We start from the raw sequence: 60,948 nt of genomic DNA, 5'->3' as shown, positions 1-60,948 counted from the left end.
ACAATTCAAGATTCTTAATGCGACTGTCTGATGAAGCAGCTGAAGGGATAATGCAGGTTACATTGCTATTTGTGTATCAGCCCTAATATACAATTACACAATGGAATTGGCAGGAATGTGTATACATGCCACATGTGTGTAATAAAGTTTATAAACATGGATAAATAAGGCACAAAAAAAGAGCCACCAAGCTAAAACGCTCCAAAAAATGTTACTTTCCTGTGTTTCTTCTATTTTATTGTACAGGTCAAAATAACATGCCCTGACACATTAATAAGGGTCTTTTTATTTATTTCCAAAAAAGCCCAACCTTGAAACAAAAAGGGTTGAGAACGTTCTCTATCCAGAGATTTTTTTATAGAAAATGCTTATACAATCAAAATTCTACATCTCTTTGTCAAATCATACTGCTGAATCCAGAAAAAAGCTTAATTTAAATAATAAATGTTAATGGACAAAGAAGTGAAAAACCAATATGATATGTCACTGAAGCAATAATATAGGTATGATGAAAATTGATTGATGCTCAAAAATCAAGCTTCGTCGAAAATTCATCTGTTGGTACCCAATGTACCCTCAAACCATTTCATAGACACATTAATAAAGTCTTTTTTTATTATTTGCAGAAATAGCCACTTGTGAGGCAATTACAAACAGTAGCAAAGAGTGGAGTAGCCAATCTTCTATCAGTGATAGGTTTTTAATTTAATGAAGACATTTAAAACTTGTACTAACGAATGTTTTATTAACATTTAAACATTATTAAAGCATTGCATATTCTGTAATACACCAATGATTATTATAGAAACAATTATAAACGTAAGTTGGCTGTATCAGAGTATAGGCCATCATACATTTTAGAGGCGGCATATGGGACCACTGCAAATGTATATCAGAATACCGCTGCTCCCCCACCCCACCTCAAAAACAAATAAAGAAAATGTACAGAAGTTTCGGCAATGAAATATCATCCGTAGACATATAAACAAGCACATATTTGATAGTTTTACACATCTCAGGTCAAACTTAACGTTTGCAAAACAAATTTTGAAGTGATTTCTTGGATTATGTAGAAAAGTAGACTGTGGAATTATGTGTAAAGAGAAGGCCAAAGGCAACAGATATCCTCATGTTGCGTTAGATCGTGCTCAATGCGAAGCTATTTTGTTCCATTTGTTTATTATCCAGTATCGACGGGCAACATGCGAGCTGACGCAAATCTCCAAACGGATCTTTTTGATTAAGTCATTCAAGGGAATTTAATTTTAGGAAGTCAGAGCGACTGCAAGTGGTCAGGCGGTAAGTGAATCCCTTCAAGAAATATAAAGTACCCACTAGTATTTGTAACAGACAAGAAAGGGGAGTACATTTAAGATTGTGGGTGGCCAAATGATAGCACAGGTGATGATTTGGTTGAATCGACAATAGGTACTGATGGAATTGACTGATGCTCAAATCAACAAGCCGTCAGAAAATTTCATCTGGTTGTTACCAATGTACCCCCTCAAACCTATGCATGCCTAGACACATTAATAAAGTCTTTTTTTTTATTATTTGCAGAAAAAGCCCACTTGTGAGGCAATTACAATGCAGTTAGCAATAGCAGTGAGTAGCCAACCTCTTCTACAGTAATAAGGTTTTTAATTTTAGATGAAACATTTTAAAACATGTAAAAGAAATGTTTTATTAACATTTAAACATTATTAAAGCATTTTGCGTAATTGTAATACAAACCAAGATGTATTTTAGAAACAATTTATAAAACGTTAAGTTTGGCTGTCATCAGAGTATAGTCCATCATAATTTAGGGGCGGCATAGGACCACTGCAAATGTAATCCAGAACTAGCCCTGCTTCCCATCCACCCCAACATCAAAAAAGAAAAAAAGAAACAGTTACAGAATTTCTGCAAATTGAAATTTGTTGTAGACTAATATCAACAAGGCACATAATTTTGAATAGTTTCATCAACTCTCAGGTCAAATTAACTTAGCGTTTTGCAAAACAAATCTGAAGTGACTTTTCTCTTGATATGTAGGAAAATGAGACTGTGGAATATTGTGTAAAGATGAAGGCGCCAAAGGCAACAGGTAATTCCCTCATGCTGCTGTTACGATTTGCGCTTCAATGCGAATGTTATTTTTGTTTTCATTTGTTTATTATCCGCGATACCAGTGGGGAGAGCATCATGCGAATGCTGACGCAATCTCCACGCGAATCATTTTTTACATCATTCAATGGGGTTTTAATGTAAGGAAGTCAGAACACGCTGACTTCTAAGGGCAGTCAGGCGGTGAGTGAATCCCTTCAACAGATATAAGGTACCCACTAGTATTTGTAACAGACAAGGAATGGGAGTACATTGAAGATTTTGGGTGGCCAAATGATAGCAAAGGTGATGATTTGGTTGAATCGAATATAGGTGCTGATGGAATTGACTGATGCTCAAATCAACAAGCCGTCTGAAAATTTCATCCAGTTGTTACCAATGTACCCCCTCAAACCTATGCATGCCTAGACTAATAGCATGAGTGGTGTTCAATGCGCTTGGAAGAAGATTTGTCTCTCACAATTGTGGTCCTTTTCAGCCATCAGATTGTTTGGTACTGTATAAATTTTGGTGTGAACTTTCTTTTTGGTTTTCTGCAACTGCTGATGTGAATTTTATTGGAGTACTTTCATGAATTTTAGTAAAAACTGGAACTTGAAGTTGATACTGGCTTTATTCTACTCACTGACAGTGGCACAGGAGAGTTAGAGGCTTTCCGTTGGAACTATGGTGTATGTGTATTGTGAATGATGGTAGTGTCAGGGCTTCTCCCTGAGTAGTGTTTAACAACAGTATTTTCCTGTGGGCAGCGACAGTATTGAGTGGTTGGACAAACTGAGATTGTGCTTTGTCTACACACTGCAATGTGATCATTTTCATCTTTTGTGAATGAGTCAATTACACTACTCTGCTCACTAAATCGTGAACTGTGCTCAATGGAGGTAGCACCTGTGTTTTCGAGCTCTGTGATTTCTTGCTGAATTTTTTTTATAACTACCATTGTTATAGTGTAATAGTGCCGTGGATTTTCTGCCTTCTTGGTAAGATTTGAAGTGCTGATCCACGGAATATAAGTTTTATGTGCCTGGAGCGAAATTAGTCCTAGCTCCTAGTCTACCTGATTTTCTCACGTTGTCATACCGGCATCTGCGCTTCGTAAGTTGTGTAACCTCCCCTCCCCAATCCTTCTGACCCGGCCAGTATTAGCAGTGCTGCTATGTCTTTCCGGGGGAAAGCAAAGAAAAGTTTGTTCTCATCACCCTCTTCTGCTGGCAAGGAGAACTCAAAGAAACGGAAATTAAAAACCGCGACGCCATCTCCCTCCTCATCCTCGTCACTTTCATCAGCTCCTGTGCATGTTGCCAGTATGCCTTCTACCTGTGCATCAACGGTCAAAGCTACAGGAAACTATGGAGACTATGGAGGCGGTCCTTCATCATTCCAGGATAAGATCCTATCGAAGGTAAACGAGGCATTGTCAATTTTCAAACCTGTGGTGATGACTTCTGATTGGGAAAATGATTCCCATCCTTGCGACAGCTCGATCTATCGTTATGGTAGGGGAGGTAATAAATAAAAGGTGTGACGGCCGAGCTGGACAATCGCTTACACCAGACCTGGGCAATCCGGCCCGCCTCCTGTCTCTGACCGGCCCGCCCGCTGGCCCGCCCGCCAGTTTATATACTATATATACAGTATTGGGTAAAACTGAGTTAACTATATTAGTCCGGCCCTCTAACACCATCCCAATTTCTCATGCGGCTCCTTGGGAAAATTAATTGCCCACCCCTGGCTTACACAGAGCCGCCTCGTTACAGGCACAACAGCAACCAGTGACTGAAAAACTACTAGCTGCTGTACGTACACTGACGTACGAAAACGATAGGTTGCAGCAGTACAGTCGTCGTGAATCAGTAAGAGTGTTTGGTATTCCTCTGAATGAGGGAGAGAGGGCAGAACGAGTGGAGCAGAAAGCCATCAAAGTCCTCAAAGATACTGGAGTAGATGTCTCTGCTACTGACGTCGATGTGGTCCACCGCGCTGGAAAGGCAGCTTTTGGAACCCGATCTGTGCTGGACAAGTTCGTCTCTAGACGCAAAAGGAATGAAGTGATGGCAAAGAAAAAGAATTTAAAAAGTAAATCTGGTTACGAGCGCACCTTCATCAACGATGACATCACTCCTCTTCGTGCCAGGCTGCTCGGTTATGTCAAGAGATTGGGCTACATGGGGTGGCCTATAGACGGCAAAATAATGTGCACCAAGAAATCTCCTCCTGGACTTTCCCCTGAAGATCACCCAAAACAAATAGCGATCGAGACCCCAGATGATCTTTTCAAGCTTGGGGTGAAAGCTATTGACTACGCTTCTCTTGGATTGGAGTATCTGTCCGAAACACCGGCAGCGGGTATCTCCCTTGAACCTGAAGATGAAACCCCTACGATCGATCAACAGGCCTAGGCCATCCCAGGGGGGGATAACTGATGGAATTGACTGATGCTCAAATCAACAAGCCATCAGAAAATTTCATCTGGTTGTTTCCAATGTACCCCCTCACACCTATGCATGCCTAGATACATTAATAAAGTCTTTTTTATTATTTGCAGAAGCCCATGATAGACCCAGAAGCAGGACCAAGCCAAGGACGTTGCAGACATCAAAGACGCAGTTCCACAGCCATTATCGCAGGCAGCATTAGATCCACAACCTCGGATCTATATTAATAATGAAGAATTTTTTAACAGAATGCAAACTATGAAGAAAAACCTCTCTCCGATGGACATGATTCAACAAAATATATCACTTATGCTCGCAAGCGGTTAAGTCGCTGCAGCAGGATTAAGGTCCACCTGTATCCAAGTAAAAGAGTTGAAGAGAAAAGGTAATTCCTTCTTGTTGCTTCTGATTTTATGCACAGCCTAGGGAAAAAAAAACTAAAAACCTGACCGCTGTGTTTACTTTGCATGCTTGGGAGTACTGTTTGCTCAGGAAAAGCATTTAATATTGCTTTTACTGTCTTTGTGACAGTTTTACTTTGTTAGTCTTATTTTGTACTCTGCTTGTCTTCCACAAATCAGTGGTGTGTTATTTGGGTGTTCTTATACTAGTAGGTTGAAATATGCACGTGTATAATGTCTTTTTTAAAAAAAAGCCTGGCTTCTGGTCAGTGTAAAGGACAAGCCGAGTGCAACATTTTTTCTTCAGGATCAGGTCAAGTTAATTTTAAAATAATTCCCAAAATAGGACTACATAATTATGTTTAAGTTTACAAATATGCGCCTTGAAATATCTCCATTCTCATCTGCCACTAGAAAAAGTAAGGGGAAGATTACTCTCATAATACTGAACAATTATGTTATGCGCCAGTAGTATTTGTAATAGACGAGAAAGTGCATTGAAGTTTTTTGGTGGCCAATTGATAGCACAGGTGATTATTTGGTTGAATCGACTATAGGTACTGATGGAATTGACTGATGCTTAAATCAACAAGCCATCAGAAAATTTCATCTGGTTGTTTCCAATGTACCCCCTAAAAAATATGTATACCTAGACGCATTAATAAAATCTTCTTCTTATTTTGTGCAGAAGCGCAAGCCAGGACCAGAGCCTGAGGAGGCGAGGGTGCTACCTCAGATCTATATAAATAGGAGGAATTCTTCACAAGGATGTTAAATATGACCAGACACTTGTACCCCCTCACACCTATGCAGTGATAATGAATAATAGAAAACGCGGTAGACCTGCATCCAAGTCCAGGAGGCGAAGAGAAAGTTACTTCCTTTATGTTGCTTCTGATTTTATGTACAGAGGAGTTTTATCAGAGAATGGCTAATATGACTAAGAATTTACCGCCTATCAAGTTGCTAAGTCTACAGGATATTATTCATGATACCTGCTGCAAGGTCGTTCTGGAATCACTAAATTATTTGCAGAACAAAGAGGAGGCAGAGATGACAGAGGAAACTCCAAAATCCTTTGAAACGGAGCTCTTTGATCGAATGGCATACATGACAAGAAATTTACCACACATCTTGTTAATACGCCTTCATGATAAAATTCACCACCTCTGCAGCACTGCACTGGTAAAAAAACATGCTACAGCAGCAACAATCTACTTTAAGCAAAAACGCTTTCCTATGATTTTAAAATTTTATTATTATTATTGTATTGTTTTTTATTTCTTTTAAAAAAAATTACTTACGTTAATTGTGTGCCGACCTTTATTTCTGAAAAAGGTAGAAGAAGTGGAGAGCGAGTTTTACATGCAGATTTATATTCACCGTCTCAAAAAGAAATAAATGATGCTGCTGATGAACTGTCATGAACATCACATTCATTTTACCTCCTCTTTCCTAGATTTCTTTTTTTCAGGCAGTCGCTCTGGGGCATTAGCTAACAAGGCCACACCCAGAACACAAAAGAAAGATGCAGCACATATTTTGCTGGAGCACACATCTATGCTTTGTGCATTCTCTTAAAACAGTTCACAATTTAAAGTAATTTATGCATTTTACCAGTTGAATGGAAAATATAACCATCTTTTAATGTGTTACTACATTAATTATTTTGTTTGGTTTTAGAAAAGTCAACTGAAAAGTTGTGTTGTGTACCCAAATGTTGACTAGGCTTCAGAGAAGTACACAGTAATAAAAAAATGGTGTTTGCAAACATTGAGCAACATAGTTATAGGTTTAGTTAGTTATTTAGAAGTTCAGTGTCTACTAGCTGTATGGGTTTTCTCCATCTTTGGTCTTTTGCTATCTAATATTTAGTGATGCTGTCTCATACATTGGTTCCAATTTTTGTGAGCATCTACTGTTGTAGCTGCATTAGTAGGAAACACCCTCATCTTTCTTAGCCTTCAGCTGCAGAGTGATGGGATGAACATCAACATATAATTCTTTCATTAAAGAAATTACAGTGGTACCTCGACATACGAGTGCCCTGACATACGAGTGATTTGAGATACGAGGAATCGCACACTACACCGCTGCACACAACCCCAACATGCAGGGCGGATGTTAGGGTCGTGTGCAGCGTCTAACAGTTTCTCCCACCTCAGACTAGACCTCAGTCTGTGTGCTTGTTTCCCTCGTTTTCGAAGCATTTTTGATAAGTTGGGTTCGTGTTTTTTTGCTTTTTGTACATTTACAAAACATTATCCCATTTATTTTTGTAACCATGGGTCCGAAGAAGAAGATGATGTCTATTGAATTAAAGCGCGAAATCGTAGAAAAACACGAGCAAGGTGTGCGAGTAATTGACTTGGCGAGGATGTACGGGTGTAGCACATCAACGATATGTTCTGAGCTTAAACAGGAGTTGATAAAGGGTACAACGCCAGCTAGGGGCGTTACAATAATTTCTAAGCTCCGGACTTCTCTCCAGGAAAAGATGGAGAAACTATTGACTGTGTGGTGACAGAGAAGCAGCTTCAAGGAGGAACCTTAACACAAAGCATCATGTGTGAGAAGGCACGAGCGATTTACGGTGATTTGCTGAAGCAGATCCCACACACTTCCACAAACGAAGAATTTAATATGTTTTTATAGAATATGTATTTGTTGTTCATAAATAAATGTTTCTTCTTGTAAATGCACTTTTTCTTATTCAAAAACACTTAACAAAAACAACTGAGGTGGTGTTTTGGGAGCTGGAACGGATTAATGGCATTTCAATGAATTTCAATGGGGAAAATTGCTTTGAGATACGAGCAATTTGACATACGAGCAAGGTTACGGAACGAATTAAACTCGTATGTCGAGGTACCACTGTATTTCAAAAGCTTATAGGGGAGTATTACCTATTCTTGTGGCCCTATGTTCCGCTGAGGGCGAATAGGAATAATAAGAATAACCTATTCATGAAATCTAGAGATACATCATTGAATGCACCAGAATGTGAGCAGCTGCTCATGTTCTGTTCCTTTGTATGCTAGGATTATTTTATGAATTACCTCTGTAGTCACATGGATTAAAAATGTTTGATTTTTGTGGCTAGGTGGTTCCTTATTTTCTGTCAAAGATTTATGGGAACAGCACCAGCTGTCTGGCCTTTTAGGGGCTGACAATGATGTGCTCTCTACAAACTGAATGGCTACAAACCTGATTAAATAGCATTTTTCATTATGTTTGTTAAGAATGTTATACATAATTGTCTTCACACATTCTGTTTGTTACAATTGGTTTAAATAAGACAATCCAGCCCCCACCCAACCTTTGTTATCTGTGCAAATGATGTAAAGCTCTCCCAGATAGCACTGAAACATTTTATAAACATGCTAAAAAAGTTAACACACTATGTTTTAATAATGCTTGCAAAAAAATATTCGTAAAAAATAAATTATGCCCATTAAAATAATGTTTTAACAAAGGCACCATCAGCCCACCACAAAAGCTTATAATCAACAAATTAGCTTTGGGACAGTGGCAGACAAGAAACACAACAGGAAATGGTAACAGGTGCTGTAAGCTGCAGGTGATGCCGAAGCAGGCTCTTGAAAGAGCTAAGTATGCAGAAGGCCTAAACTAGACAAATATTTGATCAAGTGAAAAGCATTTACATGACAAAAGAGATCCTTGCTGACAATTGGGTAAAATATCTGTCCGCTACGGAAAAGCTTTCATGAAGCCTTTTTATAACAAACAGAAAAACAATCAAATCACCTGACAGGCTGACAAGAATACAAATATAAAAAGTTATACAAAAAATGATACACACCTCCCCTGTCAACAGGTGGATGATCTCAAAAGCATGCTTTACAATGCGAATGGCTGTGAGTTTCTTGCCATTGTTACGTTCCAGGCATCATGAGACTGCATGCTAAGCGCTTTACAATGGGGCGTTGAGCCTTATGGAAAATGCTTGACTTGGTAACGTCCTGCAGAGTGTTGTAGAAAATTGACATACTTCTCCTTGACTGCAATATAATCCTGAAAAAGGCAGCATTGTCTGAGTTATTGCTGTAATAGTTGTTTTCCAATTTGAGTCTGTGACAAATCAGTGTAGCAAAGGAGAAAAGTGGAGGAGGGGGGAACATATGTTTTAATGCTGTATCACGGTGTCGCGAGCTCAAAGCCAGTTCTGTAAACAGTTGCCACATGCAAAGAAAGCTGAACCCATGACAGCCAACTCTCAGTATTGGTGATGCGCCACCGGGTATATTACAGGAATGCTATCTGAGCAGCTTGCAAAATTAAGTGGCAGATCTTGCAAGTATGCCCTTCTGTTTACAACGAATAACTTGAAAGCTAAATAAAAGATTTATTACTACAAATCTTTCTTCAGTCATCGTTTTTTTTAATCACAATTTTAACAGGACAATGTAAGTACAATCAGCTAAGCTGCTTGATGAACAAAGTCTACAAGATGATAACATGAATGATGCTAATGATATTTAAACATTACTTTTTAACGGCTATTGACTTACCGTCAAGCTGATGTCTGATACTTGAACAGCGTCGGCAGACCATTTTCTGAACAATTTTATTTCTGCCATGGCTTCCGCTGTAGTAGATCGAAACCTCCGGGCAGTTCTAAACGTCTGGGTATAATCTGCGTGGGCACGCCCTGTAAAGTAAATCGACGAAAAGTGAGACTTGACAAGGTGTACACCGCCATAGCAGATGCTGGCTCATCCCAATTTTCGGTCGCCATACTGAAAAATAAAATACATGGTCATTGTTTTTCACTAATTTACGAAAAGGGTTTCTTTCCCACGTCAGTCAGGAACCCTCACCACCGACATCCCATTTACAAAAGTTTAATTTTACAAAATCGCAAAGTTATTTACAGAAAAAATCGAAAGCATAACAAAAGATGAAGAAAAAACTACAATGGTCATGCACCCAAAGGAAGGATTATTCTAATAGAAGCTACAAAATACCGAAATATTTGATAATATAGCAAGCATCGTTTTCTTACTTTGACTAACCATTTGACTAACCAGAGTAGTTCACAAGCAGACGGGGTTCCCTTTCCGTTGCAAGGATCCCAAGGATTGCAGCTTTTCTCAAAGTTGGGGCAGAGACGGGAGAGAATTAGCAGACGAAATATTTACGCAGCAACTTGCAAGCATTTGGCGTAGTTGATTTCTTCACGCACTTGTAAATAAACAAACAAGAGAATATGTAGATTATGAACGTGTTGGTATAGTTAGCAGAAAACATATGTGATTTTAGTAGAAAATACTTTGTTGCTCCACTGTGCGATGACTGAAGTTTGCACAAGCTTTTTATTATTTAAAAAAATTGCCAGCGTAGGTGCTCAATATATAAAATCATACAGCTACAATTCAACGCAGATCGAACCTTTGAAAAAGAGTGCTAAAACTACGCATGGACACGCAAAATGCCCAATGATAACGAGCCAAGGGAGAATAATCCGTGTCAATAACAATGACTTCGTACACAATAGCATCCCCTTAATAACGCTGTGTGTCGCAAAACATGGACAAAGATTTAAACATATCCGTCAACTTGACTGGGACAGATTCTTTTCCTGCTACCAAATTGAAATCTAAACAGAAAGATTTTGTGGAACAGGGTAAGACTTGCGTTGTTTAATCACTGGTAATCGGTTCTAGTGTTGAGTTTTTAATTTTCGCACTTCTACAGTATCTCTCGTCTTTCAAGACTAGATGTTGTCCATTTAATATCATTATTTATTTGTGGTAATTTAGTTTTTCATTAGCGTAAGTCTATATGTGATCGGTATAATCTCAGGTAATAAGGATACAACAAGTCACGGGCAGACTGCCTCATTGAAAGTATAGATTGTTAGATCAACATGCCTCACCTGTTTAAAGTTGCAGTTGAAAAGGTTTCAGGCTTTTTTCAGCTTCTTTGTGTGACCATTATATAGATTGCAGATTCTTTTGAATCAGTTAGTGACCATTATAATGTAATTGTTGACTGTTTGCTTCAGTGAGTTACCATTATAGTGGTGTTAATGTACTTTGCTCTAGTTAGTGACTATAACCATTAGACATTGTAGGCCCTTAGGTTTTGCTAGTAAATGACCTTTATGATACTTTATTATGATGCTATGGCACATATAATCTTTCTTTGATTCTCTTTACAGGTTCTTTGCTTCAGTCAGTCAGTGACCCAGCGTGGGGTTGGCCGGAGCTGCGGGAGGAACTTATGCCATTGTAACAGGACATGTCATTGGCATTTTGATGGTGAGCATTACTTTAACAGGGCATGTAACTAGCATTCTGATGACTAATATCACTTTATGTCCAGTGTTGGATCAAGAACAAAACATTATTCAAGGGGATTCCTCCCTAGTATTAGCAAGTAGTTAGCAGTGACTTCCAGGTCATATCTGGAGTTAGAATGGCCATGTTGTCAACAGGCAGCTAAAAGAAAGGTACGTATTTCTTTGTCTATATATATATAGTTCTTAATTGTCTTATATATATAGTTCTGCAGAATACGGATTATAACTTGGCTATGAGTTAATGTGTATGAGTATTAAGATATCGGTCGAAGATACCATTGAACTTCAGCACTTACACACATACATGATCGAGCCAGTTGTTCAGCTTTGATGATCAAGCGGGTCACATGACTGGCTAAAATACAAAAACCTATACTTTTATATTCTTGGAAGCTGGGCCACTGTACCGAAGATTGCGAGTTGAGCTTCCATACAAATGGCATAATAACTTTCAGATGTTTTCAGATGCAGATCTTTATTGACTTATCAAATAGTCCATGTATAATGGCAAGGTAGCATACCGCATTTGTTCAAGTGTGCTTGTTTCACTATTTGTACCTAACCTTCCCTTGTCTTCTTTTTATCAATACTGGTCAGCGCAGAGAGTGCGACCTATTTTTAATTAGGTCTTGGTGCTGCGCATGGCAATGCACAAATTACATTAAAAGTTCAGCCAACATCAAATAGCCAAAAGGTTTGCTCTTTTGAAATGGATAAGAGCTATTTCCCTTTCCCTGTTCTTTCCTAGAGAAAGTAACTTTGGTCAACCCAGCTGTGACCTCAGGCGTGGTTACACGGAGAAGCAAAGCAAACCGTAGCCATAGTAAGGTTTAATGACAAACATTTACATTTGTCTACTAAAAATAAGGACATTGAACAGTATTGGATTAATCAATCCTGTACCTGATACGACTCACTTTCAGACTTAAACTATTTTTCACGTGTTTTATTAACGTTTTGTTATATGGAAAACGATTATGTAAAACTCTACTTTCAAGGCAGAGGAAACGAATACATTCGCTTTTTTACCAAAACAAAAATGATTCCAGAAGCCTACAAAATTATTCATAAATGTATGGACTACTAACAGAATGAAAATTAAAGGTGCTCACCTTTTTTAATTTTTGGAATTTTCCTGGGGCATCACCGGTTTGAAGCAGAAAAGAAAACTGATTGAGGCAGACGACAGAAAAATAACGTGCAGAAGTGAGCAAGGTTCATCGAATCTCTATGGTATGAAAAATTACTGAGTAGAAGGATTCCCGAGGCAGCCACCGAGACGGTTGGTCCTAGCTGTACAGGTGTGAATACAGGCAGGGAAATCAGTGGATTTGGTTCCTTGCCGAGTAAAGGAACTAATGTAGAGGAACGATTAAGGAGGATTCCGAAGGCAGCCGCTGAGTAGGCTCTTTCATTTCGTCTTTGTTTCAGACTTCTGGCTTAACATTTCACTTCTGCACGTTATTTTTCTGTCGTCTGCCTCAATCAGTTTTCTTTTCTCCCCAAAACGTCAAATAAAATCCAAAATTGCGTCAGATTATGACGTTAGATTATGACGCAGCAACCTCGCTCACGCACGGGTAAGGGCGATAATGCCTGCCTAACATTAACAGACAGAAGCAGCAACCCCTAATTGTCTCCACTGCTCCTGCGGATGCAGGTGAAGGTATTGTCTGCTGCTGGCTTAACACGTACTCCCAGAGCGTTGCCAGGCCGGTGCATACCGGTTGAAGTGATCCGCAATCACTAAGATGTGCTGGAAGCCTCCATTAGCTCCTTCTAGGGTAAGGAAGTCGAAGCACACCAGCTCCAGTGGTTGAGTCGTAACAACATTTACTAGCGGTGCACGACTGTCCGCTGGCACCTTTCTGCGAATACACCGCGGACACGTCTTCATATAATTGTCCACATCACTGGACATCCCTGTCCAATAAAACCTGCCTTGCAAAAGGTGCAGCGTTCGATCACGACCTGGGTGACCCACATCACCGTGCAACATTTGCAACACTCTGGGCACGTAGCTAGATGGCAGTACCAGCTGTTTGCGCGGCTACTCATTGATAATTGTTTCACGATATAAGACCCCATCTCTCAGCTTCAGATGGTTAAAGTTTTGTTGCAACGCACGATGGACGGGTCCCGTTGCTGCTTCACACGACGAAAGCAGCTGGCTTTTTTCTATGCAGTCCATCCACTGTGAAAGAACAGGGTCGCGTCTTTGGGCCTCTTCCACATCTGTTGTGGACAGACTCCCCAGACTCAGGCCTGGCGGCGTGAGGTTCTCGTCTACCACCCTCATAGAGAATGAAAGACATTCTACGTACGCGACGGGCTGTACTGAATTACATATTGCTCGCACGGACTCTCCCTCGATGTGATGCTCTGGCAGCCTCGACAGTGCGTCAGCGTCTACGTTAATTTGCTGCTGCCTGACCTGTACGTGATGTCGAAGTTGTAGCTCGCCAGCGCTGCCAGCTGTTCCTGATAGAGGACTGCTCCTAACCCCGGCGCGCTAGCATCGACATGCAGCTGGAAGGGTAGCTTATAGTCAGGGGACCCCAAAATTGGTGGAGAAAAGTCCTTTAACGTCTGAAATGCTGCCTCCTCCTCCTGGCCCCACTGCCACTTGGCTTGTTGGCTCTTGTCAGATGTCTTCCTGCCCATTTTCTGCTTCTGAGATACTGGCGTCAGATCGACAAGTGGTTTTGCGATTTTGGGGAACCCCTTCACACATCTTCTGTAGTATCCTGCAAAACCTAGACATCGTCCAACGTCCTCTGGGGTTGCAGGAGTCGGCCAGTCACGCCCTTTTGCACATTTTTCTGGGCCAGATTCAATCCCTTGTGAGGGGACAATATGCCTGACATACCTCACTTTGTCCTGGCAGAATGAACACATCTTGGGGTTTAGTTTTAATCCATTCTCTTCCAAGCGCTGTAGTACAATATCTTTGTCGCCGTTACGTACCACTGCCAGGCAGTTGTTATTCCTAGAGAGATTCCTCTCCCGCTGTACGATACACCGGTACGACAGATGCCAAGGTGTGCTCAGTGATGCTGCCTGCAGGAAGTAGGCTCCATGGGTCTCTCTAGCCAGCTGCAGAAAGTGTGTGAGCACATTTGTACCGATCAGAACGGGTACGTTCCTATTGTACCCACCGTCTGGCACTTAGGGGCCATCAAAGGTCGCCCACCCTTTATGTCCGGCAAAGGCTGAGAAATGTCTCCTCGTTCGACTGCGCTAGCGGGTGGTTCCGCCACTAAGTGTAGAGATGGCGCTTGTAACTCGATGTACTGACATCCTGGAGATTGTCGATGACATACAAGCGGACTTAGTCATTACAAATCGGGGGCGCGGTGTCATTCCGACATTGCAAGTGTGTCTAGCCCTTCGTTTTTATGTAACGGATTGATGCCTTTCAGAATGTGTGTGTGGTGTGTGTGTATGTGTGGTGTGTTATCTCTCTGTGTGTGTGGTGTGTGTGTATGTGTGGTGTGTGTTATCTCTGTGTGTGTGGTGTGTGTGTTATCTCTCTGTGTGTGTGGTGTGTGTGTATGTGTGGTGTGTGTTATCTATGTGTGTGGTGTGTGGTCTGTGGTCTGTGTGTTTGGTGTGTGTTATCTCTGTGTAGTGTGTGGCCTGAGTAATTATAAGACGCAAGCGGCGCCATCTGTCGAGAGATTTGTCTACTTTGGCACTCTTTATTTTAAAATTAGCCACGTGACCGCTCAGTGACCCCTCAGTAACTAGGTCAAGTTACGTAAAGGAGGCAGGTGTATGAAGAAGTACAGCCTGTAAAGGCGATCATGGTCTCTGACTCCGGCGCTCTCTGTCTGAACGGTTTGCGGCGATTTTTTTTTTCCTTTCTCTCTTTCAGATATCAGTAGATATATAGGCGATATAAAACTAACCTGTAAATTAATTATCCGCCACAATTCGCACCTGCGATCAACGAGCGCTCATAACAGTGTACTTACGTCACCATTCACAAGATTGCATGCAGTCAATGCCAATCAGAGAAAGAGAGAGAATGAGTGACAGTTCGGAATATTCGGACGCTGATGGTCTCCATTTCTCGTGCTAAATAAAGTAATAGTTTTTCAGAACCTTTAGGTGGAAACATTTGTCTCTTCCAAACGCAACGACAGGATGACAGTTCCACCTGTGGGAAGTTTGGCTGTTTAGCTGAGGACACGTACTCCACCTGTTGTGGATCCCAACAGCGCTGCATTTCTCAATCGTAGTTTTTTAATTGCGGACTGAAATTTGCAAGAATCGGATAAGAACCTCAACTGATTTCATGAGCCATTCAACGCAATTACAAAGGTTGGAGCTCTGTCAAGCTCGGTTTAATCTTTGAGCCAGATTGTCCAAAGCGCGATTTCGCACTATACGAATTTTGTGTGTGTGATAAGGGGAAGGAATAAAAGATGACCCCTCCCGACAGCAACAAACATCGCATTTACCATGCAGTGCACGAAAGTTTAAAAAATGCATAATGTACTGTCAGTAGTAGTAACGATGATGACACACCATCCCATACAGATTTATGGAAACACCAGGAAAATAATAGTCCAGACAACAAATGTCCTTATTAAAAAACTAAAATATATTAATGTGTTGCCATAAATAAAATAAATATCGCTGGCCTAATCTAATAATTAATTTTCATAAATCTATGGGCCTCTATAACATCTGTAACAAACATTATAATCAAGCAAAATGTAAATAATAACGACTGGGAAGTATTTAAAATATGAAAGTATATGGATATCCAAAACAATACGAGAACATGGGAAGTACAATTTAAGCACAAAGAATACATATATATATATCATAAGAACAAACAAACAAAAACAAAACTAAACGAACCCCGCCAAAACCTCAGGCTATATAAAGCCTAACCCTGACGATGCTATATGTACTGACCTGTCATTACTTCTAGCCCCAACAGCAAGTTAGGAGCAGCAAATGGAAGAAGGCACCCTACAACCCCTTCCCCTCATATACTCCAGGTTCTTATCTCCCTACAGTGCGAAATCACTTTAAAGGAAGCATCTCTTCCACCCCCACCCCCCAAAAAAACACACACAAAAACCAACAACAACAAACAAAAAAAAAAAGTGACAGTAACATTGATATTCTCTTTAATTTGATACCGTCTGCCTTCAGGGGGACAACCTTGATGATGGATTATGTTTTGCCTATATTTTAGTTGGTTGAAACTTGATCATGTCTCCACCTCCTTCATATTTGTGATGATAACAGATTTTGTGTTTTAATTAAAAATGCATGGTGTGTTGACACTGAATGAAAGACATCGCCGTCTATCTAAATTTTCGAACTGTATATATAAGTTGAATGATGTACCTCCACCTGAAAACCCCCTGGGTAACCTGCCAGTCCCAAGTCCGGATAGAGGAGGTGGGTTGGACGTGGGAATACCCTGTTTAAAAAAACCAAAACAACAGAAACTACAGCTGCATCAGTGTATAGATGCGGTCCTTGCTCCACTGGGGGCGTAAAGGAAAAAGAAGACGAAAAATACGCTGAAGTACATTGTCCCACAAAAAAGGCTCGTACTCTCTCTTTTTTAAAAAAAATCTCCTTTTCTTCTTCTTTCTTTTTCATGATGTTTAGAACAGCAACCTAAATATGTCATTCTGCCAGTTTCTGTCTGGTGCGTTGTCGGATTACACGCCCCTCGCTATACTCCCCAGCCACCGCCCACCTCAAGCCCCGCCTTCGATCATGGCCATGCACACTTCTTGCATTCGTAATTTTTTCTTTGTTTGTTTTTTTACGCTGTAAAAAATATATTCTTACAATTTTGTGGGACGCATATACACCCCAGTTTTACAGGCAATGCGCATTCGTTAATCATTAATGAATCCACAGTTTTGTTTGTTATAATTGTGGCTTAGTAATTTCTTAGTGACTGTTTCGATAATATCTACTGCTAACATGCATCTTTCAATGCTACATCGACAAAACAAATGTGCGTGTTTGTTGTCAAAACTAAGCCTTGTGCATGCCTTGCTGTATTCTCTTCACGCAAGATATCACTCGACGTAGTGACTCCGTCGGTCGTAGGGATGCCGCGGCCATAGTGGTCCGTCCGTCCGTATCGATATTCCTACGCCCGCTAAAATCTTTTTATTTATGCCAGTTATAAGTTTACATTAGTCATAAAATATGTAATATTTATTTTAAGTCTTCTCAGTACAATATTTAATGTATAGTACACAGAATATTGGATGAAACATTTTTACTCGTTTGCACTTTTTTCTGTAGTCGAGAGTATTTAGATACTGAGTGAACAGTCTTGTTGCACGCAACTCTGCACGTACGCTGGTCTTCTGCAGTTAGTGTTGCTTTCGAAGGAGTTTTTGACGGTATGGAGCATGTTTCTTTTGTTTGATAAATATAGCAGTGAATATTATGACATTAGGCTATATTTCTTAATTAGACTTTGGACAGGATCTTAATTAATCGTCTCTGATGCACTGAAATTGTTATTCGTCTTCTGACGACCCTTCGTTACCACCGGCATACGTTGTGTTAAAATGCAGTGCGTTCTATTAATTGTGTTCAGATTAAGAGTTATTACTAGTGCAGACTAAAAGAATAACATTTTCTGTGATATATAATTATGCTTTAGTATCGGTTGAATTACTAAGTGATAGTCGTTTCAGGATTTGTATCCACAAGAAGCCAGATCCTTATTTGTTCGACGCCATTTTGATTGGCATTATCGATGCATGACCCCGAAATTTTAGCCGGAAGCATTTGCTTTGAAATCTTTACGTGTGCTTACCACAGTGATATTAGTTTGAAAAATAAACAAAAATGTTATGACATACATAAATCAGTGAATATTGTTGAATCGCTTGTGTCATTTTGCAAATTTATTGTTGTAGTTGACATTTGTTGCGATACTCCCCATAGCTTCGTGTAGCTCCTATATTCCTTGGTTCATCAGTAGTCAAGTGGAACGTTAAAAATGCGTGCGTCAGAACCGTTGATTTTGATCAAAAATGTAACGTTTAACCCCCACCTAAGATTTCATTACAAGTTGATTGTCGACAACAGTGCACTAAATATTGAAAGTAATCAGGGCACTTCCTGAGACTGGTAAACACATCTGTACGTCTTTACTGACAGCAAAGACAAAACAATCAGATCAGTGACTTTACTGGCTAGGCCTTATAGTTCTGACCTAATGGTAGTTCTTGAAGAGACAAATTGTGGAAGGTTCATTTGTCATGATTTATTAGTAATATATTTTATACACTTTGGGGTTTTTCATCTAAAAATTCATGAATATATATATTTTCCACTGATCAAATTTTGCAGAAAACCCACAAAGAAGCATAGATCCTCGAATCATTTTCCCCATTAATTTCTTATAAAAACCCACGAAATAGTGGAAGCATGAAGTAATGAGGGATTACTGTATTCACATTCACTAATGCAAGTTAACCACGTAGAAGTATTTCAGCAAGCTCTCTTCATTTTCAGTCAAAAGAAAATGCTGATTCCATAGTTTAAAATTGAATAGGAAGTGAACAGGCATGTTAGGTTTAAATGAATGACACTTTAGAAAATATTTCCCTATACAAGTTTGGGCTGCAGAAAAATTGCTTACTTAAAATCATTTCTAAATTACAGCTCTGGGATAGTTTACAAAAGTCACAATTTTTGCATGCTCTTTTTTGATGGAAAACAAACTGACCCTTGTTGGGGAAGTAGCCAGACCTGTGAAAATTTGAAAGAGTTGAGCAATGCTGTGGGTACTTTTAAAGTTTGGCCAATTGACCTGTGGAATTTTTTTTATAAATCAGGAATTTATAGTTTGTAATCTGTGACAAGCATGAAGAGCTTGCTGTCTGCAGAAATAATACTTTATGGAAGAATGTAAAGACTTTGTTTTGATCGCATCCTTTGCAGTTGGGTGTGTATAGGATACTGGCTTTATTGGTGTGTAAGGATTTGCTCAAATTTTACTTTCGGTAAAACTGAATTCATCACTTCAGTTTTGCAGTGGCATTCAATTTTTTGTATAGATCATTGACCTGACAAATTCTGTGGCAGTTATTGCAAAATCAAAGCATGCACTGGCCATATCAAATTGATTTTCTTATTTTTAACATTATTCTTAAGTTAATTTTTTTTTCATTGTTGTACATAATTTTATGGCTTAGTTTTTTTTCTTCAAATCAGCACAGCTAGCATTTTGTATTAGCCAGTGATATTATACAGCAGCAAAACATGTCCTATGTTGATAAATTTATGTTGTTTACAGAAGTGAAAACAGCACAACCTAACAGAAATGGAGAGTTCAAGTGGAGGAAACTCAACCCCCAGGATCATGGTTTTCCGACCAACCATGGAAGAATTCAGCGATTTCAACAGATACATAGTCTATATGGAAGAGCAAGGTGCTCACAAAGCTGGTTTAGCAAAGGTAAGAATACAGACGAATTAAAAAATTCGAGTAATTTTACTGTTTGAGGCCCCCTCCCCTCTCATGCATTCTTTTTTGAACTAATTTTGTATGTTGCATCCCCACAAGCAAACTTTATTGCAAAAGATTTGGCATCCAAAAACATGTCACGCTGGGCATAAATAAAAAAGTAAGAGAAAGAACTGTGTGTACCTTCAGGCACTATTCTATTGATCATTTCCCTTAGAAAAGTCGACCATTCGGGTATTTTGTTATATTTGAAATTTGGCAGTGATTCAGTTGATAAAGTGCCCTCTATGTTGTTTATCAATTAGACATGGATTTGTACTAAAAAGCGACGAGAAAATGTAATATTTAAATTCTAATGTATATTATTATAAAATATATGTTTGACACTTTATGTGTTCATATATATATATTGCGGAAATTTCTTCTGAAATAAATTTCTACTCTGTTACCTACCTCCCGAACATGAGCTCTCCATGCAATGCAGTTACCATCATTCTTTTGAATTTAGTACAAGAGAGCAAAAAATATTTCTGAAGTCACATCACAAAAAGTTTAAAAAAATGCTCTTTAAAACGATGTGTCGCTGATTGTATTTATTGTAGGTTAAGAGTTATGATATTTAAATACAGCCAGTCGAAATGTTCAGTCGCAGACAGGCGGCATGGCAGAAAAGGGTTAATGTGTTTAGTTAAACTGCAGTGCTAGTTGTACTTTGTTTATGAAATTGTGAAAAGCTTGTTGTCCATCCATTGCTCATGTGTTGTTCAAAAGGCATGTCATGTGAGTCCTCTGAGAGCCACATGTTTGACACGCCTGTTGTACTGGGCATGGGTTATATCTGTCAATTGGAAATGAACTAGCAGATAATCCAGTAACTATATTATATCGATGACAAAATGAGATTTTAGCTTTTTTTCTTTCATTTTTACTAAGGTGATCCCTCCAGCAGAATGGTGTCCTAGAAAAGCTGGTTATGATGACTTGGACATCATAATTCCTGCACCAATTGAACAGGTGGTTCAGGGGTGTCAGGGTCTGTATACTCAGTATAACATCCAGAGGAAGGCTCTGCATGTATCAGACTTCAAGAAGATGGCCAATTCTGATAAGTAAGAAGATACAACAGTGCAGATCATCTAGATTGTATTTTTTTATGATTATTGCTGTTTTTCACAAGACTGGTGGTTACACATTCAGTTTTCCATTCAAGTATATAATCTCTCCCTTGGGCCTTACATTGCCCTAAAGCTTATTCCAATTATTAGTCAAAGAAACATCTGTGAAACGTATGATAAATGGCCCTTAAACCTTGATTAGACTGGGTTTAAGAACAAAAGTCAGATCTCGGTAGAATACAATATTTCGTGTTTTAAAAAAATTTCCCTTTTGTTCAGGTGTATATTTATAAGAGAGTAGGGGCAAGCAGGCTGCCTTCCCCTTGGCTTCATTGTGCAACTCATATAATGTGCCATTAGACATTATGTATATTTCTAATACTTTTTGTCAAGGTACCTGACACCAAAGCACTTTGATTACGAAGAACTCGAAAGGAAGTACTGGAAAAATGCTACTTTTGGAAATGCTATATATGGCGCAGACATATCAGGGACCTTGACTGATCCTGACCAAGACTGTTGGAATATCAATCGTCTGGGCACCATTCTTGACTATGTTGCTGGAGACTATGGCATTAAGATCGAAGGAGTTAATACAGCATACCTATATTTTGGTATGTGGAAAACAAGCTTTGCCTGGCACACAGAAGATATGGATTTATACAGCATCAACTACCTTCATTTTGGTGCTCCCAAGTCCTGGTATGCTGTACCGCCAGAGCATGGCCAGCGACTGGAAAGGCTTGCCCAAGGTACTTCTGAGTAATTCTTTAAATCTTAGAGATCATAAAAAATAGGATATATACATGGGGCGGTATGGTCTTGGTGGGATCAGTGTATCCATGGTGATTGTTTTGGATTAAAATGACCCACTTTCTCCCCATTGGCCGTTTTTGCTTTATCAGCACACATCACTCAGTTGTGGCTCATTAATGACTTTTTTTTTTTTTCTCGAGAAGTCATGTTTATAAAATTACATTTTTGTGAATGTAATTTATTGCAACGTTTTGCAGAAATTGCTTTAAAAAGTACAAATAGTGCATTTTAAGAGAGAGTCTTTGTTTGCCATGGTAAATGTGTATTGAGCGATAGCTATTACCAGGAGAGTAAATTCCCCTAGAAAATTATCAGTCAAGCGCAACAACAATCAAGCAAAAACAAAGAAGCATGATGTGGTCTTTAAGAGCTTTATTTTAACATTTAAATAAATGAACTTGAAAGTTATAGTTCCTGGAATAAAAGCAACAGGATTGATCTCCCTATTATGACCACACATAATATTGGATTTAAATTAATGTTCTTGATATTATTACATTCTTACGTGTCCCCATTGGGTGACAAAAAAATGTCAAATAATGAAAAAAAAGCTTAATTATCATGTATTTTCAAATCTTTCAAAGCTGAGCCTGCAATGTAAATATATCCATGGCGTATTCTGACAGCTATGGTTTTGACCTCTTTTTGTGTGTGATATTTGTAGATCTGGATCTTGGGGGAGTGGGGGGAGGGATATTTAACCAGATTTAGGAAAATCCTAAGGCAGGAAATAGCATTTTTCACCAAGCTTTATTCAGTCATTAGAAAACAATTTTGTCCCCTACTAGTCTTTTAATAGAATCTAGAAAATCTGGATGTGTTCATAAAAGAGATGATAAATCCCTTAGGAGATGTTTATAGATTTTATAGTCTTAATTTTAAAACAAGTATTTTTTTTTTCTGGCTGGGCTTACAGGTTTTTTCCAGGGAAGTTTCCAGGCTTGCCCAGCCTTTCTGCGACATAAGATGACACTTATCTCACCTTCCATTCTCAAGAAATTTTCCATCCCAGTGAACAAGGTAAGGCAGCTTCTTTGATACGTTTATGTAGTTTAGAATTACAATTTATGGTCTGCAACAGTAATTATTCTGATATCTTTTGCCCTGCATTTTTTTATTACATATTTTATTACATTCTCTAACACATCTGCATTTAACTACTCCATACCTTGAAAGAACAAAAAAGCAGCAAGAAATATTAAACCATTCACGAGCAAGTGGAGAATAAAAGAATATTTGGAGAAAGCGTTCTGAGTAAATTTTGAGATTTTACCGTTACCAAAGAATGCTGTCCTTTTTCCTTTCTCAGATAACCCAAGAAGCTGGTGAATTTATGATCACATTTCCTTATGGCTATCACTCGGGCTACAACCATGGCTTCAACTGTGCGGAGTCCACCAATTTTGCTACAGAGCGCTGGATAGAATATGGCAAGCGCTGCCTGCAGGTTTGTTACTGTTCATAGTTTGTTTCAATTTTTGGTGTTTTTATTAGTTTATATTAAAACTTAAAAGATCTTACTTTAGCTTCTGGTTTGATGATGGGTAATGTGTTATTTTCTTCCAGTTTTGTATGTTTCATACAAAGTTACTGTTGAGAAGTTGAAAAATGCTTACAGGTAGTCCTTGACTTACGAACGTTGATCCGTTCTTACGCGGCGTCGTAAACCGAATTTCGACGTAAGTCGGATCATACATTCATACAGTACTGTACCACAATAACAGTACAATACTGCAAACACTTAGCCTATCCTAACACAGTACCCTACATAATTATCAATAAACATAAGTACAGTAAAATATTGTGCCACACGTGGAATGAGGCGCATGTACAGTTCGACTTACGACGCTAAACCTCTTAAGTCGGAATGAGTATCGTATAAAGCGTCGTAACCACGAAACGACGTAACTCGAGACCGTCGTAACCCGAGGACTACCTGTATTTTGTTCAATTTATTGGTATTAAAAACTAACCAAAATCTGATTTTAAATTAATCTTAATGTTGTTTACAGATTAAAGAATGTAATACTATCAGTAACTATGCTGCAATTTTTGGGGTTTCTTCTCAACCGCATATGCTTTATCTCAATTATAATTTCTTATGTTATAGAAAGTGGCCAACAGTGGATGATCAATGCTTTGTTAATTGGCGAGAAACATTGAGCTTAATTTTATATTTAACTTGGTCTTTGGGTAGCCTTTTACAGTTAGCCCTAAAAGCAGCACAATTTTTTGTATCAGTTTTGTTATGATTACTGCATGAGACGTACATTTTGAGAATGTGCAGTGTGAATGCCGCAATGATGGTGTGAAAATCAGCATGGACACATTTGTCAGGCGCTTTCAACCTGAACGTTTTGAAGCCTGGAAGGAGGGTCGAGATATTGCACCTCATCCAGAAGGTCACACTGTCATAAGGCGACCAGCTAGGAAGTGAGTTCATGGATATACTATTTAAAAGATTAAAATTTGTCCATATTAAAGATGCAAAAGATAAAGAGGGATGTACAGCAGCATTTAGCTTTCCCCTCCTGACACTCTCTTCTTTTTGTTTTTGACGGGTTTGTTGTGTTCCTTAATGTTTTCAGATTATGTCTGGGTCAGGAAGAACTTGTACAGTATATTTTGAAATAAGATTTCCAGTCCCCGAAGAATAGCCGAAAGTTCATTTTCTTTTAAATGAAAAATTTGCTAAATATGATTTTCAGTTTTTTAAATGTTGAATAATAATTTTTCATGGTCATTGTTCTAAATAAGCTGGAAAGTTAACACATGGATATGGAATGGTATTCCCTGCTGATTTGAATATAACTATTTGGGCTTTCGCGTTATCTTTTTGTTTGTACCTTGACAATGCTGTCAAGGCTGGCATATTTCAGTCAGAAGTTGCTCATAGATAAAATGTTTTAAGGCTGTCATGGCTGCAGGAAATGCAGAATGGCAAATCAAGTTAAAGAGTTACTTTTTGCAACAAGGAAGAAAAACGTTAGTGCACAGTGGTGCTGAAAATAGAAAACTTGTAAAGTTTGTAGCTGAGCAGCAGAGGTGTGGAGGGAAATGTTTTTTTTTTTTTAAATGCATTAACTAAAACAAACATACTTTTACAATTATTTACAAAATAAACTGATAGTTCTCCTCTACAAATAAATTGTTATTAAACACTGAACTAGCATTCAAAAGTACATCCTTTCTCGCTCTATTCACACTGCACAAATTGTGGATCATGTAGATAAAGGTAGCAAAACATCACAACTTCCAAACCGAAGTAACCATGTGACAACAGGCCATTGGAACTAGGTCTTGTGCTGATTTGTTCCATATTATGAAGTGAGACTTACAGTTTCTGCTGCTCAATATTTGGATGGTGTCATCACTGATCAGGAATTACTTCGATTGAGTTAGGTTTCAGAAGAGTGATTTAGAAAAGTCTTTTCCTGGCCTGACATGTACACGCCTTAGAAAATCCGCTTTAAAATCACTTCTTTTTTTTTTTTTTTTTCAGCCATAACCTTTAATTTATCGCGGACTGTGAAAAATGCTACCTGGCGTTTATCAGACGGGTTTATTTAATTTTTTTTTTATTTTTTAACATCGTAGGAAAAAAAACAACCACAAACGCACAAGGCACAGTCAAAAAACAAGTCATGCAACACAGTATGCGCACACTTTAAAATCACTTCTTAACGCACACCACGTGCAGTCTCCCAAAGAATCATCGAGATGATTCCTACAGTCTTGACTTGCTGCCTTTTGTCATATCCCAATGCTAGCATTAGCAGCATGAACTTTTTCAGGGAAAACTCCTGTCTTCATGTTCTTTTTCAGGTTTCCTCTTGTGGTGATGGTGTACAAACTCCATTACTTAGTTATTCCCTAGTGATTCCTGAAAACTCAATGCTTTCTATTAAATTTATTCAGAATTATTTTGCAAATCACTCCTCAGTTACATTGACTGTTTTTACAGTATAGAGTTCAGCTAATGTGCTATAATATTCCTCTTAAATTTGAAATCTACAAAATACAATCAATTTAGTCTATTAAAACCAAGGATTTAGGACATCTGCAAGGAATCGGTTTCACGCAGACTGATTCCTTGGCTCTCTGCTAACAATACTTCTAGCCTCGATAGCCTATTCAGAAATGCCAAACTTTCACTCACTCCAAAGCTCAGAGGTGAGCTCTCCTGAACTGATACTCTCACTCGCACACAAATCACTTTTTTGTTTTTTTTATTTGAACATACTCACAGACTGGCTAAGATCATCCACTGCTGCTTCCCTGACATAATTTAACAGGGTTCCCAGGTCCTTACAAGTCCTTACATATTGAGTTTTCGCCGTATTATAAGTCCTATATTGCCATGCGGTCCTTACGATAAAATATTACCACAAATTTATTTTCGAGTCGACTTTGGCGCAAAATACCGACGATTTTTCGCCGCGTGTTTGGTCCACACATCTGTACAACACTAGTTGCCCTTCCGTATTCGCAAAAAAACTCTCTTTTTTTCAAAAGGTCTTTAGAAACTTACTCTTTCTTGAACCTTGATCTTCTAGTACTACTGTGCATAGCTCTATTTCTCTCTTTCTTCCCGTTAGAGTGTGTGTGCGAGAGAGAGACACGTGAACTGACTTTTGTATTACACCAAAGAATGGCTTTCAAATTATTATTACTTAGATTTCCAGAAAACTTGAACATTAACGGTGTATGTTATCAGCGCGCTAAGGAGACTTTTTAAGTTATCTAATCTAAATATGGCAGACAGGCATCAAAATTAACTCTTTGATTATTTATTACTAGAAATACATGTATTTGAGAACATAGAGAAGACCACAGATTCATAAATAATACATCTTTCCGACCATACAAGAGAAAAACTTAAGCATTGATGACTGTCACTTAGGTCCTTATGAATGCATGAAAGGTCCTCATAAGGTCCTTACTTGGCACCATCCCTGTCCCTGGGAACCCAGTTTAATGTTTTGATGAGACTAATGACCATTTTTTAGATAATAGCAGAAAACAGCAGACTATCTTGACTGTCCTAGTAAATGCAGCAATTAATATATCTCCTGCCCATCGGAGCTCACTTAAAGTAAAAAGTAAAAGCATTGAGCAAGTAGATTCTTATACGGGCTTGGCTAAGAAAGAGGACTATGGAAAGAGAATATGCGAAAGTTGCCAAATTTGCATTTGGATGCCCATTGCCAACTATTGGTAGTGACTAGTAATAAAGGATGATGACATATCAGTAAATAAGGAGGATATCTGCTTATCTAATTTCATTTACATCTTCATTTTGAGATTGTTTGTACTCTATTCTGTACTGTACTGCTGGACATCAGATATCAGAAATAATAAGAAAATTGACAATAATGGTTTTGTTTTGAAATCCTATAATAAACGCTAAAGAATCACCAAAGATTCCTTGTGTTCACCGAGATCATACCTGACCATGCAAACTAAAAGAACAAAATTTTTCTGGAAAAAGGAAGAAGAGGACTTTGCTTCTCTGATTGTAATAAAGATAATTTGTTTTTATGCATTAAATGAAGTAAACACATTTGAAGACAAGCTTTTGCTGTTTCTGTTGCAGCGATGCTAAGAAAAAGGAAGCAGATGGTTCGGGTACAGTCTCAAAGCGCCACCCACCATCGAAGCAATTTTCTAAAAGATCTAAGGTGAAAGCAGAAAAAAAAACCAAAGCAGAAAAGTCTGCTGTGTCCGATGATGACTCTGAGGTTGATGGCACTGGTAAAGATGAGGTGAATGAGGCAGAAAAGAAACCTAACAAGAAAACCAAATCAGGAAATCCCCAAAGAGCAAAAAGTGGAGATAAAGCTGCAAAACCAAAAGGTAACAAGAAAGCTGCAGAGGATGGAGAACAAAAATCTGCAGGTGAAACAAAGAGAAAGAAAAAGCAAGTAGCGAAAACATCAGGTAGTGCACCTAAGAACAAGAAAGTGACTCCAAAGACTGCAGAAAAGCTTTCGGCAGAGATCCCAAGCAGTCAGCCTACCCGAGTGGAAATGTCTATTCAGACAGAGGAGACTGTAGCCCCAGGTGAACCCCTTTCTAGCCCTGGTGCCAAGTTAGACTTTTACTACAATGATACCAAAGTAAAAGCACAGCCTGTCGTTTTCCAGCAGAGTAAACATACCTATGAAGATGAGTTTCGCAAAAAGATAGCAGAAATTGAAGCTATGAGACACTTTACTGCTCAGGACTATGAACTCAAGAGGAAGAAGAATGGAACTAAACCTTCCCCGGAAAATAGAAAATATGTCCTTGAGACTGATGGACCTTCATCAAAGAAACCTAAAGTGGAGGAGTCAGAAGGGACTAATTCACCCCCATTAGATTACTTGAAAGGTACAGAGCCAGAGGGTACTTTTAAACCAATACCTCTTGAACGGATTTCAACTATGGGTATAAAGGGAGTGGGTATTTTCAAGCTGGCTAGTTTGTTGGGTAACACTACAGGTCTACAGGCTTTTGGAATATCACCACATTTACCAGGAGGGCAAGGTGGAGTGAGTGTTGTACAAAATGCAGCTGTGGTCAAACAAAATGGATATGACACCAATGGGGGCACAAAGAATGCTAATCAGGGTTGCCAGGCCAACACTTGGACTGAAGACATGACTCAGACCCCTACCTGGCTTCAAGAAAGTGACGTTAAGTCAGACCAAAGTGGCAGTTCTGCTGCCTGTCAGAACATGACACAAACTCTCAGACTTGCCCCGTTTCCCCCGCAGAACAAAACCAGAAGTCCTGTGCATGCTCAGCAGCCGCTAATCAATTTTTCATCCATGGGGACCAAGCCTATCTCAGCAATCTTGCAGGCCTCACAAGAGAAGCGTGCATTAATGAAAGTTACTGACACGCCTGTGCAGTCTTCAGTGATTCCTCTGGCCACAATCTCCCAATCTTGTCAGGCCAAAAACATCTTACCATGGAAAATAACACAAGAGCAGCAGCACTTAATGTTTGCAAATGGTAGTCAGCATGGATCTGTAGAGGTCCTCTCAACATCAGACATTTTTGAAAATCCTAGTTTTTACATTAACAGTTATGGTACCACAGGTGAAATGACTTCACAAGTTCACCAGTCACCAAATCTTCAAAGTGATCATGGCTATGCTACATCACCCATGTCAGATATTAAAAGAGATGGTTCCCCACAGCCGCCTGTTCTGTCACCAATTCCTTCTCCCCAGCACAAGATTTTGGACCAATCTCCTCCTCATCTTATTTCTTCATCTCTCTCATTATCACACCTCTCTGAACTTCCTCACCTTGAGCCATCAGTTGCTACAACTGAGATAAGTCAGTCACTCCATAACTTACAAACTATGGATAGCAAGAATATGCAGCAACCACAGAGTAGGCTTGTAGGTCCTAAGCGATCTAAAAGGTCAAGTACATCTGTAAATGTCAGGAACAGTAATGTGATGCCAACAGGTAGCATTGACACAAGCTCTGATCACTCCTCCACAAGCTGTAGTGCCAGCAGCTCCAGAGCAACAGGCGCAACATGTCTAGACTTGTCAGATCTGACTCCACCTGGCAACATCAGGTCAACAGAGCACCGCATTATGGAGATTCTGGCACAAGCCCAGCGCTTGAAGGTGGCTCAGGAAAAGCAAAGAGAGCAGCAGCGGGAACTTGAGGCTCAGGTGAGATAAATTAAAATTTTTAGATTCAGCAATGCAGGCAGTTTTGGAAAATATATTAGTCCACATTCGCATGAGGTGAAAGCACCCTTCAATAATTTGATAGTTCTAAAGGGATTTTTGTGTCCAGCATGTCCATATTTTAGTTGAGGGATAAGAGATTTTGTTCTCCAAGGTGCTGATTTGAGGTTAAAATTTACACTCTAAGAAATTTGAAATTGAATCTCATGTACAGTGGTGTTGGGGTAATAGGATCTTTATGTTTGAAATGGCCAACTCTTTGGCAGTCGGAAATATGGACATCATTTGCTATGATGGCAATGCAAATCATGTTTTAACACACCTTTTTTATTTATTTGTTTGACGTGGGAAATATATGACCATAGACTTGATGTCTTATTATCTGTTTAAAAGATGTAAGGAATCTCTTGTGTGCAGGTACGCCAATCTTTAGAATCAAATGAAGGTGGTCCTAACGCCGGTAACACTTCTAAGAAGTCCTCAAAACCCAGAGCACCAAGAACATCTAGGAAAACCTCTTCCAAGACTTCAAAAGGACAGGCTACGGGGCAGTCAGCAAATATTGCAAATAATCTGCAAGCCACAATCACAACGCAGCCAGTAACACTGGTGACAAACAACATGGCCAGCACAATGAATCAGCCGCAGCAGCTAAATGCAACAGTTTCTCCACAGAGAATTACTCCATTGACCCAAAGCTCAGGAATCTCCTTTTCCCCAACAACTAACACTGGCCCTGTGGTTACTGTGGTTACTCAGAATCGACCAGCAGGGCATGTGCAGCTGCAGGGCTATCCTCCAGCTGTTGCCACTAACCAGTCTCACTTCATCCTGAAGGGTGTTACACGGGTATTACCTGGGAATGCTGCCACCTACACTACTTCTGTCGTTCCTCCTCTGATCTCCCTGCAGAACGTTCCTGTGACCATTGTGGACAGTGCTGGAAAAGCTAGTCTTGTGTCAACCTTACCTTCAGTGTCTTCAGTTGACACCAGGCAAGACTCTGAGAATGTTACATCTGCTGATTGTGTCACAGTTACTACATGCAGAGAAAATGCTACCCATGGAAACAATGCCATAAATGTGAACTCCCAGGAAAATACACAAGGTTATGTAATAAATGCAGCAGGCGATGCAGACACAATGGGTCTTGAGATTGGCAAGGCAGCAACATCTGGGAGCATCATTATTACCAGTTTTCCATGCCAGCAGCAGCTAATCAACACACAGGTAAGCTGGGCAATATTTATTAATTTTTTTAAAGACACCATGAAGCTTGGACCTCAAATGCATGCAGGCAAAGTTTCAGATTTTAAGGTGAACAAAAATATGAGAGCAAGATGCAGATGCATATCTGTAAAAGTCTGTGCCTTATATGCTAATGTCAGTCGTGTGTCCTGCAGGGCACAATGGCAGGAGCAGAGCTGGCAGGACGTACAATGGCCTCGTTTGGCTTTGGCCGTCCCTTGCAGATGGCTGCCGCTCACAGAATGGTGACCACAGCAAGTGGAGGCAAGCTGGATGTTTCGCCTCAGCTTCTTCCTCACCCACCTCCTATTTTGGCTGGTACCCTTCTAGGGAGGGCAACTCAACTAGGAGGGAAGACCTGTGCTGAAAATGATGGTGCCTCCGAGCCCCCGACTCTGAGTCGGATCACCATAGACACTTCTGTGACCCATTCACCAAGCAGCTTAGATTCATCAGGTCCCCCTGTGCTTACACCATCGTCTCATCTTCATAACTACTCCTTACCCAGCCCTTTGGACCCTCTTTCCTCTCTGCCCCTCGGCGACCTTGGGCTTGGCCTTGCTCCATCCCCCTCCCCAGACGCATGGCCCCGTGTTGACCCCTCCACATCTGAGCTGCCCATAAGCAAAGGTAACAAGGTATATATGTTGCACCTTTCTTCTATTTTTGTTTAACCAAAACTTACTCGTGCCCTGTGCAGCTATGTTGAAATCGGTTACAATTTAGGCAAGATTTGGGTGAAGATGAGATGTTCATCATTAAAATATAAACTTTTTTTTAAGGGCTTTACATTAATGTAATTCATATAGTTTCTAATAATCACTATACTGTACCACAACAACAGTAATGAAATGTAACTGCATCTTCAACAGTTAAACATATCACAATACAGAATTTTTTTTTTAAAATAGCAATTTAAAGTAGCTTTCTAACAAAGAAAGCATTTTAAGCAAATGGATAATCAAAAACTGAAACATATCTTCTCAGGGCAGAAGTGAGGAGTTTTACTGGCTGGCTAGTCATTATTTACTATGTGTGACTCCCCTCTCCCCATCATATACCAGTATGTGTGAAAAGTGGTGTGGCATGCTTAGACTCCAATCATGTTGTTCCGACATGTGCCTGTAGTATAACTGGGTGGCTTTTTGCAGCTTCCTGTTGTGCTTGCATGGTAACTGTGGTATCCGGCAAGTTTTTTCCTCTAGTTGGTTCAGATGGTGACAAAATATGTAATACTGCTAAAACTAGTGGAATTGGTGTGAATAGAAAATCTGTGCAGTCAGAGGATTTATTGAGTCATTCAACTGCTGTGGAGCTAAAGGAAAAAAAAATATTGAAAAGGAATAAGTGAGGAAGTCATTGCATTGTTGTTGAATTTTTTTTTTTTTTTATTTCTTGTTCTGAATGCTTTACTAATCTGTGATTGTAAAGATATGCATGCATAGAACAAACTTCATTGGATTACTGTCTCATGGTAGCTTTCTTGGATTTCTTGTAGATGTCTTGCATCCTCATCTCCTTTTGTATACCTCCCTCTGTCTGTTTTATATTTGCTATAAAATATAAATTGATATCTTTAAAAAAGAAACAGGCATAGTCCATTAAATGCACAGCTTGAAATATGTATCTTATATAAATTCTTCCTTTTATGAAAAAAAATTCTAAACAAAAGAAGACATAATACAGATCATCAAAAAGAGTGAGTTAGATGTACATTGTTTCTTTGAAGATGCTAAGTTGTATAAACTCTACTCTGATGGCACTGTCAGAACATTTTCCCCTACCCCCACTCCCCCTTACAAATTATAGAGAGTGCACATTCATTCATATTGTATCTTGATGCTAATCTTTACATTTATTCACGTGTCTGATAGCTTGACAGAGACATTAGTTTGTAAGATCAGTGTAAACTAAAATAAGTTATTCTTTCCCCCAACTTTAACTCGATGGCAGTCATGACATTTCAAGAATGACTTTTGAGATAACTCATTGTTAAATTTTGCCGGGTAGTTATCTTAAGATTTTCTACTTTAAACATGCCATATTGCCATATGTAATAGAAACCAGCACCATGAGCACTCCTAAGTCAGCCAGTTGATTGTTGGCTGGAAGTGCTAATGCTGTAATAGCAGTTCTAGATTAATTGCTTGCATGAAATACACAAGATATTGATCAGTCATTAGCCAGCCTACCCACCTGTGTTCATAGATGACACAACAAAACTGGTTTTCTTGATATGATTACAACTTAGTTATTATCATGCTCTTAGCAGTTAAAAAGAGCAAAATGTTTCTAAAAAAATATGATTGTTTTGGCGTTTATGTACAACTATTTGCTACATTGGCTGGGAGTGGTGTAGTTTTTTTAACATTTTATGAAAATGGGGGCAAGCTATAGAAATTGGATTTAAAAATGATTAATATGATTATTTTGGCTTTGGTTTTTTTCCCCCTTACCAAGATTCTGTTTCTTCTGTTCCTAGTTTTCAATCCATAGTTGCGTTTAGAATTAAGAGAGTACATGCCTAATTGTGCTGCAGGTCTAGCTTGCAAAGTAGCACAAGATGCCAGAGAGTTTAAAAATTGTTTTACTGAGTCTCCATCATGAAAAGAAAAAGCCATGCTATGGTGTTACTAGTATTGACAGTTCACATGCAGGTCACTACAGATTTGTCAACATTGTGAAAGTTTAAAAAAAAAAGTTTTGTTAAGAATCAGCACCAACAAGGAAAAAAAAAAAAGAGGGGGGTATTTTGGCTTTAAGTAACTAAGTTATTATTAAATTGATCCTTGAGCCTCAGCATGCTGTTTGTCAGCAGCCAACAGTTTCTCAACGCTGTGATTAAAAAATCCTAGACTTTGATTTTATGCAGGAATTCCAGTATTGAAATCGACAAATTTTCCAGAAAAGCTAGCATTTCTACCAATGTTTTGCTTGAAAAGAAGAGAAGCGATAAGACAGAATTTACATTGTAAGAGACTTTTTTTCCTTATGCTGAAGAAACTAAAACTGAAAATTTTGCACACAAAACTTTGAAAATATTTACTAAACCCCAATTCGTTAGGATGTGCAAACTGCTGTGCAGTCCAGAGATGGTTTTGCCTACTAAAGGTGATGATAAAGAATTAAAAGAAATAATATACCAAAACAATCTTGAACATTGTCAAGTCAGAGCTGTGTCTGCTGACATTATTCTCACTGCACAGATCAGGGCTTCAACTTATTGCTGGTGTTATTAGATTGTTTTCTTAATAACACAAATTATAAAAGTGTTGGGTTCTCAGAAAAGTCATGACATATTTTTCTGTTTTTCTAAAGGCATCTATATAAAGAACAAAAAGCAATCAATAATATAATGCCCGTTTTGTTTGATAACCTATTGCCATCTTTCAGTGAGCTTTATAATTCGTCGTTCATAGAAGGACATGTCTTTATTGCTCATTTACAGCCTCATCTAAACTTAACATTATACCACACAAGGAGTTTTGAAGAGAGCGAAACAAGTTGAAGTCTACATCCCAACCAAGTTCTAATAACTTTGATCAGACAGAAGATGACTCCTTCACGATTAATGAGCACTGGACGTTTCTGGATGATGGCTTTGTTGAAACTGTCCAATTGCTGACCATACACGTTTTAATTGATTGTTTACTTGCTTGGTAGGAGCTTGAAAAAACATGACACCTTTAAAAGCCCACAACTCAGAGCATAACCTTCCTCTGAGAAATGTCTGCTTTTGATATTGTTCAAAGCAAATCATGTTGGGACCAAGACCATTTGTTCATCACATTGATGTAAACAATCCTCTTAATCGGTCGCTTCAAGAAAAGGATCATTTTCCTCACGCTTAATGAGCAAAGTGCAGATGATTATACTCTCTGTCAAATGAATGCCTTCGAGTTTTTGAGGAATTAAAATATCGAACCTGCTTACACATCCCAGCTTATTGAAGTGGTCAAAAAAGCCTGAAAGACGAATGTTCCATTTTTCTCCAATCTCTTGTGTGGTGTAATATGGGTTTGACTCGACCAGTGCATTTATTGTGACTTCAGCCTCGGTGAGCCTCTTTGATCAAAGTCACCAGCACAGAAGTTTATGAATCATCGTTAGCACTGAGATTCTTGCAGAGCATTGTGACCATAAACTTCATGCAGCTTTTCACAAAATGCACAGCTTGGTCTTCCATCTTCAACTTGTTGAAAAATCTCCAGAACTCAGCCAAATTGCTCAAGGTGAAGAGGGGTGGGTAAAGCCAGTGAGTGACACCTTACCTGGAAGTAGAACAGGGGTGGGCAAAGTTTTCTTTTTGCAGGCCAGTCTCACAATTCTAAGCTTTGATGCGGGCCAGTAAAATACTAAAATCCCCATGCCAGGTGACCACTTAACACACTTAGTGATAATGAAATGGACAACAAATGAGTACATAATGACATAATACCGAATTTATTCTGTAAAGTGAAGCTGTTTGCATTCGTTCACAATAAAACTTTAAAACCAGCCTTTACTTTGAAAGGTAGTCACTCCACTGCTCTCAGACAACTCCATCAGACATGTCAGCTTGTTATTTGTCATCTTTGTACTTTTTCTGTGTGAGAATGTTACGGACTGCCGATTTCAAATGCTGTTGTACTTTTGGTCAAATTAATCTAGGCTAAATAAAAAACAACTGAAAACAAGTGCACGTCACATTTTGGCAGGCGGACTGGTTCAAAGACATCCATGTGTCATACTTTACCCACCCCTGTTTTAGAATGAAGCTAGAACTGTCAGCTGTCAAATGAGACAATAACATAGATGTGAATGACTTCAGTACTTCCAAAAATGAGCTAGCACCATCTATTACTAAAATATATCATGACTTTTCCTACTGCCCTTAAGAATGGAGCTTCCATGGATTAAGTGCAGTTTGTTGGAAAAGTGCTGCACATGCATGCATTACATAATTAACCATTTTTACATGTGCTCAAACAGCAAAATCGTCTGCGATACATTAGGCCAGTGATGCCCAACCTTTTTCGGCCTGCGGGCCATACACATTTCCGACATGCGTGTCACGGGCCAGTTCACCGCAAAAATACAAAAAAAAAAGAGAAAAAAATAGAGCAGATACCATTTTTATTAGAAACAAGTTGTATTTACCATTAATTATGTAGTAATTAGTGGGATATTTGAAACTGTTTTCCCTGAAACCAACTTCTGAATGTCCGGCTGCATCGTAGAGACACCAAGTCGGAGCACTGAATCGAAATGTTCGTCCATCGAAAAAAAGATTGAGAGACGCCCCTACGTAGGGATAAATACTTCTTCTTCCCTTTTTTTCGTTTTTTTTTTTTTTTTTTTTAGGTCTTTTTTTATTACTAACATGCCGACTTCCTGCACTGTGGGCAGAAGTTTCGCGGGCCGGATGGCACCGTATCGCGGGCCGTAGGTTGGGCATCCCTGCATTAGGCTTATTTTATAATTGGATTGACGCTTTATGTAAGGATGTGCCAACAGGTTTGCATGGAGAACTTGGCAAAAGTTGCTGCACAAGTCAGCAGCTTTTTTCTGTATTAGCTGCTTCTAATCATTGATTTGCAGCAGTACCTCATTCTCAAAACACAAGATTAATAATAATAAAGGCAAGAGCTGGGTATATCGTATGGCATTTATGTTTCCAGTTCAGATTCACTTCACAAACTTTTGGCACAGTGTCATGCGGTTTTCCTTTGTTTTGTAGTCTGTCTACATGTCCATAAAAATGATTGCAGGTTTTACAAGAAATAATACTCTTGCAATTCTTCATTAAAATTCTTGGCCATTGTTGCTGCCGAAACACTGTAGTCAGCACCATGCAACTTTATTTTTTACCTTCTTTGCAGGGCTGCAAGCAGCTGAAGTCTGCTGCATCCAGTAGGTCTGCCACCAAACATCAAAAAGGCAAGAAGGAGACAAGGACATCAAGCTCCAGTAGTGATGCCGATGAAAATAAAAGTGTGAAAAAAGACTCACGTGTGAAAAAAAACTCTGGGAGTGAAAGTGACCATAGCAGCAATTTTGATGATTCCATTTCTGAACCACCAGACAATCATGACGGCAATAGCTCTAGCACTAAGCCTATGATAACCAAACCACGTAAGAAGTATGGCCCCTCTGCAGTACCAGTGTCCTGTACCCTAAAAAATACCCACTCTGTCTCAACCATCAGAACCAGTTTCTCCGATGAAGGTATGCAATGTTCTTACTGTGGGGAAGACTGCTCATGAGAGCTTAGCATTGCTTCAGCATACAAACTTTGGTGACTTGATAGATTTTAATATTGTACATGAAAACATTTACATTGGAGAGATTTCAGACAGAGAGCTGGAACCATATGTCATACATCTGTATACAAACACGTCAAAATTTTGTTTTTGTTTTTTTTTTTGTAGGTGATGTTTGTAAGGGAATAGTATTTTACATTGAACTTTATCCAATGTTCTAATCATATTTTTGACTGCTATTGTATTGATGGCAGTTTTAAAGGTCACTAAATTGATGGTCAAAACTATTGTTTTAATGTAAGATGATAGAATGTCCATTACAGATCACATTTGTTAAGCATAATATCATTTGAAAAACATGGAATAAAAAATGTTCATAAAGATAACAGTAGTTTTAACATATTGGATTTTAATGGATGTGTTAAAATTGCTGGTGTGCAGATGGCCCAATATCAGAAGTTGAGCCAGCAAATTCCCACCATTCACCATTGTGGGCTCAACATTTGACTCAGCTTTGGCAGGGTCAACCTGTCAACATGGCAGCTGAGCGGGCCTACAATCGAGCCATGTCCCATCGTCCCCCCAACTGTTGTATATGTGCCTTCTTTAAACGATTTGATGTAAGCAGCCTGACAGTGATGTTTCATAAAATGAATGTTGTGATTCTATCAGTGCAGATGGAGGGTGGGTTAGAAAGGGAGATGTCTGTATGTTGCTGTTTGAGTCTGGTCATAAAGGAGGTTTTGGTCATCATGATTGCATTATATTCTATGACAGTTATAACCATATATGTTTTGTGATAATGAAAACAAAATGTTCACTGGCAGGTTGAAAGTGAGCAAGGCATCTTTGATGAATCAGGCCTACAAATGGTTGTTCCTCAACGTTCCCTGCCCATGATTCCTGAGACGCTCTTTGCTATTAGCAAGACCAACCAGAAACCATTCTGTGACTATTCATTGTTGGAGCAGGATGGCCTGTCTCCACTACTAATCTGTTCTACCTGCAACATCTGTGTTCATGCCAGTCAGTACTGAGTGTTTTTCTGTACTTTTTTTATTTTCCCCCTTCTTTTTTAATAAATAGCCTGTATACACAGTATTATAAAAATGTATAGACTTTCGCTCTTTAGTTTTAGTTAATTTTTGTAACATTTTTCTTTTTGTGCCATGACATTCTTGATTGTGGATTAAGTTTTTTTAGAAAAAAGTAAACCCTTGTTTTAGGCTGTTACGGAGCTGGACATGTTGGTAATCCTGACAGTTGGAAATGCAGTCGCTGTGCAGCATTTTCTACACATGCTGTAAGTACAAGTTGTTAGCGATCATTTCAAAACAATAATTTAATCTTATATTCTTTATTCAAACAAACTGCAGTATATTGTGTGAGAAATGTGATAGATGATCGCTCTTTTAGTAGCATCAGATCTACACAAGCAGATAATACAAATTTGTCTCATAAATTTCTATCATGAGATTTTTATTTAATTTTTTTTTTATGTTTGTTAAAGGAATGCTGCCTGTGTGTGCTCAGAGGTGGTGCTTTAAAGCCCACCACAGACGGGAACTGGGCTCATGTTGTGTGTGCACTTGCAGTATTTGAGGTCAGCTTTGTCGATGTTCGTGAACGCAATCTTATTGATGTTTCCCAGCTGTCTCCTGCTCGTCAAAAACTGGTAAGTAAGGGTACCATTTTTCTGAAACAGAATACAATATTTATTTGTTGTACATTGACAGTTGAATGCTTAAGACATGGCCCTGAAATTTGGCAAAAATGTTAATTTTGAGATTAGGGAATATTATAAATGTTCAGCATCCACTGTCCATGCTCCATCATTTTTTACTAAATCATTTAGAAATGTGTATATTTTCATTGTTCTCGGAAAAAAAATGGAGAATATTTGGGACACAGCAAATCAGTCTTTTGAAAAGAAACTGGGTCGTATTGCATACCAGCAGATAGAGCATCCATTTGCCATTCAAACATAAGCACATTCAGGGCCAATGGAAATTTACACATGCTGATTTCCACTTTCTAGACAAGGCAGAGCCCGAAAAACCCTAATATGGACATGGCATACACGCACTTTGAATATAACCAATCAGAATTTACAACTACCGACCTTGACCAGGTTACAGTCATACAAATGCACTTCAGAAGTTATCAGATGTTTATTCTCAAAATTCAACATGCACAACTGCTGTATTCGAAAGCTTTTTTTTTTTTTTTTTTTTTGTAAAATGACATAACCAAGCTGACTCAAACTCATATTAGCATGTGGGCCGCAGTGGAAAGTAACAGCCAGTCAGCAGGCCGCACCACGAAAAGAAAATGTTTTTTCATTAAATTTTACGAACACTACTGTCACTGCAGTTAATGCTAAAATAACGTTTTTATAATTATTAATTACATTTAGTGTAGTTTATTACATGCACAGGCAGTTTAGTTTATTAAAATAAGTTGACGTTGTCTCTGTCACTAATAACGGGGGTAATTTTCACTGCGGGAGTTAATCACCAAGAACAACATACATATACACCGCGGACGTGGCCGAGGGCCGCACAAAAATGTTTCGCGGGCCGCATTCGGCCCGCGGGCCGCGTGTTTGAGACCCCTGACCTAGAGCATAATGCTGTCAAAATCATCATTGATCCTTTAGTTAGGTCCCTTGAGAGAAAAAAAATAGCTTTAATGCGACTCCAGACTCAGATGCCCGTGTTTATTGTTTACTTTTGCAACTAAGTAGTTTCTGATTTTTTTATTTTTTTTTTAAAGTAAGAATTTTTACAAGTTTTACCAAATTTTGAGGTATGCCTTTGCTATGTGATCAAAATGTGAGTTTTATGGAAATAAAAATGTTTAAGTAGCCTGATAGCAGAAGTATCTCTATAGCATTGGTGTTTTTTTCACAACTAATATGAAAAGATTAACCCAGTTTATCTCCTTTTCCATTGGCTTACTGCACTTATTCTCATAAATAGTTGCTTTAAAACAGGGGTCTCAAACTCAATTTACCCGGGGGCCACTGGAGGCAGAGTCTGGATGAGGCCGGGCCGCATCAGGTTTTCCACAAGAAAAGCTCTTACAAAAACATTCCAATGTCATCATAATGTCTTATTTTTTTCATCTTATTTTTGTGTTAAAAAATAAAAAATAAATTAACAAATTCATAAGAAAAAATAAATCAATTAGTAATAAATGAATAATTGAAAATGAAAATATAATAATAATACAGCAGATATATAGAAGACTGAAGAAAATATAGATGCTGACCAGAGAAATGTAATTATTATTATTCAGATTCAAATGTCTGTATTAGCATTTCTTTAACATTTAACTTTCTGAATATGAATGGAACATTGAAGATAAACTGTTTTGAACATGGCTTCTTCTGCCTACTTCTTGCTGCTAGAGGTCTGGCAGCGCTTGCTCTCGCATAGCCGAGCCACATTTGGCTTAAGGGAGGAAGCAGCTGAGACCCTCAGTACGGCTTGAAGATGCTCATCAGTAAGTCTGGATCTGTACTTGACTTATTGAAGTTCAAGGTAGAGAAGAGCTTTTCGCACAAGTATGTGCTCCCAAAAAAGACACATGGTCCGCTTGAACATTCGGGAAAGCTCAGGGAAGCTAGGGGCCATTCTCTCAAAAATTGCCCGAGCTTGTCTGCTTTTTCCACTCACCTCCCTGAACTTGGCTTTGAGTTCAGAATTGCACTGCAGGTCAATGAGCTCCATTTGAAGCACAGGAGGAGCATCTTGTACATAAAAGGAGTAGGGTCCTCAAAAATTTGAAATGTGGTTCTGTGCGTCTTGAAATCCGCAAATCTGTGATCGAATTCCTCCTGTAGCTTCAAAATGACATCCACATACTCTTCACCGCTGAACGGTGTGCCTGCATCCATGAGTGCCTTGCATGCTGGGGAAATGGCAAAGGTTTGTCTGAGAAAGCTGGGCTTTCCATAACATAAGTTTGTCGAGAATGCTCTCACGTTGTCATTAGGCAGCACTGACAAGTTGCCCCTGACCTTGTAGCTTCTTGTTCAGTACGTTAAGCTCATGTGTCATATCAACCAAAAAGCTAAGTCCATGAGCCATTTTGGATCACTTAGCCCAGGAACAGCAACCCCATCTTCGATCCATGAAGGCTTTCACTTCGGCTCTCAACTCAAAATATCTCTTCAATATGTTTCCCTGCTGAGCCAACGTACCTAGGTGAAGTAGAGCACATCCCCATATTCTGACTCCATTTCCTCTAAAAAAGCACGAAACCTTCTGTGCTTTAAGCCGCTGGATCTGATTTGGTTGATACATTTCACAACGAAGACATCACATTGTCAAACTTCAGGCATTTGCTGCAAAGGGCCTGCTGATGAATAATGCAGTGCAGAGCAATGGCCCTCCTCCACACCTTCCTCTTCCAGTTTGTTTTTTGTTTTTTGTTTGTTTTTTGTTTTTTTTTGGTTTTTTTGAACAAGTGCCACCAGTCCTCCCTGTCATTGATGGCGCTCCATCAGTTGTTATTCCAACAAACCTCCTCCAAGGCAAACCGGCATTCTCAATGGCATCACACAGCTGGTGAAATATCTCCTGAGCGGTGGTCTGGCCATGCATTGGAATCACTGTGAGCAACTCCTCTATGACTTTCAAAAGTGTCATCAACACCGCGGACAAAGACTGCGAGTTGGGGCAGTGTCGGTGATGTCTGTGGTCTCATCAAGAGCGACTGAGTATACACTGAAACATTTTGCTTTCTCACACAGTTGATCATAAATGTCACTTGACATTTCAGAAATGCGCTCTGCTACAGTGTTGGCAGAAAGGCTGATGTTGCTAAACTGACCTTTCTTTTCTGGACAGACAATACATGCAGCCTGTAATATGCACATTTTTAAAAAGTTCACCTTCTTTGAATGGCTTTCCTGCTTTAGCAATCATCTCACTAACCACGTAGCTAGCTTCGACTGCTGCGTCATTCTCTTTGGTTGCTTTCTTAAAGAAATTTTTTGTTGCCTCAGTAGATGTGTTTAAGATTAGCAACCCTGCTGACTCTCTCATCTCCCTGGTATTTTGCATACTCTCTCAGCATGTCTAGTTGTGTATGACGTTTCAAATTGTATTCTTTGTGCACTGCAACTTTCTCTGTTCAAATAAGACACGTTGGGCTGCCTCTGTGGGAGCGAGAGAGGAGAAGATATAACAGTATCAAACTCGGGCCGCACTAACATGAAACTTTGATATTGAGGTGGGGGCCGCAAACTTTTGTCCGGCGGGCCGCAGTTGGCCCGCGGGCCGCGAGTTTGAGACCCCTGCTTTAAAAGGACATCGCATCAGTATTCAGAACTTCACTGACAGAACTACATGAAACAGTTTAAGTAAATCACAAGTGTTTTAGCTTCTTTTGAAAGACTTGGGCTTTTTTAAAGGAATACATCTGGATCTAGAAAGAGCATGTAATTTGCAAGGCCTGATACAAAAGACAACACAAAAGCCTTAACTGAATAGCATAATGTGTTTTCACTCTTTGTATGTAAATGTGGAAATGAGAAACTGATATTGTGTACCTGACTCCTGTGGGGAAAAAAAGCAGAAGTAGAGAATATGATTCTATTTCTGTACCTGCGATAATATCTGTATCTTTGACTTTTGACAGCGCTGTTCACTGTGTGGCCCTGTGACTAGCAGTTCATCTCAACCTTCCACCTGTATCCAGTGTTCTCATGGGCGATGCACATTGGCTTTCCACCCAACATGTGCTTATGCAGCAGGTGTGCAGTTTGAAACTAGTGACTGGCCATTTCCTATCTATTGCACATGTCATCGTCACCAGACCAGTCATCGTGAAAAGGTGGGTAGTTCTTTCTTGATTTGGGACAGCATAATGTTTGGCCTTTCCTCCATGTGTTCTTGTTTAAAGAGCACCGAAATGGTTGGCTGTCTTTTTACTTGTAACATTTTTTTTACAGGTTTCAGCATGCATGTTGGTGTCTCGTATATCTCTTTAGTGATTTTATTTATCAAGCCTTCAAAGTGTCAGTCAATCAAAGTAATGTACAAAACTTTTTTTAAGTCTCATGCTGTTTCTTTGTAGGTTAAAGACCGTCAGCTGAATGACTTGTATGAAGGAGGGAGAGTGATAGCAAAGCATAAAAATGGACGATATTACCATGCCACAATAATGGAAGTACAGCGTAATCGTCTGTATGAAGTTGATTTTGATGATGGCTCTGTTAGTGATGATCTTCTTCCAGAAGACATTGTTGTAAGTATCTCCCATCCTCCAAACTCTTGACAATTGAACCGTTAAGAAGATAAGCTAGGATCATACCCTTTGTAGGGATATTAATCTTAAGATCGTATTTATCTTAAAAGAAAATAGTTAATTGCACTTGAGGGCTTAGGTCACTGTGCTTCAAAACAGCATGTTTCTGGCTCTGCCCATGATGTTGTCCTTGTGCCCTCTGTTCTGTCTTTTCATTAACCAGTAGCATCACCTCAGAAGAGTAAATGTTTGTCATCTATGAAACCACAAAACTACTAAAGCTATTACTGTCATGCATGTACTGTTTGCAACACTGCTGCTGTACTGTTGTTGTACATAATTGTGGTGTGTTGCATAAATTGATTTTTGAAGTTAAATGACATGATGTACTGTGGTTTCTTGTCCATATGTATCTTGTGATATGTGTGAATGAGTGAAAAGAAATACAAACTTGAGATAAGGTATTACAGCTTCATGATCAGTGAAAGTGGACATAGGTACATGAATGCTGATGGTAGTGTTAATACAGTAGGATGTGTTCATAACAGGGTCACAACTGTATCAGTGAGGGACCACCCTCAGTTGGGAAGCACATCCAGGTTCGCTGGACAGATGGAGACCTTTATGGAGCTGTCTTCCGTGGTGTCAATAATCAGGATGAATATACGGCAAGTCTTGTGTCATGTTATACATAAATCAATCTTTTTTATTTTCCTTTAGAACAATTCTTATATTGCAAAGTACAGTATAACCTCCTTATTAAGACTCTCTAAAATCCACCAAAATCAGATTGTAACTTAGAGAGGTCATAGTAGGAAGATCAACTAGTCTGCTTTCCTTCCACGAACCATGATTTCAGATGCCTATAAAGTCAAATTCATTTATTGAAATGTTGAAATAGTATTCTTAAAAACCATTTAATGCTTTTTGTCATTTTCAGTTTTTACTTGGTCATGCTTATTATGCCTTTGCTAAATTTGGCTGAAGAGTTAGATAACTTAATTTCCAGGTAAAAGCAATCTATCAATACAGCAAAGTGCTGTTTATTGCAGTGTATGAATTGCCTCTTCTTTAATTTATTTTATGAATCTTTGTGATGGGAGAACACAATCTCCTCAGTAACCATTTAGTATAAAATGTCTTTGGTGGCAATTGCTCAGCAATATTTTTATAAATAAACTAATTGTTTCAGGTAGTTTATTTGATGAATTGATGAAATTGAAATTCAGTGCATATCTCCCTCTTACCATCAGAACATGTTATTGAACTTAAGTTCTCAAACTAATTGGTGAGGTTTGATATCTCTTAACCAGGTGGAATTTGAAAATGGGTCGCAGCTCATCTTGAGGCGTGCAGAGTTGTGGACTGAAGATGAAGAACTTCCCAAACATGTGAAGTCTCGTCTAGTTAGTACCTGATTTTCCTAAGTTTTTAATTTTTAAAAAAAAACTTAGAAATATATTATGACTTTGTTTTGTAATTAATGTTTAATTGAAGCGGAAGTGAGACGGTGCCTTTATTGTCATATTAAATTGGTGTTCTGTTATATTACATCTGCTTTTTTTTATCAGTGGGATGTGCTTATTTTAAGCTTTTGGTTTTTTTTTTCACAACAGTCTATGGCCACAGAACGCAAGTACAGTCTTTTCTATCCTGAGCAGGAAAGAGGTGGACCCCGCCCCAAGAAGAAGATCGATTATGTTGCAATGCTTGCCCCTGGCAGTGGTTCATAAAGACAAGAGGCAGCTGGGAGGCAGGCAGATAGTTTGTGACCACCACAGCTTGTTTTCACAGATGGGTATGGATTGCATGCGGTTAGTGCACACCTGATCATAAGATTCTTCCATGCCACTAGACCTTCCACTCCTCCATCTGTGTGGTATTTGATGGCAAGACCTGAAGGCTTACAGCCTGCCAGTGAGATCACTTTGATTTGACCTTTGAAAGTGAAGCATACAATGTTGGAGAGATTTGTGGACTGGCTTTGCTGGAATTAGATTTCAGTATCTCAGTAAGTCAGCCAAGAAACAATTGTGAAAGTTGAATAAAGTTTATTCACACAAGGTCGAAGGAGGGCTTTTTGTTTTGGGAGATGGGATGAGGGAATGGCCCATAGAACACCTGTGTTGCTTTTCCTGGCTTGTTGTACGTCTGGTCAATGTAGGACCTGTAGTTCACTGTGAGAGACCACGGCCCAGAGTCTGGGAAATGGTGCATGTTGCTTGGAGTCTGCCAGCCACCTGTCCTCTTTCTTCTTGCCTGTTGTGGGACCTCCAGAGGCATTGTTGGATACACCTGAAGAGCCATTGAAACAAAAAGCAAGAGCAGTCTCAGATTAAACCTTTTGGGTTTTTTCCTGCATTCACAGATTTTTATTTGTTCTGCCTTTGGCAGGGTTGGGGAATGGGAACGATGCTGTTTGTAGTTTGGGAAGTCTCTATATGTTAGAGATGAAGTGTGCTCAGATAGAAGGTCTGTGTCGTGGTTCAAGGCCTTCTTGGACCTTTTAGAAAACCTCTGTGCATCAGCAGCTGCTCTGCAGGAATGGGTACCTGATTTATTGGAGAAGGGAAAAATGCAGGAGAAGGTTTGGGGCTTATAATATATGCATATAATGTGCTCTATACATAATTTTTATATCTGTATATAATTATATGTAAAAGATGGGCAGGTCTTTGTCAGTAAGTCAGCTTTCTTTAGCTCGTGTTTATTCTACCTAATTTGGAATGCAAACTTTCAAGAAATAGCAGTCTAACATGGTTTTTGAGTGACTGACAGCCAAGGGATACTATTGAACATCTGTTACTATTGATTAGTAATAAATAATAACAATTTTAACTCTTATTGTAAGTATAAAAAATTGTATGAAAAAATTGTTAGATTTTGTAATGAGGGTTTATGTAAGTCATACCTCAAGCCACAGACACTGTATGCTTTTGGCCTTGCAATTATTATTTACTTATATTATATTACAGATATTTACAGGCTTGTCTATAACAGATGCAAAGTTCAGATTGTAAGGAGAATATGGCAACTTAATATTGTGTGTGGTGGGTTGCTTGTAGCACTGTTACACAGCTGTGCTTCATGATATTTTTGTTTATATTGAAGTAATGCCTCAGTCCCTTAGGATAGTACAGTGGTGCCCAACCTTTTCTCACAGAGGGCCGCACTGGACATGATATAAAGTCTTGTGGGTCAGAACATGGCAGTTTTTGCCAGAATCAGTTAAAAATAAAATTTTGTGTGTGGTTAAAATGAGAGGGGCGGATGAAGCATCTTCGCGGGTTGGGCACCCCTGGGGCAATAGCTTTCTCTCCCAACTGTTAAAGGCCCTGCTGGTGGTTTAGACCTGATGGATGTTCTTATCATTTACTGCTATTTTGAAAGGAATGCTGTATATTTGCATTTTCATGTTTTGTTCCCTCACTTTAAACCGTCTGTTTTCCAATGGGGCAGCTGCTTGCTAAAGAAAATTTCTTGTTAAAAATATTGCAAGGTTAAAATTTCATGCCCTTCGTTTTGAGTAGATGTTTGGTGTGACTGACATACATAAAGGCATGTTCTTGAATTTGGTGTAAGATGTGTGAGGGACTGAAATTGATTATATAATTCACACTTACTGTTGCAGAGATGTAGCAGCTTTCCCTCTCCCCAAGTAGTTGAACTGTATTATTGTTATATTGAAGAGACACAAGGCTGTGTCTTGCCATCTGCTCTTGATCTTACTGTTGTGTGTATAGGTCAAAAGGACAAGGAGTGAAATAATGTGCACATGCATTGATGTATATATTCTTAGTTGATTTGAAACATGTGCTTTGTAAAGTGGCACTCTCACACACACATATATCTTCCATATAGTCTAGTCGTGGATATTTTACATCCATTCCTTGCCGTCTCCAAATTCTCTAGCATAAGTTGTTAGTATTTTAGATTCAGTAAGTCTTGAGTAGCAGTGTTAGTAATGATAGGGAGAACATTTTAAAAACTTAAAATTTAGTACTCTATGCAGCATTCATGGTGGGCTGCAGCAAGAACAATAGTGTGAAGTTTTCTGGTGGTGGTCTTTCGTGAAGCTTACTGTGTGACAGGTTGCGTGGTCTCTAATAACGATGATTGTGCAGCTTGGAGAACAATATAGCAGAAAGTCTTCTTGCCAACTTCCTCGGCTGTACCATGCTGTTTGGCATGAAATCTGTGATATGCCTGAAGGTGGAACTTTAAATGTAATCCTAAGTTATTGTTCTGTACTGAAAGTTAACCTCCTTACCTTCTTGTAAAGCAAAGTGTATATCCTTGGACATAGTAAAACCAGTTTCTCTCTTCTTCATCTGTGTGATGGTGAAGATTGTGGTTCATCTGGGCAGCAAATTTGTACAGTTCAAATTGTCGAAGTTTTGGGTAGTTTTTTTGTTGTTGTTTTCTTGTATAAAGAATTCTTTTACTGCAGTCTTATAGACTTTGTGTGGGTGGGTGGATGTTCCACACACCATCTTATACATAAATTTGGTGTGTTTTTAGACTTTACACTTGTCCTCATCTTGTCGCTGATGTGATGCAAGTATTTCATTGTTCTCATTCATTCTTCATAATGCCTGACATTGTGAATGTCCCACAATTTAGTGCAAACTAAAATATTTTTATTACCATTTCTTTTCCCTTTCAGTCTTAGTAGTACCTTATGTATGTGTGTGTATATAGAGAGATATTGTTGTGACAGGTCACAGGAGCTGAGATGAAGGAACCCCCAAAAAACACACAGCTGATGTGTTCATTACTGTTTATACATGCTATTTTTAGTATGGGATGTTTGTGGTAGGCTGTTTGATGCAAACTTTGAAAATCACTTGAAGAAGGACCCCAAGTGTGGTTTAACCCTTTTAAATAGCAGTCTAAATTCTAGAAAGTATTTATTTTTAAAACCACGTGTACAAAACTTTCAAAAGTGGAGACAATGCTAATTTTTTATTCTTGTAGCACTTTGTTTAATTAACAGTATATAATCAGCAGTATATTAAACTTGTTAGGTTTATACAGCAGGTCTGAAAACAGTGAGTCATGTTGAAGGGGTTAAAAGAGTGTGCCGAAGATGTCTGCAGGTTGCATTAAATATCAGGCACATGAAGAGAATACAAATGGTATTCCCCAAATCTTCATGGTAGGAAGTATCGTGGTGAGAAACTGGCCGCTAGCTCTTCCTGCAAGGGGTTTTTTGTGCAGATGCTGCATAGCTAGGTTTTTGAAATGGGAAAAGTGTATTGTGTAGTTCTGCAAGCTTTGTGCATCAAAACTTGTTTTGTCATGGCTTGGGATAATAAAGACCATTTGTGTGCGTGTGTGCAGGTGTACGTGATCATGTGCACTTTTGGTGCCTTTTGTTAGATATGTTTTGTAGGAGTGGTTGAAAATGTTCTCCCCACCCCACCAGTGATGTACTTTTATGGCTGTATTCTTGAATTTTAATGAATTGTGAATACCTTCACACTTGTTTCCTTACGTACAACACTGACTAAAATGTTATAAGCAATAACTAGCATCCTTCCTGATCTGTATTTTCTTCCAGGTTCACTGTCTGCTGAAACTGTGTACTGTGTTGTCTTAACTATATTTGTGATTTGGAAGTTTGGCTACACTCCTCTTACCAGAAATGGCATTCTAATACAGCCTAATCTACAAGTGGACCTAAAAAGTGAAATTGGCAGCAGTGGCAGAGGGAGACAATCACCTTTGCTAGAATATTGTCTTGTTCTCACAGATAAGCAGCAAGAGTTTTTTTTTTTTTTTTGGTGTCTGTAGGTTTTCATATTGCATATCCTAGACTTGAGGCCTAATATTGTATTCTGGTAGGACTAAATGTACCATTACTGAACCAGGAATTGAGGGTTGTTTTTTCTTTCCACTCTCATTGAGTACTGGTTGCCCTGGTGTAAAGTAAGATTGTCAATTATGCATTATTAAGAGCAGGATCCTTTTTACTTCCATCTTCTATACAACAGAATCATATTTGATTTTGTTGCACCATCACACACATGAATTTCATCATGGTGTGAGAAACACTGCCTGCAGGAAAGTTTCTCTGAAAATTTCCTTCTCTTAATTCTTTTGACACCTTTCACGGACTAGTAATCAAGTACATCTAACCCTTTATATGGCATGTGATTTATAAAAAAAAAATGCATGAAGAGTTTTCCACTTTGCTTTCCAGTTTATGTTGTATTACTATTGCTTGTAGCTTGTATTAATAAATGTTGCAGTTTACATGTTATCTGTTGGGGTTTTATTGTGCTTAAGTTCTGAAGGCAGGAGTAAGCGTCAGCTACATGTGCGGGGTCTGGGTGAAAGGCAAAAATTGTTGGTTAGATGTTAAGGTGGATCTGGTCCTTCACTGTGTTTCATAATATGCTTTCGGCGTTAAAAATAAAACCAAACATTGAAATATGGTTTACCCTCAAGAAATGGGGTAATATTCAGAATAAATTAAATGTCGATCACATTCGATGCTTGCAAGTCAACAAAGGACATTAAGGTCTTGTCCAGATTGAGCAGATCACCCCTTTATTTAAAAATCATGTGTATGAGGCAGCTATTCAAGCGCGTCTTTCTTGATTGAAACTTCTCAGATATGTTTTTACTTGTTTGAATAACAGAAAAACTGCCTTCTGCAGTTGCCGTGGTAACTGGGATAGACACAAGTTCAAAAGTTTATGGATCTCGCTTACCATTCCTCTATCTGTGACACTAACATTTCCAATGATATAGCCATTGGGGGGGGGGGGGCGCTGATATAGCACATGAAATCTGCAACGGAATAAGTTCCACACATGAGTCACCATGAGATCTTCTAGATAGGGCTTCAGTTGGTCATATGGCACCCTTGCTCGTATCAGCTGTCCTATGCTTCCCTCCTTAGCAAGTTGTACTCTGTTGCATGTTTATGTCCACGATCCTGTCACAAAAAATACAATAATAGCACAAACCTTTAAAGATCGGAAAAAGAACTGCAGAATTGTTCTTGCTAGCAACAAAAGAAAATCCATAAATAAAACAATTACAACTTTGAAGTACCTGTTAGCTGCCAAGAAGTGTTCACAAAAAATTTGAGCTGTAGCCAACCACTTTTATTTCTAGGTATGTATGCACAAAGATATATACCTACAAAGATGTAATTAGCGCATCTATAACAGTGATAACTGAAAGGGCCAATCCAAGTTTCTGACATTTTCTTCACGAGCCCCTTCCTTTCCGAACCATAATTGACTCGCTTCTGGTTAAATGCTGCCACCAGAAGCAATTGCTTTGTGAACACTTGGGGAACCGAATCTTCCTCTTTGATTCTGGATTCATCAGTCAGCAGATACTGTATCCAACATAGGCTTTTCACTTACCTTCTGGCTCTTCATCTCCACTGGAGATAATGACCACAGCCATGTCTTTGTTTTTGTCTGGTTCTTCCATCTGCAATAGACAGTTACATCGCCAACTTTATACTCTTGCAGCGTGCATGGGTCATACTGAGCAATGCGGATCACTTGGGGCAGAATAAGTGTGAAAAGTCTGTTTATGAAGGTATGAAAGTCTTGTGTCTATACATAAGCACGCCAGCTTTGTTCATTTGCCACCACAGTGTCAAGTACCTTAAAAGTATTTGCGGAAGTGTCGTGAGAAATATGTTGCGAAAGACAATTTTATCCCACATAAATCATGCAAGCATCTTTAAAATGTACTCACATGGCTTGCTAAATTATGTGTACTGCTGTTTATATTCAAACATTTTTTATGCTGGTCAAGAAAATATACTGTCATAGAACTTACCTTCTTACAAATGACAATATTTTTTGACACACTTCGAGTGGCAGTTTTGATGGCATTGGATACAGCTCAACAAACTTTGTGAAATGATCATTGTGAATACAATTCTGTTCCTTCCTTTTGTGCGCTTTAAAGGACCTGCAAAGATAGGAAGAAAGTTAAGTCTTAGAAACATACATTTGGGGTGACTGCAGTAAACTTATAAAGCAAGGGTGTCAAGGAGGGTATTACATTAATTCAGAGTTCATGCAGACCAGTTTTTACTTGGATGGTAAATTTGTAAAGTGCTGAATGCTGTGGCTAGTTTTGTATTCATCCTGTTACACAAGCTGTAGCTGTACGAGGAACTTGTTAACATTTGTTAATATGGTCAGCAAGGAAGGTGGCAAATGACAGTAAAGCACTCGGAATGCTAAGAAATATGACACTTGAATTCTTAGCTACAACAATGCAACAAAACTTTAACAATTATATATTCAATTGCTTATCAAGATGGAGATCACGTTTCGATTTCGACTAGACAGAACTAAGCTACAAAAAGTTAAAAGAAAACACAGGTAAGCACGAAACAACTATCTGTAGACGACAATGTTACAGATAATTCACTTGCGATTTGTGATCGACGAAGAGAACGCTGAAAGAACAGTTCACTAGTAATTTGCAATGATCAAAGAGAACATTCAGCGTGCGTAGTCTTCATTTATAGTCCCGCGCCACGAGTCTTACAGGAAATGACCTGTAAAGACTGCTATGAACTGTGACCTTCAGCGCATGCGCAGACCTCGAGGAGTCGATATTTTTGGTTGGAAAATTTGTCTCGCTACATCGGCACAAGAAAAGCACTAAAATAGCCATATACGATTATAAACTGTTCGTGACTGTCCACTGTTATAAAGGCAAATTTTTAAGTTGATAATTTTGTATGGTTCACGAAAAATAATCTAACTGACAATCCAACTAAGAATAATAAACAGTACATTTATATATCGCGCCAGACTCAAAGCGCTTAACAATATAAACACACAGAAGAAGAATAATTAAGGTCTCAAACAAAGAATTCACTGTTTTCAAGGTGAACACCGTCAGCATAGATGCAGTCGCTACAGCTCATACTACCATCTGCAGCTGTGATTTCTATGTAGAATCAGTGGGATCACGGACGTGTACAGGTGGACTGCTAGCTGTATGTCTGCCGAGACCATCGCTTAGCCTCTTGCGAAGTTCTGCGCTGTTAGTCTCGGCGAGGCTTAATAATGTATGTAACTAAACCGGAAGTTTTGTACATATCAGCCTCGTTTTAGTAGTTAAACGAAAAATTCGTCTGCCAGCAGTCCAGTAATACAAATTCGTGTTGGCCCCAATAACATAAAGTTGTTCATTGTTGGCGCACATATGACTGTCACGGAGGCCACAATTACATAACACAAATGCCCCTTGGAGAAAAAAGTTCCTCACCCCTATTTTAAATCAAGAAATTGGATTGAACTGGGTCATGTTACCTTTATTTTAGAAAGCTAATCAGGTAGAGACTGTCAGCTGAAATAATTACAAGACTAACAAAAAATGGTGTGATTTTCATATTTTTTCAAATTATTACTTAACAATAAGTCAAATTTCCCCCATTTCTTATTTGTCTCACACAAATAAGTATGAGTTTTCTTTCTACCTACCCCACCCCACCCTCTTGTGACTTCCACCATACTGTCACCACATGAAAATGCTTAGAAAATTTTTCTCTACGACTGGACTTCCACAGTCTTATTGTTTGAGCTGGACTGGAATGTTTTCTACCTTACTGCGACATTGCTTCACCGTTAATGGAATAGAGTGACGCATCTATTCATAAAAGATCTGTCCTACTCAGTTTTGCTTCTGCTGGTAATTATGATTCACTAAATGCTGATCACTTTTTTTTGGCATTGGAGAGCAACCCAGCCTGCAAGAACTCTTGGGTCCCTCATGGGACCTCTTCGGGAAGAAAGTTGGGTCCCTCTCGGGTTTTGGAAGCGGGACCCTAAGGGGACCTCGTAGGGAATTCCCACGGGTTGCCATGTTTTCCCACGAAAGACCCACCCACCTTCCCACGAAAAAACCATTGGATACCCACCGATCGCCCATGAGAAGTCGTGTTTTCCCATCAAACTCCCAACTCCCACTCCCCTCTTGCTGCATCCCTCACCCTTTCTCACTTTTACTTACACTGGTACACAGGCTTGCACACCATGAAGAAAACATTCAACAGCTTTTCAAAATCTCGTTTCCTCACAACGCATAAATAGTAGGCAAGAGATATCATTAAACAATTTTATTATTTACACCAAAAAAAACTATTTTAGCAGTTTACATTATTTAAAGCATTAAAATTGTTTTTGAACATAAGCATTCATCCAATTATTTACATAAAAATTGCAGTCAATAATTTTTTACCCCATGAAAGTTATTTTTGAAATAATTATTTATAACATAAAGTCAAAAAATTTACATAAAAGATAGAAAAATATGACACCAAAAATCGATCCATGAGTGGTGGAATCCCTGTAGAAGAAAAGAAAAAAGTTACAATGTATTTACATATTTTGATTTTTGCTGTGAAAGTAGAACTAACCTCTCACATAGATGAAAGCTTAACTCTTTCTTTATGCACTCAACACAGGTGGCCGCTCACTTGTTATGCAGTATTCACATTGGGCTGATGCATTGTTGTAATTTTGTTTAGGCCTATACAGCTCGTGGTTTAAAAGAAAAACTTAATAAATAAGATAGTTTAGGCCTTTATGAACACAATTATCTCCCTTACATGACGAAGGACGTATGTTTGAAACGAAAGTCTCGCCGATTTTCTACACTGGTGTCAGACACTTAATCCCCAGACACTTCATCCCAACGCTTCAACCTTAAAATGAAATTTTAACGATAAAAATTATGAAGCCAGCGAAAAATTTAATTGCAATTCAAATAATTATTTTTCATATAAACATCACAATAAGTTTAACAATTAAAATACTTTTAACTAATGTTGTAGATGTTCAAATGACGTTGAAGTTAATAGCATGATTTAAATATTATTAATGTATTTCAATATTTATTTTAATTGTAAAACTTATTGTGATGTTTATATGAAGATAATTATTTGAATTTCAATTAAATTTTTCGCCAGCTTCATAATTTTTATAGTTAAAATTTCATTTTAAGGATGAAGCATTGGGGATGAAGTGTCTGGGGATTAAGTGACTGGGAACCTTCTACACTACCTGTCCTTTTCGATGGTACACATTGTGAACATCATGCATCTGAAACGTCGAATAACAAAAGAAAGAACATCCCAGAGGATATTCCTGCTTCAGATGAAGGAGAATTTGGCCACGAATGGTGTAAAAATGGTTTTCATCTGCTCCCGAATTTTTTGTTTGAAATGTGTAAAAAAAAACATTTTCCAAACTTCACATAATATACCTAATTTTGGTTGGATTATCATAAAAGTGAGTTCACAAGCAAGATTACGGTAAAATTGTTCAACTTCTACACATTTTGATCTGTCATAATCAATTTAAATTGCTGTTCTATCTTGTTTAGTTATTTTTTAATAATTTTTTGAAAAAGGGTAAATTCATGCGTACAGGGGGGTTTGACCGCCTTTAGCCTTGTGTAAAGAAAGAGTTAAAGCTTTCATAAATCTACTAATTACTAGTGAGATTACAAGAACTTGAACAAGAGTCGAATAAAAAGATTTTGAAACGGTAATGTCTTGATGTCCATTTGTGTGTATAAGAAGTTTTGGATAATATCTGAAAGTAACCAATTAATCTTTAGTACAAAAAGTAAAGTAAATAGGCCTACTGAATAAATCCACGAAGAATAAAACAATGCTCACATTAATAATTTTAACTTGACAAACTCATTTTGTAATTCCACTCACCATTAGATGGCATCACCCTTCGAATCATTCCTCAATCCATGTCTCTTGGACTGCAGCTGTGCACAAATAGAAATTGTAAGGTAGACTTAAATGCTATTGTAGACAATAATAAATTTGTAAATGTAGAGAAAATAATACTTAGATTCACTATTTTTCAAAATTGTTCGGAAACTGTCCTTTTAAGTTCATATTGACGTACACCTCAAAGAAATCAAAACCAAACAAAAACTACACACCAATTAATATACTTCTCAGCTGAAGTGACTGGAAACTTTTTCCCCTTTGGTTCCACTGATCCAACTCTGAAGAAAGGAGCCGTTTTAAAATTCTCCGTGCACGAGAGGTGCTGAACCTGTTACAAAAAATCTTTAGTTGTTTCCACCATGTAAAATACTACAATACAAATGCAAAATAAATTAATTCACTGGATTGGGTAAGTTTAAGATATAATGCTGAACCCTACTCCACTGATGAGGGATCAATGGTTGCATGATGAATATAGCTACAAACCAGACCCAGTCTCTTAAATAAACCCTAGTGGGACTTCAGAGAAAATAATGGCATTAAGTGACTCAAATCACCAAGTTAATTAAGAGTTTAATCAAAGCTGTTCTTTATGAAAGTAGAACAATTTTAGTGGTCATAGTTAATAGACACACAGACTGCTCATTTTGACACCATGAAAAGCAAGTGACAGAATTATTTTATAAATAAAATCTATGCATATAAAATACTACATTATTTTGTACTTCATAAAATGTGCATTATTTGTTAATACAAATATTACACTGACCACACATTCTTGTCAGGAGAGTTAACCTGTAAGCCGATGCTATGCCTGCCTGTTTGTTAAATGGTTTATCAAGACTGTAAAGCATAACATACATATTAACTGATATATTAGCTAAAGCTAAAGGTAACATTTAAAAAAGGTGTCTAGTACTAACACATTATACTTAAATGACATACCACTTTTGTTCTAATTCCTTTCTTCATCAGCTCCTCTTTCCCCATATTTTGAAGAAGCAGGGTGACCTGATTCAGTTTGTGAACAACATTCTGTAGTGTTTTGCTCTGCTCATCAACTTTGCTGAGAACTCTGTTCAAAAATGTATTTGAAATCAAAATATTACTTTTAGTCTTAAAAGTAATGACAAAACAAAACTATGGATGCAAGTCTATTGACAACTTTTTTAATTAACAGAAAATGTTTAGATGGATATAATAAGGATGTGCATGTACACCATTAAAAACACAAAACCTGTGCTTGTATAGTGATCCTCATGAAATCATAGAGGGAGACAAAATAAACTTACTGGTAAAATTCACTGAGCCAGACCTACAGTCAGTGTGATCTGCAATTAAAGATTGTTATAATTAGTTCTTTTTGTAAATCATGTAAAATAAAATGAAAAAATGGCATGCAGCATTTTAAAGACAAAGAAAATATATGTGATCAGATAAGTGATTGTTAGAAAAATGACAGACTTTGACAAAGTTCATTGCATAGCTTTGGATTTCATACATTTTGTTTTAATTTCAAAGTGTATAAGTACAAAAATAAAATTCTTTCTTTTGCTTTGCAATAATTTTCCAAAATTTTAGTTGTTCAGAAAGCAATGTGATTGTCTTGTTGCTTTCCCTAGAATGCACCAAGACGTTTGGTAATCGCAGCACCGCTGTTATTGAGAAAGCAGACGACGAATTTCAAGCATGACTCAATGAGTTCATGTCATAGATTTCAACTTCGAAGTTAATCATCAATGATACGAGAGATTGTGTGTGTGTGTGCTTTACCTCTTGACTAGTTGATTTGAACCCATCATGCACTGTCCTCTTGCTTCCGCCAATCGTATTCGCGCTCAACATTTCATTTCTGTAATTAGTAAATACGTGCAATTAGTAGGCAAGAGATACGATTAAGCAATTTGATTATTTACAACAAGAAGGATATGGTTAAACCATTTAAATTATTTACAGCACATATAGAAGACAGCGTCATGTAAAAGCGAGTTGCCAGTGGATGTATGTGTGAGACCTGCCGGTACAACACGTGAAACATTTCACAAAAAGCACTACAATACTTATATATGATCATAAATTATTCATGACTATCCACTGTTATAAAGTATAGTTGTTTTAATGGCATCTTTCACTTAACTTTATTAAGACTTACTTCAGAAATCGGCGGTGTTTCACTTGAAGATGGACGTACAGTTCAAAATGTCCGCGCGCAAAGAACCGGCCGGTGTGACCGGGTACGTTGTACCTTTGACCCCGTAGCTACACGCGGCGAAGGGGAAGAGAGGGGGTTAGGGTTAGCGGCTGGAGACACGATCACGTGGCTACCAAATCGAGCGCGGCTGAAGAAAAAAAGCGCGATGGACGCGTCAGTTTAGGATCGAATTACACGCTTCCCATCCCAAAGTCTCACTTCCCTATCGGGGCCGTTCAAACACCCAAAGCCCTTGCAGGCTGGGAAAGCACTAGAGCATTGTATTCATAGCTGTGGTCAGCAATGAAAACTGCGTTGACTACGTGATGAAAGTACTACAAAACAAAATAGAAACACTTGGTGTATCATTGAAATTTTATTTAGGCACAGCAAGTGTGTTCATAAGAAATAGAGCAATGCTTATTTACATTACAGATGTGAATGTCTGTTAATGCTTTATGTGATTTCTCTGACTTTTTGCAGTAGTGTACAAGTTTCATGGAAAAAAACTTTACATCTTCAAATGCAAATTTGTGGGATGGGTAGATAATGAATGCCAGCTGTAAAATAGTCTACATTTTAACTTAAAACATCATAACATGAATCATAATCTATGAAAAGATTCAAAATGCATAAAGCAGCTGAATGTTGAGGCATCAGTTCAGTCAGGGAAAACAGGAGATAGGGGGAACTGAAGATTTCATTGACATATAAAAATTTTCAGAACTCTCATTGAAACTTTAAAGGACAGAGTTGAAATCTTTACATCTGGGATTAATGTATTTCCCACAGACATCCAGTCTGATTTGCTAAAACTTCTTCATAATCTTTTAATAGAATAGGAGTTTACTTTAGTATAAAGCTAGCCTACTATATAGTATAGTCAAATAAAAAAAAAGGAATAATGAATATCTGCAAAAGTTCAGCATATAGCTGCCCAAACAGCAGCAGATTTGTGAGGCTGGACTTTCAATTGATGTATGAATTTGGCTGTTGACATTTCTCAATGCTAGAAAGCTGGAATTAACTCCTCCAGTGTTGAAGTTGTGTCTCACACCAACCTGTGTGATGACAGCCCCACTTCAGATTAAATCTTGAACTTTAAATATGACACCAAGTATGATTGCCGCTGTACAATGTTCCTATATCCAATCTATAGACAGCAAGTGTTCCAATGCTGCACTTTCAACACTCAACCCACAAACAATAAATACCTATGGTATAAGCATTAATAAAAACTTTTAATAGGCTGCAGATTATGAGAGTTTATGGAGTCTTGGAAGACCAACGTTTTCTCAATGTTTACTTTGCAGAACTGCTATATAGGTAGATGTAAGCCTTTGGGAAATCATAATGCTATCCACTGCAGAAAATGGTGGAATATCGCTCATTCATAAGGTGCACCGTTTCAGATTTAATAGTTTTTGCCAATATGCTCCTTTCTTCTCTTTGTTTTTCAGACCCAAATGTGAATGCTTTCCTAGTCAAGTAAAGATACCGATGCTTATGTCTTACAATGGGGGATGGGTGGATGGGGAAGAATGGGGACCAGTCACTAAGGGGTGCTCAAAGTAGGTGATGACTATATACTAATTATGCTACTTACAAAAAATGCTCTGTTCTCAAAAAGTCCGTATAGTGAAAATTTAAACTGTAATTGATAGAAAAAAATACATCATTTAAAAATGCTCTTTAAACTAGCCTACAGCAACAACATAAAAACAATTACACTGATCTAGAGTACAGTATTTTGTAAAAAGGCCGCTGAAGAGTTTACATCAAAGATCACAAAATGAAAAACAAAGTCTTTGCTACAGATGTTGTAGAGAAAAATGGAATGCGGGAGGGTAGGGGTTGAGTATGAGGCGAGTTCAAGGTAAGGAAGAGGATTCTGCAATTAAACTGTACTAGTACTAAGGAAATTGCACTAGCACTAAAGAAATGTACAGCATTTGTTTGCAGTGTCAATTGTACATTTACAGCACAGACTGTCAACTGAGCAATGTGAGAAAGCAGTCAGGAGGGCAAAGTACCTGTTTTGAATAATAGACTGAGAGCCCTGCAACATACATGCACACAGGCTTATTTGACAGAACTGTGTATTTAATGCCGCCTGAATATAACCAACTGAATACACATGCAGACTGAACAGCACAGAGGCTGGAAAGCCTACAGGTATCTTAACACTTCAATTACTATAAAAGCATGTTGTCATGCAATGCCATTCATCAGTCTTCCCAAACTGGCATCCGGAGGCCTGCCCCTCCATGTAAATAAGGGCAAGGTGCACCCATCAAATCGAATAAAAAATAACAAGTATTTTAACATAATGAAACAGTGAAAAAAACATGAACAGCTGTGAAGAGGATTCCAAAATATATATATTATATACACATACATCATTAGTTCTAACAATTACATAAAAGGTAAATCAACATGGCAAAGTCCCTGGTTTTAGCTTTAAAAAAGTCTTGTCAGGTTGTTCACACAATGCTTGTACAAGTGTAACATCGTGTTTTCATGCACACCACATTCAAATTAAAACTAAACGAATTCAATCTCATCAGCCTTTAATACAAAAATAAAGGACGTCTTTCATACACTAACAATTTTCTAGAAAACACCTGAATTTTGGCTTTTAGAAGTAAATTGTGATGTGATCATCTGCTTATTCTGTTGAACTTTCCACTACAACCAGTTCCCCTATAATCAGGCTGGTGTCAAACACCAACTACCATGATATCCACCAAACAACCACAATATATTTTAACCTCTCTACCCTCCAAAAATCTACATTTCAAAGGAGCCATTATGACCTCTTTTGTGTTCACCTAAAGATAAAACAATTGCAACCTCATCAGTTTGTCTTTCAACTCTTCATGTCTGTGTGACCCCATTAAATCACTTTTATGCTTTTAGTCTGGTTATGTACCTGTTTGCGCATGCTACATTTTCACATATTAAGCAGTACAGGTGTCTCACAATAGAGATCGTTCTCAAGACACCAGATTCTGTTGCTCATAGAACTTTCTGAATTTTAGAAGCAGTATATGTTTTATATCAGTGAAAAAATGCGAGCCATAGAATGAAATTTTGTATTTAAAAAAAAAATGGAAAAGAAATTGAGTTTGTAGTATTCCTATTTTAACGCAATAGTGGGAGTCTTCAGAAAGTAAAAATCAAAACCTTGCAAAGCAGAAAATATGGCACATTCAGGGCTTGAAACTGATGAAAATGACAATTCCCCCCACCCCTATAGCAACCTTGAGTAGCAACTCCCTTTTCTTATGATTTTCTACAAGCACCATTGTTGCCTTGATGGAAGAAATTGTAGGTTTGACAATATATGAAAGCCAGAACACAAGTGATACAAAACAGTCAAGTACTGTCAGAGTGCTAAACTGCTCTGCTGTTAGAGAACACATCATTTCCTGTCTGAAGCTCCCTTTATTTTGATTCAAAGCTAAAGCTTATCTTTTCTGTCCTCAATTTTTAAAAAGTGGGATAGAAGGAGGCAGCAGGGGTCAAAGAAAGAAAATTACAAGTGGGGTAAGTTTAACATCCCCAGTTACCCAGACTCCCAAAGGCTGAATTTCATCTTGGTGGCTTCAGTCTGCACCTATGCTGAAATGTTCTGCAGCACTGGCTGTCAAAAGCCTGTGTCAAATGAATGAAAAAGAACCCACTTTTTCTAATGATAAAGTGGCATTCCTTACATGCTAAATGAATTCAGAATTTGATCAGTATTGTGTGTAACACTCTGTGTGAACTGAAAAAAAAAAAAAACTCTGAGTTTCAAAGAGATCAAAACATGAGCAGCCAACTGAATTGCATTTTTATTTTGTTTGTTTGAATTGCATGTACATCCTTTCACTTCAAAATATTG

At 38.4% G+C, this 60,948-nt stretch overlaps 1 protein-coding gene and 2 long non-coding RNA genes across 6 annotated transcripts; 1 reads left to right on the top strand and 2 right to left on the bottom strand.

Annotated features, from left to right (window-relative positions):
* Positions 1-8,106: 8,106 nt before the first annotated feature.
* LOC112573291 lies at positions 8,107-14,794 on the bottom strand. Of its 2 annotated transcripts, none has more exons than XR_003101203.1 (4): positions 12,383-14,794; positions 9,982-10,150; positions 9,478-9,617; positions 8,107-8,980 (listed from the first exon to the last, which is right to left on the bottom strand). It is a non-coding gene; the product is annotated as an uncharacterized LOC112573291 (long non-coding RNA). The 2 variants fall into 2 exon arrangements; XR_003101204.1 differs by having other exon boundaries at positions 9,994-10,150.
* Positions 14,795-17,564: 2,770 nt separating this feature from the next.
* LOC112573289 (lysine-specific demethylase 4B-like) lies at positions 17,565-49,382 on the top strand. Of its 3 annotated transcripts, none has more exons than XM_025253515.1 (20): positions 17,565-17,665; positions 19,579-19,737; positions 20,680-20,855; positions 21,255-21,613; positions 22,594-22,697; positions 22,987-23,124; positions 23,965-24,110; positions 27,274-29,356; positions 29,792-30,604; positions 30,778-31,260; positions 36,484-36,829; positions 37,306-37,484; positions 37,692-37,890; positions 38,091-38,167; positions 38,375-38,539; positions 42,514-42,708; positions 42,952-43,122; positions 43,671-43,790; positions 44,436-44,528; positions 44,739-49,382. In XM_025253515.1, the coding sequence occupies exons 2-20, from the start codon at positions 19,603-19,605 to the stop codon at positions 44,853-44,855; spliced, it is 6,099 nt and encodes a 2,032-aa protein (XP_025109300.1). In that variant the 5' UTR covers positions 17,565-17,665; positions 19,579-19,602; the 3' UTR covers positions 44,856-49,382. The 3 variants fall into 3 exon arrangements, with proteins under 3 accessions (XP_025109300.1, XP_025109299.1, XP_025109301.1); XM_025253514.1 differs by having other exon boundaries at positions 19,576-19,737; XM_025253516.1 differs by lacking the exons at positions 17,565-17,665; positions 19,579-19,737; positions 20,680-20,855 and having other exon boundaries at positions 21,445-21,615; positions 22,595-22,697.
* Positions 48,892-52,928, bottom strand: LOC112573290. The gene is made up of 3 exons (XR_003101202.1): positions 50,935-52,928; positions 50,508-50,577; positions 48,892-50,068 (listed from the first exon to the last, which is right to left on the bottom strand). It is a non-coding gene; the product is annotated as an uncharacterized LOC112573290 (long non-coding RNA).
* Positions 52,929-60,948: the final 8,020 nt, after the last annotated feature.

Source organism: Pomacea canaliculata, linkage group LG10, assembly GCF_003073045.1.
Source record: "Pomacea canaliculata isolate SZHN2017 linkage group LG10, ASM307304v1, whole genome shotgun sequence".
NCBI lineage: Eukaryota > Metazoa > Mollusca > Gastropoda > Architaenioglossa > Ampullariidae > Pomacea > Pomacea canaliculata.
This window is presented reverse-complemented; position numbering and strand designations above follow the sequence as displayed.

What these genes read in the sequence shown, in the direction of transcription:
- LOC112573289 (XM_025253515.1), top strand. Translation starts at nt 19,603, where the DNA reads ATGGAGAGTTCAAGTGGAGGAAACTCAACCCCCAGGATCATGGTTTTC. An exon ending in CTCCTGCTCGTCAAAAACTG is followed by an intron (nt 38,540 to 42,513) that starts GTAAGTAAGGGT and finishes GACTTTTGACAG; the next exon opens with CGCTGTTCACTGTGTGGCCC. An exon ending in ATAATCAGGATGAATATACG is followed by an intron (nt 43,791 to 44,435) that starts GCAAGTCTTGTG and finishes TCTCTTAACCAG; the next exon opens with GTGGAATTTGAAAATGGGTC.